This window comes from Pristiophorus japonicus, chromosome 1 (assembly GCF_044704955.1).
Source record: "Pristiophorus japonicus isolate sPriJap1 chromosome 1, sPriJap1.hap1, whole genome shotgun sequence".
In the NCBI taxonomy this organism is placed as follows: Eukaryota; Metazoa; Chordata; class Chondrichthyes; family Pristiophoridae; genus Pristiophorus; species Pristiophorus japonicus.
Window position 1 is genome coordinate 258831431 of NC_091977.1, and position 72089 is coordinate 258903519.

Genomic DNA, 72089 nt, shown 5'->3' on the forward strand with positions numbered 1-72089 from the left:
TTGCCAAAGGATTTTGTTCTGAGTATGGACATTTAAATTGTTTGTATGTGTTCTCTCTTGTCATTATTACTTGTACAACTCTAGAACATAGTTTTTTTGATAATAGTAGAGATAAATAGATAGTTATTTGTCAATATTGGCAATGTTTACTAAAGCAGTGGCATCATACATATAGGTGGATGACATATGTGTCTGTCTGTCTCTCTCTCTCCCCCTCCCCTTCTGTTTCAGCGTTAAATGGTTTGTGTTTCATTGTGAAATCAGCTAAAGTCCACCATACTTTTACACAATTTGGCGGCACACTTGTGAAGGGTTCACGGCACACCAATGTGCCACGGAACACCGGTTGAGAACCATTGGTTTAGATAAAGATCTATAGTACATCTTTAGTCATTGTACAACATGTCAATCGGTAAGCAAGAAACCATCATCAGTGCCATTACAACCATGGGAATGGCCTCCCGAGTGTGGCAATGATTACTTGTAGATTTTGATGAGCTAGAAGTACAGCAATTGTTCATTGTGATTGATAGCCATTCGAAATGGTTAGAGGTGTTTCCGATGCGGAAAATAACAAGTAAACCAATAGACAATTTGCGAAGATTATTTTCTTCACATGGCCTCCCAGAAGATCTTGGACTAGACTTTCCACTTTGCTCACTAGCAGTCAAAAAATGGGCGATGTTCCAGCCTGAGCAATGTTTCAGCTTTCATGATTGCTGGATGATCACCCATTTTTTGGATAGCGACCTTCAGCCCAGCGATGTGAAATGGGCGAAGCGAGAGCCCAGCGATGTGATATCGCTCAGCGATAGCGCAGCAATGGTGAAGGCAAAACTTTCCCTAGCAACGGGCTTCTGTGCATGCGTGTTTTTTTTTTGGTGGACATGTTTTCCCGCAATTCGGGAGGTCAGAGGTCATCCACACATGCGCAGAAGGGGTAGAGAGATCGAGAGAGGATAGAGAGAGAGAAATAGAGAGAGAGGAGGAAGGCAGAGACAGAGAGGAGAGAGAAAAGAGAGAGAGAGATAGAGAAAGAGGTAAAGAATATGTCTGAGAGTGATAAAAGTGTTAAAGATGTGGAGATGGGGAGGAAAAGCTTCAAACCCTTTTTGGATGAGGCCAACGAGGCCCTCGTCGCAGAGGTCCACTCCCGGTGTGCCCAATTGAAATGGGGGGAAACCAGCACCATGGGCGTATCGTCAAATATGGAGCGAGATCGCCACTGTCATCTCGTCTGCATCCCATGAAGCCAGGGGATCTGAGCAGTGCCACAAGCACTGGAACAGCCTTGTGGCTTCAGAAAGAGTAAGCACAATTTTATATTGTAATGATGCAAATTTTAAGTATAATTTTAATTGTAATAGTCAATCACCTGGATTGAATGTAAGTTTAGTTTAACATATCTAAGATATATCATTCCCTCTAAGAACTGCACATGGCTATGAACCTGTGCCCTTTTTAAGTCTCTCTAGCTGCTGTTACTTACACAGGGACCCAGCATGGACTGGGGAAGAGCTACCTTTGCTCATTGTCTGGCCTGGGACAATTGTGGACATTAGCTACTGTCATTGCCGAGTTCAACGTAGATTGTATTCAAGAGACATGTTTGTGTCAAGCAATCGCTCCTAAACACACCGACCTTTGTTATAACTGTGCATCAATTGTGGACACAAATCCTATAAGCATATGATGTTGGAAACTGTTGTCGATAAATGATATATCCTAGTCAAGAAGCTTATTCCATCCTCTTTTCACATTTGCAGAGGAAGATATCTCATAATCGTTTGCAACAGAGGTGCACCGGGGGAGGCCCTGCAGTAATACAGACACTGACCGGCCTTGAACAATATGCTGCAGCACTAGTGGGGGCCCACAGTTGTGCGGCCACCACCCGTGGTGTTGCCGGACCATCCCTTGCATCACGTGAGTAATGTGTCAAGCAGTGTTAAAGATATGTGGCCCTCGCACATATTTGTTCAAGATGTTTGATCATGCAAAGGTTAGGTTTATTCACATTGATCATATATTACCTGCAGATGTGGAAAGAGTTGAAAGTTGGAATGATTCACTTATTTCTGATGAGTCAGATAATCTTGTTACAAGTAGAGTACCAATAGCAAATCCTATATCAGATGTACAAGAAACACTTCCGATTAAAAGTCAGAATTTAAGTATGAGTCCGACTGGGGCAGACAAACAATCTGAAGTTGTAAATTCAAAATGTAGATCAAGCGTTGCCCTTGGAGAAAACTCTTCTCAGGATCAGCCTAGAAAGAGTTTAAGTTCGACACTATGTTTGGAAGGTTAAGTTCAAGAGTGAAGGGAAATTGAAGGGACTGATGGCCGATAAATCCCCAGGGCCTGATAGTCTGCATCCCAGAATACTTAAGGAAGTGACTCTTGAAATAGTAGATGCATTGGTGGTCATTTTCCAACATTCCATGGATTCTGGTTCAGGCCCTATGGATTGGAGGGTAGCTAATGTAACACCACTTTTTTAAAAAGGAGGGAGAGAGAAAATAGTGAATTATAAACTGGTTAGCCTGACATCGGTGGTGGAGAAAATGCCAGAATCAATTATTAAAGATGTAATAGCAGCGCATTTGGAAAACAGTGACAGGATCGGTCCAAGTCAGCATGGATTTATGAAAGGGAAATCATGCTTGACAAATCTTCTAGAGTTTTTTGAGGATGTAACTGGTAGAGTAGACAAGGGAGAACCAGTGGATGTGGTGTATTTGGACTTTCAAAAGGCTTTTGACAAGGTCCCACACCAAGAGATTAGTGTATAAAATTAAGGCACATGGTATTGGGGGTAATGTATTGACATGGATAGAGAACTGGTTGGCAGACAGGAAGCAAAGAGTGGGAATAAACGGGTCCTTTTCAGAATGGCAGGTTGTGACTAGTGGGGTGCTGCAGGGTTCAGTGCTGGGAACCCAGCTATTTACAATATACATTAATGATTTAGACGAAGGAATTGAATGTAATATCTCCAAGTTTGCAGATGACACTAAACTGGGTGGTAGTGCGAGCAGTGAAAATGATGCTCGGAGGCGGCAGGGGGACTTGGACAGATTAGGTGAATGGGCAAATGCATGGCAGATGAAGTATAATGTGGATAAATATGAGGTTATCCAGTTTGGTGGCAAAAACAGGAAAGCAAATTATTATCTGAATGGTGACAGATTAGGCAAAGGGGAGGTGCAACGAGACCTTGGTGTCATGGTACATCAGTCTTTGAAGGTAGGCATGCAGGTACAGCAGGCAGTAAAGCAAATCGCTTGCTGGCCTTCATAGCGAGGGGATTTGAGTATAGGAGCAGAGAGGTCTTACTACAATTGTACAGGACCTTGGTGAGACCACACCTTGAGTATTGTGTGCAGTTTTGGTCTCCTAATCTGAGGAAGGACATTCTTGCTATTGAGGGAGTGCAGTGAAGGTTCACCAGACTGATTCCCGGGATGGCAGGACTGACATATGAAGAAAGACTGGATCGACTAGGCTTATATTTACTGGAATTTAGAAGAATGAGAGGGGATCTCATAGGAACATATAAAATTCTGACCGGATTGGACAGGTTAGATGCAGAAAGAATGTTCCCGATGTTGGGGAAGTCCAGAACCAGGGGTCACCGTCTAAGGATACGGGGTAAGCCATTTAGGACCGAGATGAGGAGAAACTTCTTCACTCAGAGAATTGTGAACCAGTTCGTTAGATATATTCAAAAGGGAGTTAGATGTGGCCCTTATGGCTAAAGGGATCAAGGGGTATGGAAAAAAAGCAGGAATGGGGTACTGAAGTTGCATGATCAGCCATGATCATATTGAATGGTGGTGCAGGCTCGAAGGGCCGAATTGCCTACTCCTGCACCTATTTTCTATGTTTCTATGTTTCTTCGAAACAGAGGAGCGGGAGTGGGCCCAGATGAGGGGACTTGTCAAGGTGGATGCAGAGAGGATGTTTCCACTGATGGGGGAGACTAGAACTAGAGGGCATGATCTTAGAATAAGGGGCTGCCCATTTAAAACTGAGATGAGGAGAAATTTCTGCTCTCAGAGAGTTGTAAATCTGTGGAATTTGCTGCCCCGGAGAGCTGTGGAAGCTGGGACATTGAATAACTTTAAAACAGAAATAGACAGTTTCTTAAACAATAAGGGGATAAGGGGTTATGGGGAGCGGGCAGGGAAGTGGAGCTGAGTCCATGATCAGATCAGCCATGATCTTATTGAATGGCGGAGCAGGCTCGAGGGGCCGTATGGCCTACTTCTGTTCCTATTTCTTATGTTCTTATGTTCTAAGTGGTTAAGTTTGATTTGTAAATATGGCAAAATAAGTCCATATCTTTTGTTGTGTATAACCATGTAAGTTATGTATGATGATTATTTTGTTATGATTACTTCTTCACTGAGAAGGAAGAATTATAACATATAGCTCCCCCTAGTGGACTACTGATCCAGCTAGTGGACTACTGTGATAATGCAATTGCTGATGTAAATAAAATAAAAGGGTCATGTGACAAGTCACATGATGACAAGATTCTGTAGAGCCATCTTGCAGTCTGTGCGTTTGTGATGTCATAAAAAAGATATTACAACTTCCTTTTTTGAGACAAGGTGCTCAGCTATATTCACATAGAACAGCTCAAGTGTCATTCCATGAGCTTCTGAGGTACTGTAAAAATGCTCTGTTAGATCTCAACGTTAGCCCCTAACTGGACCCTGTTTCCCCCGCAGCTGATTCCCCTCCCAAAGCATGTGTGTACTTGGCGTACTTCAAAATTTTATGTACACAATGTACAGAATATAGTGTACATTTTATGAATTGGTACTCACAACACAGAATAAGTCCGACTTACCTGAGTTCCAGTCCTCAGCTGCCCTCCCGCATGACAGCCAACCAGCTTTTCAATCTTGTTTCAAGTACTTTTAAGCAGCTCGGGCTGGATTTTCGGCTTTTGAGATTTTGGGACGGTAACGGCGGCAGGACAGACCTGATATCGCCTGGAAAAAGTTTGCGCCCTCATCTGCAAAATTCGGGAAAAATTAGGTTCCATGATCGGGGACGAAAATCAGGCTTTACCGAAGGAAGTTTTTGCACCCGAGCCGACAATCACGGTGTTAACAAAGTTTTGTTGATTTAAGGAACTTCATTATTGTATAGTGTCCTGTAATATAGCATTGTGTATATTGTGTGGTTTTATTTTGGTGGGGGAAGAGTTTGTGACTTTATTGCAGTAAATTTTATGATTCATCATTTGCCATTGGTGTCTTGTGCATCATTCCATCGGAGATGTGCCTTTATGGGGGCACATCATGTTCCAGTATTAGCTCCATCCTTCAGTTTCCTCCATTTAGGAGAGCAGGGTCCATTATGAGCTGGCGACATGCGACTCTTGGTCCGGCAGCATCTCCACGCTGCCTCCCCGGTGGATAGTGTGGCTATACAATGGGGGCCTCCCCAGGCTCCTCTTCATCGTCCTGCTCCTCCTGAGGTGGGCATGCAATCCACACTGGCAATGTCTGGCCCCTCATGATGGCCGAGTTGTGCAACATGCAGCACACCACAATGAACTCGGATACCTGCTGAGGGGAATATTGAAGGCCGCCGCCAGAGCAGACCAGGCACTGGTCTGCCAGTAGGAGATGGCATATCTCTGTCAGCACTTCCGTTCACAAGCGCAGCCTTCTCACACACTGCTCCTCAGAGAGATGGAGATATGAGCGTTGGTGCCTGTAAAGCCATGGGAGGTAAGCCCTCCTCCCCAGATGTCTTCATCCTCTCCTCATCCGTGGGCCGACATAAGAACATAAGAAAATAAGAAATAGGAGCAAGAGTAGACCATTTGGCCCCTCGAGCCTGCTCCACCATTCAACATGATCATGGCTCATCTGATCCTGGCCTCAGCTCCACTTCCCCGCCCGCTCGCCATAACCCTTGACTCCCCTTTTGTTCAGAAATCTGTCTATCTCCACCTTAAATATATTCAATGACCCAGCCACCACAGCTCTCTGGGGTAGAGAATTCCAAAGATTCACGACCCTCTGAGAGAAGAAATTCCTCCTCATCTCCGTTTTAAATGGGCGATCCCTTATTCTGAATCTATGGCCCTTAATTCGAGATTTCCCCACACGGGGAAATATCCTCTCTGCATCTATCGTGTCAATCTCCCTCAGCATCTTATAGATTTCAATAGGATCACCTCTCATTCTTCTAAACTCCAATGAGTATAGGCCCAACCTGCTCTACCCTTCTTCATAAGACAACCCCTTCATCTCAGGAATCGACCTCATGAACCTTCTCTGAACTGGCTCCAATGCAAGTATATCCCTCCTTAAATAAGGAGACCAAAACTGTACACAGTACTCCAGGTATGACCTCACCAATGCCCTGTTCAGTTCTGGCAGGACATCCATACTGTTATACTCCATCCCCATTGCAATTAAGGCCAACATTCCATTTGCCTTCCTGATTATTGCTGTACCTGCATACTAATTTTTTGTGTTTCATGTACAAGAACCCCCAGGTCCCTCTGTACCGCAGCATTTTGTAATCTCTCCGCATTTAAATAATAATTTGTTTTTTTAGTTTTCCTGCCAAAGTGGATAACCTCACATTTCCCCACATTATACTCCATCTGCCAAATTTTTGGCCACTGAATTAGCCTATCTATATCCCTTTGCAGATTATTTGCGTCCTCCTCACAACTTACATTCCCACCTATCTTTGTAACATTAACAAATTTGGCTACTGTAAGGGGAGCTTGGGGTGTGGGTTCGAATCCACACTCCCCTGGGGTTTTGTACGTGCAATTTATGAGGATGGATGAGTAATGAGGCACCAGACACAGTGGGTACGAGTACAAAATGGCTAATGTCGTTTATTTAGAATAGTAAACACCAAGATAGAGGGCATTGGAAGAAGTCATAAATAGCAGTAATGGCACAATCTCACTCAACAACACGAAAAATCTCGCAACAGGGAAGGGGAAAATAAGAGGTTAAAACATTCCACTCACACACAACCACACCTCCCACTTCCACCCTTCTTACCAATCCCTATCCTAAATTGAGTCTGTGAGGGGGTTTGGGCTCTACTCACAATCCTATCAACTCCGGGGTTCTGGGGGACCTTATTTCAGCTCGGGCTCTCTCTGGGGTGGGTTTTACGTCGTTGGTTGGTTCGGTTTTCCTCCTCGATGTTGCGTCGGTTTCTTCTCCTTGCCTCTCGGTTGGCTCCTAAGCAAAAAGCTGCTGGAGTTAAACACACCTTCCCCAGAGCGAGGGCCCTGTGAAAAACTGACTCAACTCCCAAAAGCTGACTCCAACCTCCCAAAAGGTGACTCACACACCCTGCTGCTTCTATATCCCAGTTGTTCTGTAGGTCCTATAACCAATTCAGTTCTGGCCTTTTCGTGCTCAAACTCAGTTGGTGGTCCATTGTGTAAGTTTGGGCAGGGAGATAGCTTTGAATATTTAATCAGAAGATGTCACAGGTACAGGTAGGTGTGAGGACAGGGGTATTGTTTCAGTGCATATTGGTGCCTCAATGTCTGCTGGTCCATTGTAACAGTCCTGGGAGTCAATCGGTTTGGGCCTCCCCTTTGATGGGCCATTAGGTAGATGATGGTCCACATTCATTAGGGTGAGACATATTTTCAAATTGGGCCAGGTAGTCCCCATTGGTTGAGGATTTCCCCACTTCAGGCCCGACTCGACCCCTGATTGGCCTGCCAGAATGTACTTTTCCCCCCATTGGCCAAATGCCTTGTCTCACTTGTGAGCTATACTCCACAATGTCTGTATCTGCCCACACGTTTCCCAGCCTGTCTGGTCTGAGGATTTTACTTGGCCAAAAATATTCATTTAAAATGTATAGGATGATCCCATGGTAGTTTTAGGGTGTTCCAATAAAATGCGGCCATGGATTTTTGAACCTTACACTACATTATACTCGGTCCCTTCATCAAAGTAAATAATATAGATTGTAAATAGTTGAGGCCCCAGCACAGATCCCTGTGGCACCCCACTAGTTACAATTTGCGAACCTGAAAATGACCCATTTATCCTGACTCTCTGTTTTCTGTTCGTTAGCCAGTCCTCAATCCATGCTAATATACTACCCCCAACCCAGTAAGCTTTTATCTTGTGCAGTAAACTTTTATGTGGCACCTTATCGAATGCCTTCTGGAAATCCAAATGCACGACATCTACTGGTTCCCCTTTATCCACCCTATTCGTTACATCCTCAAAGAACTCCAGCAAATTCGTCAAACATAATTTCCCTTTCATAAAACCTTGCTTGACTATATTATGATTTTCTAAACCTGCTACTACTTCCTTAATAATGGACTCCAGCATTTTTCCAACGACAGATGTTAGGCTAACTGATCTATCGTTTCCTGCTTTCTGTTTCCCTCCTTTCTTAAATAGGGGTGTTACACTTGCAGTTTTCCAATCTGCTGGGACCTCTCCAGAATCCAGGGACTTTTGGTAGATTGCAACCAATGCATCCACCATCTCTGCAGACACTTCTTTTAAGACCCTAGCATGCAGGCCATCAGGCCCAGGGGACTTGTCCAGCTTTAGTCCCATTAGTTTGCCTAATACTTTTTTTCTAGTGATAGTGATTATTTTTAGTTTCCCTTCCCAAAGCCCCATGATTATCAATTATTGGGATGCTTTTAATGTCTTCTACCATGAAGACTGACACAAAATAGTTGTTCAAAATCTCTGCCATTTCCCTGTTTCCCATTACTAATTCCCGAGTCGTGTCCTCGAAGGGATCAATGTTTACTTTAGCTAATCTCTTCCTTTTTATCCTGTCTGTTTTTATATTTCTTGCTAGTTTATTCTCATAGCCTATCTTCTCTCTCTTTATTTTTTTAGTTATCCTTTGCTGGTTTCTAAAAATTTGCTGAACCTCTGGTCTACCACTAATCTCCGCAACATTGTATGCCTTTTTTTTTCAATTTGATACCATCCTTTACTTTCTTAGTTAGCCACGGATGGTTCATCCTTCCCTTAAGAGTCTTTTTTTCCCACTGGAATATATCTTTGCTCAGTGTTATGAAATAGCTCCTTAAATGTTTGCCACTGCTTATCTACCGTCTTAATCTATAATCTATTTTCCCAGTCCACTTTAGCCAACTCTGCCTTCATATCTTTGTAATTGCCTTTATTTAAGTTCAGGACACTAGTTTGATACCTAGCTTTTTCACCCTCAAACTGAATTTGAAATTCTACCATGCTATGATCACTTCTCTAGAGGATCCTTTACTATGAGATCATTAATTAATCCAGTCACATTACACATTACCAGATCTAAAATAGTCTGCTCCCTGGTTGGTTCCACAATGTATTGTTCTAAGAATCCATCCTGAATACACTCTGTGAACTCTTCCTCAAGGCTACATTTGCCAATTTGATTTGTTCAATCAATATAAAGATTAAAATCGCCCATGATTGTTGCAGTACCTTTCTTACAAGCCTCCATTATTTATTGATTTATACTTGTTCGACAGTGTGGCAGCACTGTTAGGGAGCCTATAGACTTGACCCACCAGTGACTTCTTTCCCTTATTATTTCTTATCTCCACGCAAACTGATTCTACATCTTAATATCTTCTGAGCCAATATCATTTCTCACTACTGCACTGATCTTATCCTTTATTAACAGAGCTACCCCACCTCCTTTTCTTTTCTGCCTATTCTTCCGAATTGTCAAATACCCCAGAATATTCTGTTCCCAGCTTTGATCACCTTGCAACCATGTCTCTGTAATAGCAATCATATTATACCCATTTATTTCTATTTTGACTTTTTCCATTTTTCCCCACTCTGACCCCACTTTGTGATGCACTCTTACGTGTATACACTCTGTCCCTACTTGTCCCACTCTGGTTATCATTGCCCCTATCGCTACCCTGATCTATTGCCTTCTTCTTTCTCCTTGACTTTTTACATTTCCGCTCACCAGATCCCTCCACCCCACTATTTAGTTTAAAGCCCTATCTACAGCACTAGTTATTCAATTCACCAGGACACTGGCCCCAGCCTGGTTCATCCTCATCCCTCCATTTAAAAGTGCTGTCAATACTGCCTGCTGCACCCTGAGGACATCTGGTTTTTCAGATGTTTCCTGGGTTGGGCGTTAAATGAGGCATTAGGCCCGAATATTGCATCCGGGGCGCTAGCGGAGCATTGCACGATGATTGATGTCATGATCTCAGTGAAACTAGAGGATGGGGTGGTAAGTTTTTGTGCCACCACAAATGATGAGCAGAATTTGCCGTTGGGTTTTAAAAGCTGGATGCTCGCCGTTACACCTAGAATCACCATTTACTGCCCCTCCTGGGTGCAAACAGAGGTGCAAATGAACCAAAAATCCAGCCCCTCCTCTTTATCTATTTATATCCTATCAACTTTCTCTACTAACTCCTCCTTTACTGCTAAATTGGCAGCACCCTCTTCTTTAGTGAAGACAGATAGGAACAAAGGAACAGGAGGAGGCCATTAAGCAACTCGAGCCTGTTCCACCATTCAATGAGATCATGGCTGATCTGTGTCCTAACTCCATTTCCAGCCTTTGGCCCATATCCTTTAATTCATTTGGTTAACAAAAATCTATCAATCTCAGACATAAAATTAACAATTGATCTTGCATCAATTGCCATTTGTGGAAGAGAGTTCCAAACTTCTCCCACCCTTTGTGCATAGAATTGTTTCCTAGTTTCACTCCTGAAAGATTTGGCTCTAATTTTTAGATTATGCCCCCAAGTCTGAGATTCCCCAACCAGCGGAAATAGTTTCTCTCTACCTCCCTTAATATCTTGAAAACTTTGATGAGATCACCCCTTAACCTTCTAAATTCCAGAATACAGGGACTACAAATCTAATTTGTGTAAACTTTCCTTGTAATTTGACCCTTGAAGTCTGGGTATCATTCTGGTAAACCTACACTGCACTCCCTCCAAGGCCAATATATCCTTCCTAAGGTGTGGTGCCTTGAACTGCTCAGAGTACTCCATCATCATCATCACCGACAGTACTTCGGAGTCGAGGATGACTTGCTTCCACACTAAAAATGAGTTCTCAGGTGACTGAAGAGTCAAATGTGGGACCTAGAATCTCTGTCACAGGTGGGGCAGACAGTGGTTGGAGGAACGGGAACGGGAGGTTGGGGTGTCTGGGTTGCCACACACACCTTCTACTGTCGACCCTTGGCTTCAGCTTGCTCTCAGTGAAGGGACTCGAGGTGTTCACTGCCTTCCCGGATGCTTTTCCTCCACTTTGGGCGGTCTTGGGCCAGGGATTTCCAGGTGTCGATGGGGATGTTACACTTTTTCAAGGAGATTTTGAGGGTGTCCTTGAAACGTTTCCTCTGCTCATCTGAGGCGTGCTTGCCGTGTCGGAGCTCCGAGTAGAGCACTTGTTTTGGGAGTCTCGTGTCAGGCATGCGGATGATGTGGCCCATCAGGTGTGGTCTAACCAGAGTTTTGTACAGTTGCACCATAAATTCATCCCCCTTGTATTACTCATTTCGTACCTCAGCCATGCCCTCTGCCTCCACAAGAAGATCTCCTTTTTGGTTCCTAATCGGCCCCACCCTTCTACTATTTATGTGTTTATAAAAGGCTTTGGGGTCCCCTTTTATGTTACCAGCTAATCTAGTCTTACACACTCTCTTTGCCCCACTTATTTCCAAATTCCTAAGCTGAACAATAAAGATAATAATAATACTGGCATTTACATAGGGCAACAGATCTTCAAACATATTGCATGCATGTTCTGTCAGATCTCAGCCCTACCTGATGGCATGGTTTCAAAATGTCTCAACACACTTAAGATAATGCGCCAAAAACTCTGGCCTCGCCGGGTGCGTACGAAGTGCGGACGGACCCGACAAGGCCTCGCAAAAGCCGATTTTCAGGGCGACATACACATACTCCGAAAACCAGCTTTTCCGATCTGTCAAGATTTCTCTAGACAGATCCTCCGCATCCCCAGGAGAAGGACATCAGCGCAGGAGAGATTGGGCAATTTGCCCAACTCATGCCCAGTGAATGTCCTTCAAACTTTTATGCCTGGTAAAAGCAGGCGTATAGCTTATTTTTGCCAGTGTAAGAGTTTTCAAATATATAAAAATTACATTTAATCATTCATTTTTATGTTGAAATCCCTGTCCATTAAGGTAAGTTTATTTTTAACCTTTCTCTAAATCATTTAATTTCAATTAATTTTAAATATGTGAGTTGTTTTTTTAAATTTATTCTGCTGTGTTTCTTGTTTTAGGTGTGTTTTCTCATTGATAATAATGGGATCTCGCACAAACGGAGATCCCATTTTTATCAATGAAAATACTACCGAGTGATTGGTGGTCCAAGTCCTTGTGATTCCAGCATTTCCCTACGTGTGGGGAAGTTCTCTCCCTGTACGCTGCGCATCAAATAATGGCCTCTGACCGGAATCGAAGGTGCCTCCGTGACCACCAGGTATTTATACAAAATTTTTTCTGGTCGGAGGCATTCGTCCGAAAGAAGCCTTCGACCTCAATTTTCCCCCAATGAATAACTGTTGAATTACAGTAACCTTGAATCTTCTCGTCTCAAACTAGGAAAATCCATGGTTACAAGGAATGATCGGTGGGGTTGAGAAAGAGGAGATGGTATGAGATTACTGTACAATGTAATTACTAATTAGACATGTGCACACAATTAGCTTGTTGCTGTTGAATGCTGCTGAGACATGTGTGTTGAAACTGTGCTGTAGATCTTATTAAAACAAAATTACACCAGGGAGCTCCTCTGGGAAGACCCTTTATTACTGAAGCCTTTATACTTTAATGAACAGGGTCTCCATGGTGTGGAATAATCAGTAGAAAGAACACCAGGGAAAGGTCATCTACATAAATACAGACACAAACAGCCACAAGCAGTACATAGGTGATATATTTGGCTCAGGTGACGCAAAGGACTTCATTGTTCCTACTGTGGAGTTTGACTTTCATCAAACTTTAGCAGCAATCACAGGCCTAGAAATTCGGCCCACAAGTAAGATATTGGTGGCCGTGGGGTAGGAAGCATATCACAGGCCTCAGGGATAGCGACTGGAGGGTGGGATTGCGACAGCTCACTGGATCGGGGATCTCGCGAGGGAGATCGGTGGTCGAGGGCCGGAACCTGGTGCTCGGAGGTTGGAGACATCAGGGGGAAGGAAGGGAGTTTGGGGATCTTGGGGCCAGAGGCTGGAGTCCGGGGTTTCACGATTTCAGGCCCGGGGAGGGCCCGGTGCGTCAGTGATGGGGATGGTGCTTTACAGGTACCGTTTTATGCAGGCAACATTCAATGTTGGTCTCCCTGCCTCAGGGCAAACCAATGTTGCAGCGGGTACCTGAAACAGGTGTTAGGCCCCTTATTTGGAAAGGCACAGGGCCTAATGGCTGCTTCAGGCATGGGCAAAGGATTCCTCTCGTTTGACCTTATCCAATATGGCGGGAACGGGCACTTCCAGTCAGAAGCATACGTATAATTTCTGCCCGCTATTATGGGCACTACGCCACCCAATTTCTAGGCCAGCTGCAGATAAAGGATGACTAATGAATGTTAAAATTGCCAGATGTATTTGTGAAGTAAATTTAACTGGTGCTTTCTTGCTGCAGGCTGTGAACCTCCAGGGACTGCACTAATGGACCCATCAGCTTGTGTTCTCCAGATGCTGCAACTCTTATAGAAGCTGCTTTTCATAAAAAGGCTTGGCAAGCTACTGCAGACTATGTTCAAATGCAACTGTGAATTTTCCAGGGTCTGTGTGGGTAAAGTTCACATGTGTGTAACGATTTTTTTAAAATACAAGCATTAATAAATAAACTATCCCTGTATGCCAGTGACATTATTCTTCACATTTAGCATAGCACTCGATTTTTGTTTGAGACAGAGGAGGACCTCTATTAATGATCATTTATAGTACAATGACTAACAAGCTTGGGCACCTTTTAAAAAGAAGTTAGCATTGCTGAATCCTGCACAAAGAAAACAATAATAACATCCATTATTCTAAACATTAACAATAAAACCTTGTACTTTGTGTTTATTAAAATCTCTTCTCTTCATGCTGCTTATGGTGAGAGACATTGTTTCATTTCACAGCATTATTCAGTAGAAAAGCTGAGTGGTCCCAGGTCAAGAGTAACTGGTCAGGGAGAATAAAATGAGATTACCTTCATTTCAAACATGCTTGTCATCAGCCACTCATGGCTAGGCGTTTGACAGCTGAGGGAATCAGCCGAGGCCTTTGAGAGAGATTAGAGTGGCTCTGGCTGGAGGCTCCTGATCTTGGCCTTGTCTGATCAGACTGAAATCACTTGTGGCCATAGATGAAGCCTTGACTCTGGTCTAGATTCAAATCTCGGATACCAGCGGCCAAACTCAGTAAAGGTACTCTAGCTATTTAATTAACTCCACAACCTGGCTCCTAGGATTTAGAGTTCTCTGAAACTTCATCAAACCAAATGTGACCTCTCTATGGGGCTGGATTTTAGATTTTTCTGTTTTCGGGGCGGAGTTGGAAGCGGGCAGGATAGTTACTGGCTGGGAATAGTTTGCGCTTTGGTAAGAACATTTTGGCATCTGGGCCCTGCATCAGGGGACTCAGCGCGAAGGGAGGTGTACATTTTTTGTGGTGCAAAAATGGGAAACTCGCGAACGAAACTGTCGGGCCGTGTGCACTCCAAGAGAGGCCTGGGGCGGGTGGGGGTGGAGAAACCTTAAAAAAACTCACAAAAACATTCCCAAAATATTGCCCACGTCGGCACAACACAAATTGCTAAAAAAAATGTAAAGAACAAACATTTGCACTTACCTTTGGAGTACTTGACCTTCCTCTGTGTGACCAACTATGCTGGACCCCACTGATTTCCCAGGTGGACATTGCGGGTGCACTTCCGGGCAGATGGATCAGGGAAAACTCCAAAGTATTGCCGGTGTCGCAACAAGAGGCATTGCATACCCAGCGCAGCTCTTCCCGGCGGTGCTGTTCAGTGCCACCGCAAAGCCCAACCAGAGGATCGTGACGGGGCGCAGTAGACCTGAATGGCATCTTTTACGCTACTCTGGGGTGAAACCTGGAATGCAAAGGACCAGAAAATCCAGCCCATGTGATTAAAAATTGAGGGGCTTAACACCACCCTTTGCCGGCAAAAATTTACGATAAGATAGCGGCGGCCGCTCTTTAGCCAGTTGCTGATGTTTCCCGCAGCGGCTGCCATTTTTGAAGGCCCGACATTGCTACTGGTAACATCCATCGCTGTGATAAATTCACAGAACACAGCACACACAGCTTCCTAACATTGCAGGCAGCTCTCTCGGAAATCTCCGGAAACCTGCCTCGTTTGTTTTATTATTAACCCTGCACTTGCAGTACACAGTACGTCCACATCCACAGTGCGGAGCTACAAACATTACAAGCTTATAGACGTTACACTTCTCCCTCCTTAATGAAAAAGCCATCATAGCAAACATCGTACATAACTTTCATGTTTATACATAACACAGGATATAAACTTATTTTTTTTATATTTACAAATTTAACTTTACCACTTGTTTTCTGTTTCGAAGAGTGTGGTATATGCAGGCACCTTTAGTAATGACTCCACAAGGCAGGTGCTTAAACTCTGCAGACTTGCAGTCCTTTATTAGCAATTCCTCAGTGCCAACAACAAGCTGCATGTTCCTTTTGATACTGGGTTAACTGCCGTGTGCAGGCAACCCCTGGGTCTCCAGCAACAGCACCCTCTAGTGTACTGGTAAGGTGTGTACAGTACAAGGGTACATTCAATGTTGCATACAGTGTTACAGACATCACACAGTAAACAGGCATGCATACACAACAATACTCCCCCCTGAGCATTTTTCATATCCTAGTGGTCATGACATAAGAACATAAGAACATAAGAACATAAGAATTAGGAACAGGAGAAGGCCATCTAGTCTCTCGAGCCTGCTCCGCCATTCAAAAAAATCATGGCTGATCTGGCCGTGGACTCAGCTCCACTTACCCGCCCGCTCCCCAGGGGAGGAGATCAGTGGTGGGCTAAGGGAGGTTGTGGTGAGGGTTGTGTGGTTGCCAGGTGTGACCCCTGTGCTTGAGGCTGGCCTCATAGGTTTCCCTTCCTTCAAACACAAACCAAGTGGGTGTCACTGTTGTGGGATCCATCAGGGAGGTAGCCACGGCAGCAATGCGTGGTATTGTATACACTGTGATGTGGGTAGTTGTGGGGTGGTGGGCAGGGCCACAAGACTGGGTGGGCTCCTTGTCCACCAATGTGAATGAGGGTCAGGTAATCCCAGGGTTTGCCAGGGAAGCTGGAGGGTATTGGCCTCATGCTTCTTGTGTTGGCCCTGGTGGCCAGGGGCTGTAGGGCTGGTCTGGTGCCGGTTGCCATTGGTGGTGGCTGGGCTGCCCATTGACCACTGTCCCACTGCCTGTGTGTGTGTCCTACAAGGGGCATCACATTCGTTCCAAAGGTCCAGGCTACATGGTCAGGTAGCCTGCTGGACCTGAGGGTCTCCCACAGGGGTATTCCATTGGCATTAGCATGGTCCCTGTAGGACCCAATGTCCTTTGGCAGTATCCTACCGGTATACATGACACCTTGGCTCTGATCACACATAATTGAGCCTGCATTATATATTCCCGCACTTGCATCACTTTTGGGTGTCCTGGTTTCAACAGACGTGGTTACATTCGGCATTTCGCAATCTCTATCATTATTGTTAAGCATAATAAACTTGTTCTTAACCTAACTGACACCTGCATTCATCTCTATGTCACATTAGTTAAACCAGCATCACAATTCATGGTTACATTGAATACATTTTCATACTTGCACCCTTTTATTGCATCTTTAGCTTTAAAGTCCATGTACTCAAATAGTTGGAACTGCCCCTTTAAATTTTTTTTGTTACCGGTCTCCTTTAAGGGAGTTTTCAAATCCGATTGGCCGCTCGATGTCATATGATGCTCCTCCATGTTGACTCACATTTTGAATGCAGGTCTGCTGCTCACCAAACAGCAGCCATTTTGTGGTGCTCCTTTCTTCCACATTCTTGTGGTGCTGCAGCCATTTTGTGGTCTTGTTGCAGGCAGGCTGTGGTGGTCTTTTCTTTCACAGCACCAGTTCGCCTGATGTGGACCCGGTTCATCCAATTCCTGCCCAGCAGCGTGGGACCGTTGCCGGCTACAATCCACAGTGGGAGTTTGTGCAACATGCCGCCCTGGGAGACCTGGACGTCTATACTGCCAACAATTTGGATTTTACCTTTGGCGTAGGTGAGCAACTTTGCCTAGACAGGAGACAGTTTTGGTCGAGTGGCAGGATTTCTCAAAATTTTTTCAAAGGTCTTTTGGCTCATCACAGACTGGCTCAACCCTGTGTCGATCTCCATGGAGACTGGGACCCCATCGATGTCCACTTCCATCATCCACGAAGAACTTCCGGTGGAGCAGGTAAAGATTCCATACTCCTCCCAGGGTTAGAGCAGCTACATCTTCATCTGTGTCGGAGCTCCGGTGATTAGCCAACTCATCAGAGACACAGTGAGTACAGCCATTTCTGCACATTCTCTGAAGGTGCCCTTTTTCTTTGCAGCCTTTGCATGCATAGTCTTTGTAGCGGCACTGGTAGGCCCTGTGGTTTCCTCCACAGCACCAGCACGGGGCCATCCGGTTTGCCCCATGTGGCGGACTCAGGGTTGAGGGACTCGGGGCAGCATTTCTGCCTTTAGAAGTGTCCATGCGGTGCACTGCGCTCACTGGTTTAGAGTCCTGGGTCAGTATTCGCCTAGAGTTGCTGGCCGAAACCATGTAGGCCTGGCTCACTTGAACTGCTTTCTGCAGGGTGACCGTAATGTCAGCTGAGAGCAATTTGTGTAAGAGGCCTTCGTGGCCAATTCCGATGACAAGTATGTCCCTTAGTGCTTCATTAAGGTGGTCGGCAAACTCACACGGTGCAGCTAGTCTTCTTAAGTGTGCAGCGTACTTGGCAATTTCTTGGCCCTCAGGTCGCCGGTAAGTATAGAACCGGTGCCTGGCTGTGAGGCTGCTTTCTTTCGGTTTTAGTTGTTCCTGTATGATTGTTACAAGTTCCTCATAGCCCTTGGTGGTTGTTTTCTCCGGGGCTAGTAAGTCCCTGACGAGATCGTAGACGGTGGGCCCACAACTGCTAAGCAGGATGGCCCTGCGTTTGTTCGGTAGTGTAGCCGGGGTGTCCCCGTCCAGGTCGTTGGCTATAAAGAAGTGTTCCAATCTTTCCACAAAAGCATCCCAATCCTCTCCCTCCGTAAATTGCTGAAAGTTGCTGGGGTTAGACATGTTGAGCGTGTAGTTCGTGATCCCGTATTCCCGTTGCCAGTTGTGGTGTATGTAGGCACCTTTAGTAATGACTCCACGAGGCAAGGTATGGTGCTTAAACTCTGCAGACTTGCAGTCCTTTATTAGCAACTCCTCAGTGCCAACAACAAGCTGTGTGTTCCTTTTTATACTGGGTTACCTGACGTCTCCAGCAACAGCATCCTCTAGTGTACAGGTAAGGTGTATACAGTACAAGGGTACATTCAATGTTGCATACAGTGTTACAGACATCACACAGTAAACAGGCATGCATACACAACAAAAAGGATACCTTCGCTCTCGAACAGAACCTTCAAAACATGGTGTCGAAACTAAACTCATTCGAGGCTCATCCTGAGCAATGCTTTCCTCTACGGAATTTCCTTGGTTTTCATTTGAACTCACTCTAACTTCAGGCTCTTTGTTTTCCTGACTCAGACTCAGACTCTCATTCTGATGCTCTCCTTGGTTTGTTTCCAGTACATTGGATTAAGGATTTGCTACTGGTATATCAAAACTATCTGATGAGTCAGAAATAATTGAATCATTCCCACCTTCAACTCCTTCCATGTCTGTCGGTAAAATATGATCAATATGAACAAACCTAACCTGTCCATTATCAAACATCTTTACCAAATATGTGCGAGGACCACATACCTTCATGACTCTCCCTGGTAACCACTTTAACCATTTATGGTGATGGTTCTTCACTTTCACCTTCTGGTTTAATTTCACACTTCTCTCTTTTACTCTCCCTCTATCCTGAGTCTCTTTCTGTCTTAATTGTGTCTCTTCTATGGACTGTGCCAAATTTGGCTTTAACAATGAGACTCTGGTTCGTGGCTGTCGTTTGAGAAACAACTCTGCTGTGTTCTACCAGTAGTTGTATGAGGAGTATTTCGATATGTAATCAAAAAATTAGCCAATTTGTGATCCAATGACAACTGTCGTTTCCTTGGATTTGGATCTAACATTTGTTTTATGAGGGCAAGTTTTACAATTTGTACAGTGTGCTCTGTTGCACCATTCGAAGCAGGATGGCAAGGTGGAACGTTGGTATGTTTCACACCATTTTTGCTCGTGAATTATGCAAATTTTTCTGAATGAAATTGTGGTCCATTATCCAAAACAATTTCTTCAGGGAGGCCAAATTTGAAAATAATTTTCGTAAAATGTCCAATGTTTTACTTGTTATTTTCAACATTGGAAACACCTCAACCCACTTCGAATGGCTATCAATCACAATGAACAATTGTTGTTCTTCTAACTCAGCCTTTGCCACACCCTGGGAGGCCATTTCCATGCTTGTAATGGTACTGATGGCGGTTGCTTGCTTACCGATTGACTTGTCGTACACTGACTCATGAAATACTCGATATCTTTATCAAGACCTGGCCACCATAAATAACTGTGTGCAAAGCTCAGGTACTGGTCATGGAGATCTCCTAATAATTTGGACCTGAATTTATTTGGTATAACCACTCTTGCACCCCACATGATACAATCTTTATCGACTGATAATTCATTCCTGCGAATGAAGAATGGATGTGTATCGTTGTCTGTTACCTGGTTTGGCAATCCATTTGCAATACACTCATACACCTTTGACATCACTGGGTCACGTTTAGTTGCTCTACCAATTTCTTCAGCTGTGACTGGCAGTTCATCAATGTATGAAGAATAAAACACTTCTTCCTTATCGGGTGTAACTTGTGATGGGGAAGGCAATCTAGACACTGTATCAGCATTACTGTGATCTGGTGATCGTCTGTATTCAATATTATATGTATATGCTGATAAAATCAAAGCCCATCTCTGCATTCAGGCTGCAGCTAATGTTGGAATTGGGGACTTTGGATGGAGGATTGCTGTTAGGGTCTTATGGTCTGTAACCATGGTAAACTTACAACCATACAAGTATTTGTGAAACTTCTTGACCCCCCCCAAAAATTAATGCCAAAGCTTCCCTTTCAATTTGCGCATTATTACTCTCACTGGCATTGAGAGTGCGTGAAGCAAAAGCAATTGGTCTCTCCTCCCCACTACTTAATACATGAGAGATTACTGCCCCAACTCCATATGGAGAGGCATCACATGCAAGCCTAATCTACTTAGATATGTCATAGTGAACTAACATGATGCTCTCTACCAATTTGCTTTTACACTCCTTGAATGCTGTATCGCATTCTTTTGATCACTTCGAATGGACCTGTTTTTACAAAAGCTCATTCAGTGGATGTAATACTGTAGCCAAATTTGGTAGGAACTTCCCATAATAGTTCAAAAGACCCAAGAATGAATGAAGTTCAGTGACATTCCTGCGAGTGGGTGCATTTCTGATCGCATCCAATTTTTTCATGGTTGGATGTAAACCATCTTTGTCTACTCTGTACCCTAAGTACTCCACTGAGTTTTTAAATAACTCACATTTACGAGCAGACACTTGTACTCTGTGCTTCTCTAGCCGTTTGAGGACTTCATTCAATATGTTATTATGAATTTGCCTATTTGGTGCTGAAATTAGTATGTCATCCAACTAACATACTACCCCTTCAATACCTTGCAAAATCTGGTTCATCATCCCTTGGAATATGGCAGGGGCGGAAGACACTCCAAATGGTAGCCTATTAAATTGATATAGGCCTAGATGAGTATTTATAGTCAAACATGACTTAGTTCAAGCTGTAAGTAGGCATTCGTAAGATTCAGTTTTGAGAAGATCTGACCACCTGTCAGTGTTGTGAACAAATCTTCTATATTTGGCAATGTATTTGGGACATTACCCTCTAGAACCTGGGTTACGGTTACTTTATAATCACCACACAATCTTACCTTACCATCGGACTTAGGTACAACAACAATGGGTGTAGCCCAATTACATCGATCTATCTTAGAAATAATGTTCTCAGTCTCTAGTTCTGAGTTCTTGGTCAACTTTCTCCTTGAGTGCATATGGTAAGGAACATGGCTTGTTGTAAACCGATCTAGCATCCTTCTATACCCTGACACTCGCCTTGAAGCTTTGGATCGGACTGCCCGATTCGCAGAACACCTTCAGATACTTCTTAATAACCTTATCCGTTGATGAAAATCTCGCTTCCACACAGAAAATCTTACTCCAATCCAGCTTCAATGAGCTCAACCAATTTCTTCCTAGTAAGGCAGGCTTGTCTCCTTTCACTACTATGAGAGGCAAGTTCTGAAATTGATCTTTATATTTTGGTACGGTGGTACGACCTACCACAGGAATTTTCTCTCCTGAGTAGCCTCGCAGCTCTATCTTGGATTTCTCCAGTTGGAAATCACGCAATTTGTCACGGTATAGTGACTCCGGTACTACACTCACGGATGCACCCGTGTTAATTTCCATTGGTATCTTGAATCCCGTAACATCTATGTGGATTTTGATGCTTTCCGAATCGCTGTCCATTAACCTTGTGCTCCTGATGATGTGTAACTCTAACATCTCCTCGTCCTGTTGTTGTTCTTCCATGCTATGTCGTCTCTTTGGATTTCTACTCATAGCTTTAAATGCTGGACTCATAGCTTCAAAAGCTGGTTTACCCTTCAGTCGGCATGCTTTCGCAAGATGCCCAGTCTTCCTTTAGAAGAAACACTCTGCCTTCATGTATGGTCAACTTTGAGCAATGTGTTGTCCCAGGCACCTATAGCATGACTTCGACGCATTGTTAGAATTTCCAGTTTCTGAGACTTTGGGCCCCCATCGTCTTTTACTTTGAACCTGCAGGTGATTTACCTCGGTTGACTGATGACCGTAATCATTATTTAATTTTCAGGAATATTGTTCGGCCATGCCCATCGACCTCGCTGTCTGACAAGCAATATCAAAAGTCAAGTCATCCATCGTCAATAACTTCCTTCTGATCGCATCATTTTTCACCCCACAATCAAAACGATCCCATAATTCTCGGTTTTGAAAGTTTCCAAAATTACAGAGCATCGATAGCTTTTTTAATGCTATGATGTAATCACTGATACCCACATCAGCCTTTTGATTCCGAGTCCCGAAACATAAGAACATAAGAATTAGGAACAGGAGTAGGCCATCTAGCCCCTCGAGCCTGCTCCGCCATTCAAAAAGATCATGGCTGATCTGGCCGTGGACTCAGCTCCACGATAGCTTTCAGCAATTTCTAACGGTTTTGGTTGAAAGTGCTGCTCCAGCTTCATTAAAGTCTCTTTAAGCGTTGTGTCCTTTGGCTCATTAGGCACAAGCAGATTTACAAGAGTGTCATATAATACCGGACCTGCCTCCGATAAGAAGATCACTTTCTTACGTTCCAACACAGCCTGGTTCTAGACTGCATTGTCTGGAACTTCGATTATGTTATTTGCAATGAAATACATTTCTAGCCAATCCACATACGCTTTAAAATATTCGCGGTCGTGTCTATATTCACCTGACATTTTAATATCTAGCTGTTCACACCGTTGTGTGCTGTATTTTACCTTATATTTTGTAGCTTTTTTCCAAAGACAGAAACTTCCAAAGTCTCTCTGTTGGCTGGCTGAATTCTTCACCAACAAAATTTTAGCTTTAAACATCCGAAAAATATCCCATCTCGCCGCCAATTATGATATGTTCACAGAGCACAGCACACACAGCTTCCTAACGTGGCAGACAGCTCTCTCCGAAGTCTCCGGAAATCTGCCTAGTTCTGTTTATTATTAACCCTGCACTTGCAGTACACAATACATCCATATCCACAGTGTGCCGCTACAAACATTACAAGCTTACAGACATTACAATCGCCCTGCAGATTGAAATAAGTGAGCAGTGATACCTGTCAGTGTGCAATGCCAACTTAATGCCACCAAGTCGAACTGGACGTTTGCGCTGAGTTCAGTGCTGGGTCACAACCTCGCCAGGTAAACACAATGTGCAGACTGATAGAGGCTCTGTCAGCACCTCTTAAAGGGACACAAACATTCTTCAGCTAAGTTCGTATTTAAGCTTTTGGACTCGTTTTTTTAGATCTCATTAAAGCAGTGGCTTGCTGCAATATATGTTAAAAGTTTTTTAGTTGTATAGGGCATGCTGCTGGATGCTTTCAATTCCTCAGATGGTAAAGGATGGCCTCGAAGAAGACAGAAAATGCAGGACATATTCAGCAGGTTGTGCAACATCCGTGGAGAGCGAAACATTGCTCACATCTCACCTAGATGCTGCCTAACCTGAGAATTTCCAGCATCCGCTCACAAAGGGAAGAGGAAGATGCAGAAGCTGAAAAAACAGAAGAGGAGGAAGCCAAAGAGGCGGAAGCAGAAGGAAGGAGGCAACCCAGACAGCCCCTTTCTGGCTGGGATATTCAGAATGAAATCATCCGCCTGTTGTACCAGTGACCACAACCCCAATTCCCCTTTCAACATTAGTCCCACACCTTACCTTCCCTCTGTTAATGACCATCACAGTGTCCTCTTGGCCACGATGCTGAATTAAAAGCCACCACAAAGCAAACTTCAAATGCAACTTTATACATTGATCCATCCAATATGACATCAAGAAATCAACTCGTCATCCATATGCCATCATCATAGACAGTCTCTCGAAATTGAGGAAGACCTGCTTCCACTCTAAAAGTGAGTTCTCAGGTGACTGATGAGTCCAATGCGGGAATTACAGTCTCTGTCACAGGTGGGGCAGACAGTGGTTGAAGGAAAGGATGGGTGGGGAGTCTGGGTTGACACACATTCCTTCCACTGTTTACGCTTGGTATCTGCTTGTTCTCGCCGATAGGACATGAGATGCTCAGTGCCTGCCCGGATGCTCTTCCTCCATTTTGGGCAGTTGTGGGCCAGGGATTCCCAGGAGTTGGTGGGGATGTTGCACTTTATCAAGCAAGCTTTGAGTGTATCCTTGAAGTGTTTCCTCTGCCCACCTGGGGCTCGCTTGCCATGTCGAAGCTCTGCGTAGAGCACTTGCTTTGGGAGTCTGTGGTCAGTGCTTCGATGCTGGGGATGTTGGTCTGAGCGAGAACACTGCCGTTGGTGCATCTATCCTGCCAATAGATTTACAGGATCTTGTGGAGGCAGCACTGGTGGTACTTCTCCAGTGTTTTGAGGTGTCTGCTGTATATAGTCCACGTCTCTGAGCCGTATAGGAGGACGGATACTACTACTGTCCTGAAGACAATAAGCTTGGTGCCAGATTTGTGGTCCTGCTCTTCAAACACTCTCATCCTCAGGCGACCAAAGGCTGCACTGGCGGACTGTAGGCGGTGTTGGACTTTGTCGTCAATGTCTGCTCTTGCTGACTGTAGGCTCCCGAGGTATGGAAAATGGTCCACGTTGTCCAAGGTCTCGTCGTGGATTTTGATAATTGTGGGGCAGTGCTGTGTGGTGGGGTCAGATTGGTAGAGGACCTTTGTCTTACAGGCGTAAGGCCCATGCTCTCGTATGCCTTGGTGAAGGTGTTGACGATGGCTTGGATTCGGCCTCCGAGTGTGCGCAGACGCAAACGTCGTCCAGACGTGGATTGGAACTGTGGTGGATCCATTGGTCAGGATCACAGCTTGCATGTCATTGTAGAGCAGATGGAGGATGTTGACAAACTTTTGAGGGCAGCAGAAACGGAGGAGGATGTTCCATAAACCCTCACGGTTCACAGTGACAAAGGCCTTTGTGAGGTCAAAGAAGGCAATGTACAAGGGTTGGTGCTGTTCCCTGTATTTCTCTTGTCGTCGCACAGTGAAGATCATGGGCTAGACTTTCCACTTCACATCGCCCATATATCACCCAAAACAGCCTTTCATTGCCCATTTTGAAAAAAAGTGGAAATTCAAGCTGGATCATCGCCGAAAAATTATCACCCTGACTTTCGGCTCACATCGCCGAGCTGATCGCCATTGTGCCTCATAGTGGACGGAATCCGTATTGCGATTCTGGGAGGAGCTCTTCAGCCACAGGGAGAAAACAATTGAGGAGGATTCTTGCGATGACTTTCATAACATAAGAGCATAAGAACATAAGAATTAGGAACAGGAGTAGGCCATCTAGCCCCTCGAGCCTGCTCCGGCATTCAACAAGATCATGGCTGATCTGGCCGTGGACTCAGCTCCACTTACCCGCCCGCTCCCCATAACCCTTAATTCCCTTATTGGTTAAAAATCTATCTATCTGTGATTTGAATACATTCAATGAGCTAGCCTCAACTGCTTCCTTGGGCAGAGAATTCCACAGATTCACAACCCTCTGGGAGAAGAAATTCTTTCTCAACTCGGTTTTAAATTGGCTCCTCCGTATTTTGAGGCTGTGCCCCCTAGTTCTAGTCTCCCCGACTAGTGGAAATAACCTCTCTGCCTCTATCTTGTCTATCCCTTTCATTATTTTAAATGTTTCTATAAGATCACCCCTCATCCTTCTGAACTCCAAGGAGTAAAGACCCAGTCTACTCAATCTATCATCATAAGGTAATCCCCTCATCTCCGGAATCAGCCGAGTGAATCGTCTCTGTACCCCCTCCAAAGCTAATATATCCTTCCTTAAATAAAGTGACCAAAAGTGCACGCAGTACTCCAGGTGCGGCCTCACCAATACCTTGTACAGTTGCAGCAGGACCTCCCTGCTTTTGTACTCCATCCCTCTCGCAATGAAGGCCAACATTCCATTTGCCTTCCTGATTACCTGCTGCACCTGCAAACTAACTTTTTGGGATTCATGCACAAGGACCCCCAGGTCCCTCTGCACCGCAGCATGCTGTAATTTCTCCCCATTCAAATAATATTCCCTTTTACTGTTTTTTTTTCCAAGGTGGATGACCTCACATTTTCCGACATTGTATTCCATCTGCCAAACCTTAGCCCATTCGCTTAACCTATCTAAATCTCTTTGCAGCCTCTCTGTGTCCTCTACATAACCCGCTTTCCCACTAATCTTTGTGTCATCTGCAAATTTTGTTACATTACACTCTGTCCCCCCCTTCCAAGTCATCTATGTATATTGTAAACAGTTCTGGTCCCAGCACCGATCTCTGTGGCACACCACTAACCACCGATTGCCAACCTGTGGCCGACAGCAGAGAGAATCCTCTGTAGTTACTGCAGTCGGACTTATCCCCTTATTTTAAGATGGCCACTATTACGCTCATAATAAAGAATGAAACTGAGTATCAAATGCAATGAGTAAGTGTGATCTTAGCTCCTTTAATTGAACTCCAGAGCACTGGTACAGCGTGGGAGACCTGCTTATATACAGTGCTCCCAAGGGATGCTGGGATCCCTTGGGACTCCAACAGGTAGGCCCTCTGGTTGTGGTGGTGATACAGGTTGCCAAGGGTTACATACATAACACCACTCCCTCCCAAAGTCAATAGTACACTTATTTACAGTGTGAGACGATCTGGAGCTTTTCGCTCCCTTGTCGATCGACTCGGTACAAATGCAGGTGTGGTTGAGTTGGTTTGTTCCTCACTGGGCTGCTGTGCAGCTGGCCTTGCCAGGCCGCTGGGGATAGTGAGTTCAGCTTCGTGGTCAACCGTGATGTTGGTTGCCACTTGTGTGTGTGCTGGAGGATCGAAGTTGGTGGTGTCCTCTTCGGGTTGCTCATAGCTGTTTGTAAATCGCAGTTTGGTTTGGTCCAAATGCTTTCTGCACGTTAGTGCATTGGTCAAATTGACCTGAAACACCCTACTCCCTTCTTTGGCTATGATCATGCCAGCAAGCTATTTGGGACCATGTCCATAATTGAGTACAAACACAGGGTCATTGACCTCAATATCGCGTGACAGGTTTGCGCGATCATGGTACATGCTTTGTTGATGCTGCCTGCACTCGACGTGATCAACGAGATCAGGGTGGACAAGAGAGAGCCTTGTTTTGAGCGCCCTTTTCATGAGCAGCTCGGCTGGGGGAGCCCCGGTGATTGAGTGGGGTCTGGTGTGGTAGCTGAGCAGGACTCGGGACAGTCGGGTCTGCAGGGCGCTTTCCGACACATGTTTCAAGCTTTGCTTGATGGTTTGAACTGCCTGTTCTGCCCGGCCGTTGGATGCGGGCTTGAACGAGGCAGATGTGACGTGCTTGATCCCATTGCGGTGAAACATGGCCCATTGTCACTGACAAGAACATCAGGCAGGCCATTTGTGGCAAACATGGCTCGTAGGCTTTCGATGGTGGCGGTGGACATGCTTACAGATATTATTACACATTAAATCCATTTTGAATAAGCATCCACAACAACCAAGAACATTTTGCCTAGAAATGGGCCCACATAGTCAACATGGATCCGAGACCATGGTTTGGACGGCCACGACATTGGTACATTGCTCAGTTGAGAGCAAGTGTTGCATTGGTGCATGCATGACTCTAAATCTGAGTCGATGCCGGGCCACCACACATGGGATCTGGCTATGGCTTTCATCATTACTATGCCTGGGTGGGTGCTGTGTAACTTGCGTATGAACGTTTTTCTGCCTTTCTTGGGCAAGACCACATGATTACCCCACAAAAGACTGTCCTCCTGACAGGACATTTTGTCTTTGCACCTGTGGAATGGCTTAATCTCTTCCTGCATCTCCGTTGGGACGCTGGACAAGCTCCCATGGAAGACAAATTTTTTTTACCAAGGACAGTAAAGGATCCTGGCTGGTCCAGGTCCTGATCTGGCGGGCCGTAACGGGTGACTTTTGTTTCCGAATGCCACCATGACCAAGAGCAAGTCTGCAGGCTGTGCCATTTCCACCCCGTGGTAGGCAATGGTAGCAGACTAAGAGCATCAGCGCAGTTCTTTGTGCCTGGTCTTTGACAGATTACATAGTTGTATGCAGACAGTGTGAGCGGCATCTTTGGATGCGGGCAGAAGCATTGGTGTTAATACCTTTTCCCTCTGAGAATAGCAATATGAACGGCTTATACTCAGTTTCTAGCTCAAACTTGAGACCAAACAGATATTGGTGCATTTTTTTCACCCCGTAAACACGCGCCAGAGCTTCTTTTTCAATCATGCTGTAGGCCCTTTTGGCCTTGGACAGACTCCTGGATGCATAGGCGACCAGTTGCAATGTTCCCGCTTCGTTAGCCTGTTGTAACACACACCCGACCCTGTATGACGACGCATCGCAAGCTAGCACTAACCATTCACATGGGATATACAGAACAAGCAGTTTGTTTGAACATAACAGATTTCTGGCTTTCTCAAAGGCAGCCTCTTGTGAATTTCCCCATACCCAGTCATCTCCCTTGTGCAGTAGCACATGTAGGGGTTCTAGCAAGGAGCTTAACCCGGTAGGAAATTATCAAAATAGTTCAGGAGTCCCAGGAACGACCGCAGCTCCATCACTTTCTGTGGTGTCAGGGCGTTCTTGATGGCCTCCATCTTGGCGTCGGTGGGTCTGATGCTGTCTGCTGCGATTCTTCTTCCTAAAAACTCGACCTCTGGTGGCAGAAAAACACACTTCAAGCGTTTCAACCTGAGTCCCACGTGATCTAGCCGACTTAGAACCTCTTCCAGATTCTACAAGTGTTCGATGGTGTCCCGACCTGTGACCAGTATGTCATCCTGGAAAACCACGGTGCATGGGACCAACTTTCGCAGGCTCTCCATGTTCCGTTGGAAAATTGCCATGGCCGAACGAATCTCAAATGGGCATCTGTTATAGTGCGTGTTGATGCAGGTGAGGCCTATCGAAGATTCCTCCAGCTCCTGCATCATGTAGGCTGAGGTCAGGTCCAACTTGGTGAATGTCTTTCCTCCAGCCAGGGTCACAAATAGATCATCTGCCTTGGGTTGCGGGTACTGGTCCTGTAGCGAAAATCGTTACTTTCTAGTCCCCACAAATTCTGACCGTGCCGTCACCTTTGAGTACCGGGACAATCGGACTGGCCCACTCATTGAATTCCACTGGCGCGATGATGCCTTCTCGCTGGAGCCTGTCCAGCTCAATTTCCATTTTCTCTCGCATCATATACGGTACCGCCCGTGTCTTGTGGTGGATGGGTCATGTATCGGGAACCAAATGGATCTGCACCTTTGCCCCAGAGAAACTTCCAATGCCTGGCTTGAACAACGATGGGAATCTGCTCAGAACCTGGGCACATCAGGCGTCATTGATGGACGAAAGTGCTCAGATATCATCCCAGTTCCAGTGGATTTTTCCCAGCCAGCTTCTGCCGAACAGTGTGGGGCCATCCCCTTGCAAGATCCATAGTGGGAGTTCGTGCACTGCTCCATCATAGAAGACTTTTACTTCTGCGCGGCAATTACAGGGATCAGCTTTTTGGTGTATGTTCTTAGCTTGGTGTGAATGGGGCTAAGCTTGTTGCACCACAACCTGTCGAAAGCCTTTTTGCTCATTATAGATTGACTCGCATCTGTGTGCAGTTCCATGCATACTGGAATTCCATTCGGTTCAACTTTTAACATAATCGGTGGACATTTTGTGGTGAAGGTGTGTACCCTGTACACGTCTGGCTCCTCGGTTCAAGTCTCTAGTTCAGCCTGATCCACCATGGATCGATCTTCCTCTGCAACATGGTGGTTTGCAGGGTTTGCAGAGTTTGCAGCTCACCTGCACATTTGCTGGAGGTGTCCCATTGTTCTACAGCCTTTGCACGCGTAGTGTTTGAAGCAGCACTGATGGATCCGATGATCACCTCCACAATGCCAACAAGGTGTTAACTGCCTCGCATTAATGATTGATGACGGACTCTAGGTCATCTGAGGTTGTGCAACAGCCAGTGTGTACGTTCTGCCATATGTATTCCTGCTTGATAACGACGTTACTTTGTGCACAGTACTAGGCGAAACCTCTTTATGCTGCGAAATTTGTTTGGTGGTATCGCTGGTGGACATAAATGCCTGGGCTATCGTTATGGCTTTGCTCAGATTCGGTGTTTCAACAGTCAATAGTTTGCGAAGGATAACCTCATGGCCAATGCCAAGCACAAAAAAGTCTCTTAGCATTTGTTCAAGGAATCCATCGAATTCGCAATGTCCTGCAAGGTGCCTTAGTTCGGCGACGTAGCTCACCACTTCCTGGCCCTCTGACCGTTGACACGTGTAGAACCGATACCTCGCCATCAAAACGCTTTCCTTCAGATTTAGGTGCTCCCGGACCTGCGTACACAATTCTTCATAGGATTTAGTTGTTGGTTTCACCGGAGTTAGAAGATTCTTCATAAGACCCAAGGTTGTTGCCCCACAGACGGTAAGGAGGATCGCCCTTCGTTTGGCAGTGTGCTCGTCCCCTTCCAACTCATTGGCCATGAAGTATTGGTCGACGAAGGCCTCCCAATCATCCCCTTCTGAGAATTTCTCCAGGTGCCAACAGTTATTTGCATTGTCGCGCGGTTGTTCGTTACCTCGTCGCCAATTATTACGCTCATAATAAAGGATGAAACTGAATATTGTGTGCAATGAGTAAGTGTGACGTTAGCTCCTTTAATTGAACTCCAGAGTGCTGGTACAACGTGGGAGGCCTGCTTATATACAGTGCTCCCAAGGGATGCTGGGATCCCTTGGGACTCAAATAGGTAGGCCCTCTGGTGATGGTGGTGATACAGGTTGCCGAGGGTTACATACATAACAGTCACGATAACAGCATCCTTAAGATCTCCTGGAATACTCTCCTCCTTCCGGATAAGAGAAATGAGATCATGTATTCATGTAGGTCATGAGTTGTGCAACAGCCACCTCACGTTAAAAGAGCTCATGCACAGGCATAGTCCATCCTTCAACTGGATGTGTCTAACTCAGCTGCTTCTCTCGGTCTCCGATGGCGTCCGATGAGCCTCCAACCAGCTCCGACCACAGCCTTCTTGCTACTAGCTGAGAAGGTGTCCAGGTGATTTACTATTTACTGCAGAGCCGACCCGACCCTGTTGGCACCTCGACTTCCCTTCAGCCACCGTCCCCACTTGACTGCGGAGGTGAGGACTGCTGGAGGAATTGCGGCGGACACGTGGTGGGTGTAATGGCGGCAATCACCCTCTCTCTTCCTGCGATCCACCGAGAAATAAAGATGGAGCAGGGAGCTAAAAAACATGAAAGGAGGCCCCAGTGTTTGCCCTCAGCTGGGGACTAATACCTGGGAGAGTGAAGCATTGCTTCAAGTTTCTCACTTTCACTCTCCACCATTATGCATTGCCTTATTGACTGTCTTGTGTGTGCCTTTGCCTATCCTACTGATGTAATGCAGTGCTACTCCAGTGGCTGCGGCATAGCTGGTGGAAGGCTGCTGACTTTCAGTGGAGGACACTGCAAATGAGCTTTCTGGTCAACCCTGAGGAGCTGGTAGCTGGGAGTGTGAAATTGAGTGACAGTGTTTCTTCTTTTTGTTGTTCCCTCTCCTCTCCCTTTTCTTGACCATCCATTGGATGGGCAGGCTGCATTTCTTGTATGTGTGAAGTGAGGAAGGCAGAGAAGGCGGGATAGCATGAGGTGCATATGAGAAGTAGTATAGCCCCGCCACTAGCTAAGGGCTCAGCCGTGCCCCTGCCAAGAATGGCCTGCACCGTCTCCTCCAAGGGGGTGAAGTGAGGCTTGGAATGGAAGTGTGCTTCATGATTAGTGCAGATTGATGGTAGGTGAGTGATTGGGGGTGACAGTGGGGGGAAGTCGTGCATTAAGCAGTTTGTGAGACTAGTGGTACAGTTGTTAGGAGACGGATTTTTGGCATTCACTAACCTTGACCACTGGCCTGAGGTCATGAAGCTTCTTTGGGCACAGGAGCCAGGTCATGGGGTCGACAATGCTGGCAGTGATGGCCTCGGCGATGTGGTCGCACTTCGTTCTTTCTGGAGGGCATCCTGGCCCCTGTGGGTAGAGGACATGTTTTGCAGTGTTGACCCACTGCACAAAGCTGGAGTGCTGCATGCGAGACCCTAGGTACCCCTTCCCTGGCTTGCTGAGCCATTTGTGTTCGTGCTGAAGTACTTTTCCCATTTTTTGAGGTTTGGAGGGGAATTCTGCTTTAAGAACTGAAGACTCCCCATCTGGGACTTTTGTTTAATGTTTTTTTTTTAAGGCAGCAAGTGCTGAAAACTGCATTTGTTCACTTCATTTTAATTTGTATTAGTTCTGAGGACATTGCCCTTTTAAGGCATTGCCCTTTTAGCTTCCCACAATGCCTAGCAAACTCTATTGCCTCACGTCCAGAGGCTGTTGGAAGCTGGAACGCCACTTCTGGGTGTAAACTTCGACTCCCATGTCTGCACTAATGCCACTAATGTTGCATAGTAAGTTAACACTGGGCTGAAAGATTTTTGCCCCCAGTGCAAATTTTTCTTAGCCCATGGACTACACAAAGACAGATATAAATAATGGACAAGTCTGTTATTATCGTCCTCATTGTTTACTACATTTCAAATTCCATCTCATCAGCAAAATTTGAACTTATACTCCCTGTACACAAGTCCAGGTCAACAATATATATCAAAAAGAGCAGTGGTCCTTATACCATCCCCTGGGGAACACCACTGCACACTTCTCTCCAGACTGAAAACCAACCGTTCACCACTACTCTCTGCTTTCTGCAGCCAATATTGTATTCACACTGCCACTGCCTCTTTAATCCCATAGGTGTTAATTTTGCTAACACATCTATTATGTGGTACTTTATTAAACACCTTTTGAAAGTCCATATATACAACATCAACCGCACTACCCTCATCAATTCTCTTCATTACTTAACTGAAGAATCTAATCAGGTTAGTCGGACATGATTTGACTTTAACAAATTCAGGTAGGCTGTCATTTATTAACCCAAGTTGTTCCAAGTGACAATTCATTTTGGCCCGGTTATGGTCTCTAGAAGTTTCCCCACCACCGACGTTAGGCTAACTGGCCTGTCATTAACATGTTCAAAATATGGGTATGCGTAAAAATGGTGAAGGAAAAATAACAACAACAACAGCAACAGCAATAACAACTTGTACTGATATAGTGCCTTTAACATAGCAAAGCGCCCCAAGGCGTTTCACAGGAGTGTTATCAAACAAGGTTTTACACTGAGCCACATAAGGAGCTATTAGGACAGGTGACCAAAAGCTTGGTCAAAGAGATAGGTTTTAAGGAGTGTCTTAAAGGATGAAAGAGAGATAGCGAGGCGGAGAGGTTTAGGGAGCCTAGGGCCTATGCAACAGAAGGCACTGCCACCAATGGTTGAGTGCTTAAAATCAGGGATTCGCAAAAGGCCAGAATTGGAGGAGCGCAGACATCTTGGAGGGTTGTAGGGCTGGAGAGAGTTACAGAGATAGGGAGGGGTGAGGCCATGGAGGAATCTGAAAACAAGAATGAGAATTTTAAAATCAAGCTGTACCCAGACGGGGAGTCAATGCAGGTTAGCAAGCACAGGGGTGATGGGCGAACAATACTTGGTGTGACTGAGGATACAGGCAGCAAAGGTTTGAGTGACCTCAAGTTTATGGAGGGTGGAAGACGGAAGGCTGACCAGAAGAGCTTTGGAGTAGTCAAGTCTAGAGGTATCAGAGTCATGGATGAGGGTTTCAGCAGCAAATGGACTGAGGCAGGGGCGGAGTCTGCCAATGTTACGGAGCTGGAAGTAGGCGGTATTAGTGATGAAGTGGATATGTGGTCGGAAGCTCATTTCTGGGTCAAGCAAAACACTAAGTTTGCAAATAATCCTGAACCGCCTCAGACAGTTGCCAGGGAGAGGGATGGATTCATTGGCTGGGGAACAGAATTTTTGGCAGGGATGAAGACGATAGTTTCGGTCTTCCCAATATTTAGAATAAAATGATCAGCACTGTGGAAGTTTGCAGAGAAGTTTGAGATAGCGCACTGAGCAGTGGTCACTGTTGCACATGGTGTAATTAATGGCTCTGGCCAGGCTGGTCTCACTGCTGCAGACAGAAAAATTCAAACAGTGAACCACAGGAGCAACAAGTCTGTAGTTGGGTGGCAATGATACATTCAAGGATCTTGGCAACTTGGAAGGAGAATTTGTGTTGCTTACATCAATAACAATTAGCAATTTAAATCAGTACACCAAATTGATCTTGGATCAAATAATGTTATTTTCTTGCTCAATAAACAAATGAAAATATGTTCAAAACTGTGAAATTTGGTGATTGGATTTAGAGAGAGTGGAAGTCATTGTGCTGTCAGCGGTGAGGTTCTTGAGATTCAAGTTCGGGTTGGAGATGGCCCTGGTTATCCATTCATGTCCATTGTGAGTGTACTTGGAGCCTCATAAAATAATCCTCAGAGTACAAACCCTCGGCCTGGATTCCCTCTTCTCTGTTGTATTATTCCCTTTCAGTAGTTATTAAAATGGACTTCTAGAAGGCATTTGATAAAGTCACTAATAAGGGATTGTTAGCTAAAGTTGAAGCTCATGGAATTGAAGACAAGTTATTGACTTGGTTAGGAAATTGACTGAGTGGCAGGAGAGAGAGAGTAGTGATAATCAGCAGGGCATAATCTAATTGGCAGGGTGTGACTAGTGGTGTCCCGCAGGGATCTGTGTTGGCTTTCAGCTATTCACCGTATTTATTAATGACTTAGATGATGGGTTAGAGAGCAACATATATATGATTTGCCAATGAAACAAAGATAGGCGTTGATAGAGAATTCAAGCTTTACAGCCTGGCTGCAGTTTTGAGAAAACACAGACCACATTGCATTAAGTCATCAATCAACTTGACATTTTAGGACCTTGGGTAGTGAGCCAATTAAAGGTTAGCAGACTATCAATTGAGCCAATAAGGTCAAAGAAGGCGAGTTATTTTCTGTAAACTGATCAGGTATATGAACAGCCATTTTGGCCATGTGGTCTCAGAAGGACAAAGGCCTGGCTTTAAGCCAGAAGCTTGTTGCTGCTGCCAGAATAAAGTAACATTAAAACTACAACCGGAGTTCGTATTTCATTGGGAATTAAGAGATCTAAAAATGTTGGCGTCACGAACAGGATCGCTGAGGAAAGAAACTGAATTTTGGACATTGGACCTACATACTGAGGTAAGGACTTCTCTTTATAAAAGTCCTCGGTCAAAAGCCTAAATTCGCCTCTCCTTCTACGCGATTCTGAAAGCCTCCGGTTTGCGAACTCTCCGGTTGGTAGTCGGCTCGAGCTTCCATCGACGTCTAACTTCGGCGATGTGTTAGTTAATTAATCACCAACCCACTTATCGACTGGAAAGCCTATGACTCGAGACCCCAGTAAAGAAATCAGTATTATGGCAGCAGGAGATAAGAGCAAAGAATTGCCTACAACTGTTAAAGGTGGGCAGGCACCATCTGAGGTTTCGATAGATGAAAACCTCCAACAGTTGAAAGAATACATAGAGCAACAATTCGACTTATCTAAAACCTGTATTAAGATCGAACAAAAGTACGGTACCTCCAAAAGACAATGGTCCTTGGACGAGATCAAAAGGGTCTGGGGAAAAACGACCCGTATGAAAAATAAGGAATGAACAAGATGGTCCCTAGTCATTATGGGACAGATCCGAAAGCGGAATGAAATTATAATGCGTTCCCAACATGATCGAGAACTGACCAGTACAAAAGACCAATTGCAAGCTGTTTGTGCACAGCTGCGACAGAAAAGACTTGAACTTGAAAAGTCAGAAGCGGAAGTTAAAGTTCTGAAAGGTGAAATTAAAGAATGGAAAAAATCATTAGGTCAAGAGACAGAAATAGGAAAAGGAAAATGTATTAGTCAATTCCCAGGGTACCCATGTTTGGATAAATTAAAAGCGCAAACCCGAAGACACGACAGAGGAATAGATACGGATTCTGAATCCCCTGACAATACAAGGTTGGAGGATGAAGAATTAGGGGTGCGCTTTGCCCCGTTTAAAAAAAGACAAGTTGTAATCAAATCAGAAGAGACTGCGAATGAGGGCGGAACCAAAACAATGAGGAAAAGGGTGTATGCAAAATATGTAGTTCATGATCCGGCAGACCCAGAGAAAATTGATAAATGGTCCAAGGAGTTGCCCAATCCAAAGAAAGGGGGAGTGAAAACGTGGGACCAATTGGACCGCTTAAGAAATATATAACAACCTCATCCCTTGGACGGAGTGCAAATTTTAACCATAGTGGTGCCAAAAACACAAGGAAGAAAATTGTACGACAAGATAGAAGAAGCTTTGGGGCAGGATGAGCAAGAATTAAATGCAGGATGGGAGGCAATTAAACACTGGCTGCAAGTCTTCAGTCCAGCTAAGACAGACTGGAGAAAAATTGCAGCCTGCCAACAGTAAGGAACAGAGGAGGTCCTGGAGTAAACGAGCAGTTTAGGTGCACGTGGCTAGAACATTCGGATATGAATAATATGGATGAGGAAATGGATGAACAAGTGTTTGGACCCCTGAAAGCAGCTTTCGTGGCAGGTCTAAAGCCAGAACTGTCCAAAATGCTTAAGGTAGTGTTACTGGACTGGGAAGGTAGAGGAACTACCTTTGCAACATTGGTGGATCGATGTAACCAATTAGATCGGGATATGGGAGCTAAAGTCCGAGCTCTGCAGGCTGTGAGATGGAAATCTCAGGATTCCGATAAACAGTTATTAGGAAAATTACCCGGAAAATGTCATTATTGTGGGAAAGAAGGTCATTGGGCCAAGACGTGCAGGGCCAAACAGCAAGGTCGCGGCTGGGGAAGAGGACGCAGCCAGGGATACAACTCAGCCAACAAACCAGGCTTGTCACAAGGTAATGACCTCATGGAAGCATTTAAGCGACTGACAATACAACAACAGAAGGAGTTACTTGGGATAGCAAAAAACGATTAGAGCCCACCCTGGCCCCCCTCCTCGCACTAATACAACAAAGGGGAGATGGGCTATATATAACTGTGAGGGTGGGCGATAAGGATGTGGACTGTCTTTTAGACTCAGGGGCAGAATTAACATGCTTAGCCCTACAATATGGAGACTTTTTGCCGTTGGATGGTAGGGCACGTACAGCCTATGGAGTTGGGGGCCATAAAATGGAAATTAAAAGGACAACACCGGTACTTATAGGGCTGGGTCCACATGAACTAACCACGCCGGTCTGGCGAGGCCCAGTAGATCAACCCCTTTTGGGAATGTACGTCCTAATCCAAATAGATTCATCGTTGCATTTTGAGAATGGTCAGGTAACATGGTCAATTCGAACTTTGAAGAAAGAAGAATTGAAGGAACACCCGCTAAAGATAAGAATGATTGTGGCCTACTCCAGATGGAACCTGCGTCATTTACCGGAACCAAGCCTCCATGCACTAAACAGTATCCCATCAGTCCAACTGCCATCGCGGGAATCTTACCGGTTATTCAGCAATTGGAGAAACAAGGGGTGCTTATTAAAATGCATAGCTCCTCCAATAGCCCCGTGTGGCCGGTACAGAACTCTAATGAGACTTGGCGTTTGACTGTCGATTATAGGAACGCAAACCAGTATATTGATCAAAAAGCTCCTTTGGTCGCTGATCCCTCCACCATTTTTAATGCCCTCAAACCGGAACATAAATATTTCTCTGTTATAGATATGGCCAACTGATTTTGGTCGGTGCCTCTGGCACCGGAGGTTTGACAGTGGTTTGCTTTCACGGTCCAAGGACAACAGTATTCTTGGACGCGGTTACCGCAGGGTTTCCACAACAGCCCTATGGTATTCCACATGGCTTTACAAAGCCATTTACGAGAATTACTTCCCCTGTCATCCACAGTCATCCAATATGTAGACGATATCCTGCTAGCTTCAAACACGGAAGAACAGCATGAACAAGATTTACAGCTTTGCTGGACCACCATTGGCTGAAAGGACATAAAGCCAGCATCGACAAAGCACAAATATCCCAAGAAGAGGTTGTATACCTGGGACAAAAGATTTCACAAGAAAAGAGAGAACTTACCCAGGATAGAACTGCAGCCATTCGGGCTGCTAAAAAAACCACCACTATTCAGGAACTAAGGTCTTTTTTGGGATTGTGTAACTTTAACAAAAATTGGATTGATTCCTTCACACAGCTTGCTCAGCCATTGAATGATATTTTAAAGGGGAAACGTGCCTCTAAAGAAGCCATCACCCTCATTAAGGAACAGCAAGAGGCCTTCCTGAGTTTGAAAAAGGCTTTGTGTTCGGCCCCGGCTCTGGGAAACCCCGACAGTGGTAAGCCATTTACCCTGTTTGTCCATGAGAAAGAAGGATATATGACAGCTATACTGACACAAGAACATGGGGATCGGCAAAGACCTATTGGCTATTATTCGGCAAAACTGGATGCAGTAGCCCTCGGTTGGGGAAGTTGCGTAAGGGCCATGGATGCTACATGTCGAGCGGTAATGACCACTGCGGGTCTAGTCCTCGACCAAAAGCTGATTGTCAAGTGTCCCCACACCGTACATGCTTTGCTGTCTATGAATAGAATGTGTCAGGTGACGGCAGCTAGATGGACCCGCTGGACAGCAGTTTTGGAAGCTCCTAATCTCCATATCATCCGGGCCAGCCCGGTTAATCCCGCAACTATGCTCCCGATATCAGAGGGAGCAAGAGGGAGGAGAATGTGAAAAGCATAACTGCGTGAGAATTTAAAAAAAACAGAAGCAGCCTTTACAGCAGATGAGCCTCTACACAACCCAGACCTCATCCTGTTTACAGATGGTTCCTCCTTTGTTGACAATGGTACTTAACCTTACTTAAGGAAGGATATACTAGCTTTGGAGCGGGTACAGAGACGATTCACTCGGCTGATTCCGGAGATGAGGGGGTTACTTTATAATGATAGATTGAGTAGACTGGGTCTTTACTCGTTGGAGTTCAGAAGGATGAGGGGTGATCTTATCGAAACATTTAAGATAATGAAACGGATAGACAAGATCGAGGCAGAGAGGTTGTTTCCACTGGTCGGGGAGACTAGAACGAGAGGGCACAGCCTCAAAATACGGGGGAGCAAATTTAAAACTGAGTTGAGAAGGAATTTCTTCTCCCAGAGGGTTGTGAATCTGTGGAATTCTCTGCCCAAGGAAGCAGTTGAGGCTAGCTCATTGAATGTATTCAAATCACAGATAGATAGATTTTTAACCCATAAGGGAATTAAGGGTCATGTCGCTGCCAGGAACTATTAATTTAAGGAAAGCTGATGTTCACTTAATGAGTGACACTTTGTTATCATACTGTCAGAACCTAACCAATGCTATTAGTTCTGTTTCCCGACAGGTATCGGCAGCTTGGGGTAATCCACCCGAAGGAGGACACGACATCATCCCGGGAGTCTGGGTGTATGTGAAAAAGTTGCTCAAAGAACCTTTGGGTGCCAAGTGGGAGGGACCTTATTAAGTGTTATTGACCACCCAGTCAGCTGTTAAAGTCCAAGGAAAGAAAGCCTGGATCCACGCTTCACACGTTAAACGAACACCCGTAACTGAAGCTGAAATCTAATAAGGACAATTACTTTTTGCCAAAATGTATAAATTTACTGTATTACTGATTGTAGGTATTCTAGGCATTTGCCTACTTCTTACTAGCCGACCCTCTGCACCAAAGGGAAATAGTAGGGTAGCAAGGGAATTACATGTAAATACCTTTTTATATATGTCATACATTTATGCCAAACAAGGTAACATTTCTAGTTGTTGGGTGTGTGCGCATATTCCTATTCACTCAAAGGGAGGGATTCCCTTGAGGCCAGTTCCCTTGAATATCTCGGAAATGGCTGAGTGGATAATTAATCAAAACAAAACAGGCAAGGCGTTTCAGGATACGGAAAACTGGGCACGTAAATGGAAGTTAGCAGGTTACAATCTGACTACCTTTGAAGGGGAATACCAATCGTGCTACAATAATTCCAAACGGCCCCCATTTTTTGTTATCACTAATACAACGGGAATAGGAAGACCGGGGGAATCGGTCTGTCTGATTAGAAACATCAAAGGAGGCCAAAATATGGGGTACAGTAACTGCTCCCGGAATTATAATATAATCAAGCCACGGAACCGTCCGAATTGGGTCAATGTGGGAATTTTTAACATAACGGGGATTCTGAATAAAACAGATGGAAAAGCCTGGACAGGCCCCGGAGTGTTGCTGACAAAGAAACAGCTAACATTCATTGCCTATAATGGCACCTATTGGGTGTGTGGCCACAAGGTCTACCCTTGGCTGCCCCAGAATTGGACGGGATCCTGCTATTTAGCCTACATTGTGCCTTATATGTATCATATAAAGTCACTGTCGGAACATTTCCACCATCCTAAGAGAGCCATCACAGAAACAGAGATGTTCTTTGCCATTCTGATCCCCAGGTATGGGACCGCCAGACTGGCAAGGGAATCCATTAACATGGCATCCGTTGTGGAACGGGTAGCCAATGATACCTCAGAGGCCCTAGTTAAAATCAATGCAGAAATGGTAGCTATCCATACTGTAGCCCTACAGAATAGACTGGCCCTTGATTACATCCTGGCTGAAAAGGGAGGTACTTGCGCCCTACTCGGAACTGAGTGTTGCAAATATATCCCAGATAGCTCCGAAGAAATTACCCACTTAGCGGAGCATATCCAAAAGGAGGTAGAAAAACTTAAGCAACCCCCATCATTCACTTTGTGGAGCGGAGCCACTGAATGGCTAGGTTCAATAGGAACTTCATTGATGGAAGGTTTAATTCTATTTGTTGTAATTGTTTTACTTTTATATTGTGTGTTTATGTTGATTAAATGGTGTTGCAACCAGGCGGCTGTAGCTGCTGTCCCGCAGGTGAGACACCTTGCAGGTCCCAGCAGACCGTCTGTACGTGGCACAGGGGTATGTTATGCTTAAGGGAAGGTTGTTTACTGGTTGAATTAAGATATTGATTTGGATTAAATTGGAATAAGGTTAATTAACCTACTGAAACCAGACTTCCATTGTGGGCACGATGGAATTCGGGTTGGTGTAAATTTGTGTGGAAGCTACTAGTCCGGACATGTGGCGAAACACATCAACAAATTTTAGAAGGAAACTCGATTAACATGTATGAAATTATTTTGTAGAATGTTTAACCAGTGATACCTGATGTTTTATGATTCAGTTTGTGAAAGAATCAAAGGGGTGATTGATAGAGAATTCAAGCTCTGCAACCTGGCTGCAGTTTTGAGAAAACACAGACCGCATTGCATTACTCAATTATTGCATTAGTCATCAATCAACTTGACATTTTAGGACCTTGGGAAGCGAGCCAATTAAAGGTTAACAGACTATCAATTGAGTCAATAAGGTCAAAGAAGGCGAGTTCTTTTATGTAAATTGAACCAGGTATAAGTACAGCCATTTTGGCCATGTGGTCTCAGAAGGATAAAGGCCTGGCTTAAAGCCAGAAGCTTGTTGCTGCTGCCAGAATAAAGTTACATTAAATCTACAACCGGAGTTCATATTTCATTGGGAATTAAGAGTTCTAACAGAAGATTTTAAATAATTGTGGTTGCATAGATTGACAATTCAGGTATTCAGATGCATAATGTTGTGCATATGAGTCCTGATATTAACTGAGTGACGCGCTGGGAGCGGAGGTCCAATATTGTGTGGGACACCAGGAAGTAAGTTCAACGTGTCTGTCAGTTTACTTCTGGGTTTCCCATCCAATCAGCAGCAGCGGGCTTGATGAGGGTCCGCATGATTTGAGCTCAACTCCAGTATTTAAAGGGACAGTCCAAAGATGGAATTTGCAGGAACTCGGTGTATGAAGCAGCAGAAGAAGAACTCTCAATATGGAGTCAGGATGCTCACAGGCTGTGCCCCGCTTTAATGACACCTCCCTTGATGTGCTGCTGAGGGTGGTGAGGAGTAGGGGAGAGGTACTATTCTCCAGCAATGGGAGGAAGAATCTGCTGCTGACACCAAGGAGGTGTGGTTGGAGGTGTGGCCCAGGATGTCAGCAGCAGGAGCATTTGCCATGCTCCTGGATTCAGTGCAGGAAGTACTTTAGTGACCTAACCAGGTCAGGAAAGGTGAGTACAGCGGCATAGGATGTAGGGGATGTGAGGGAAAGCACAGAAAGAGAAGGGTGAGTAGGCATGCAAGGTAAGTGGGTATGAGGTATAACGTGATGGATTAGGCTTGAGAAGGCAGAGTGAGGGGGTAGGGTGATGTGCACAGCAGGATGTAGGTGATCCTCACGTTATACCTCATACCCACTTACCTTGCATGCCTACTCATCCTTCTCTTTCTATGCTTTCCCTCACATAGAAACATAGAAACATAGAAAATAGGTGCAGGACCAGGCCATTCAGCACTTCTAGCCTGCACCGCCATTCAACGAGTCCATGGCTGAACATGAAACCTCAGTACCCCCTTCCCACTTTCTCGCCATACCCCTTGATCCCCCGAGTAGTAAGGACTTCATCTAACTCCTTTTTGAATATATTTAGTGAATTGGCCTCAACTACTTTCTGTGGTAGAGAATTCCACAGGTTCACCACTCTCTGGGTGAAGAAGTTTCTCCTCATCTCGGTCCTAAATGGCTTACCCCTTATCCTTAGACTGTGACCCCTGGTTCTGGACTTCCCCAACATTGGGAACATTCTTCCTGCATCTAACCTGTCTAAACCCGTCAGAATTTTAAACGTTTCTATGAGGTCCCCTCTCATTCTTTGGAACTCCAGTGAATACAAGCCCAGTTGATCCAGTCTTTCTTGATAGGTCAGTCCCACCATCCCGGGAATCAGTCTGGTGAATCTTCGCTGCACTCCCTCAATAGCAAGAATGTCCTTCCTCAAGTTAGGAGACCAAAACTGTACACAATACTCCAGGTGTGGCCTCACCAAGGCCCTGTACAACTGCAGCAACACCTCCCTGCCCCTGTACCCAAATCCCCTCGCTATGAAGGCCAACATGTCATTTGCTTTCTTAACCGCCTGCTGTACCTGCATGCCAACCTTCAATGACTGATGTACCATGACACCCAGGTCTCTTTGCACCTCCCCTTTTCCTAATCTGTCACCATTCAGATAATAGTCTATCTCTCTGTTTTTACCACCAAAGTGGATAACCTCACATTTATCCACATTATACTTCATCTGCCATGCATTTGCCCACTCACCATCCTATCCAAGTCGCTCTGCAGCCTCATAGCATCCTCCTCGCAGCTCACACTGCCACCCAACTTAGTGTCATCCACAAATTTGGAGATACTACATTTAATCTCTCGTCTAAATCATTAATGTACAGTGTAAACAGCTGGGGCCCCAGCACAGAACCTTGCGGTACCCCACTAGTCACTGCCTGCCATTCTGAAAAGTCCCCATTTATTCCTACTCTTTGCTTCCTGTCTGACAACCAGTTCTCAATCCATGTCAGCACACTACCCCCAATCCCATGTGCTTTAACTTTGCACATTAATCTCTTGTGTGGGACCTTGTCGAAAGCCTTCTGAAAGTCCAAATATACCACATCAACTGGTTCTACTTTGTCCACTTTACTGGAAACATCCTCAAAAAATTCCAGAAGATTTGTCAAGCATGATTTCCCTTTCACAAATCCATGCTGACTTGGACCTATCATGTCACCATTTTCCAAATGCGCTGCTATGGCATCCTTAATAATTGATTCCATCATTTTACCCACTACTGAGGTCAGGCTATAATTCCCTGTTTTCTCTCTCCCTCCTTTTTTAAAAAGTGGGGTTACATTGGCTACCCTCCACTCGATAGGAACTGATCCAGAGTCAATGGAATGTTGGAAAATGACTGTCAATGCATCCGCCATTTCCAAGGCCACCTCCTTAAGTGCTCTGGGATGCAGTCCATCAGGCCCTGGGGATTTATCGGCCTTCAATCCCATCAATTTCCCCAACACAATTTCCCGACTAATAAAGATTTCCCTCAGTTCCTCCTCCTTACTAGACCCTCTGACCCCTTTTATATCCGGAAGGTTGTTTGTGTCCTCCTTAGTGAATACCGAACCAAAGTACTTGTTCAATTGGTCTGCCATTTCTTTGTTCCCCGTTATGACTTCCCCTGATTCTGACTGCAGGGGACCTACATTTGTCTTTACTAACCTTTTTCTCTCTACATACCTATAGAAACTTTAGCAATCCGCCTTAATGTTCCCTGCAAGCTTCTTCTCGTACTCCATTTTCTCTGCCCTAATCAAACCCTTTGTCCTCCTCTGCTGAGTTCTAAATTTCTCCCAGTCCCTGGGTTCACTGCTATTTCTGGCCAATTTGTATGCCACTTCCTTGGCTTTAATACTATCCCTGATTTCCCTTGATAGCCACGGTTGAGCCACCTTCCCTTTTTTATTTTTACGCCAGACAGGAATGTACAATTGTTGTAATTCATCCATGCGGTCACATCCCCATCTATCCATCCATCACTCGCACTCACCCTCATTCTTATGTGATTTTAAAACACTCCCCGATAATCAACCTCACTAAATACACTCTATCCATTAGGTGAACACATGCCATTACAGTCACTCGTAGGTCTATTCTTTCTCTCTTGGCAGTACAAGAGAGCACCCGGGAGAGGTAGAGAACCGGAGGTGGCCCTCTATTCATTTTCCAACTTATACGCACAGAGGAGGAAGCCCTGGGATTCAGTGGAGTCTCGGCATGCCTGGCTGTTGGAAATAGGGAGATGGGGACCTCCCAGCTTCCTGGTGACACAAATAAATATCAGCCACCCACATGTCATACGGCACTCAGTCATGTTGACATGATTTCAACAGTGAATGAAATATGATTAACTTGAAAATGATAACTTGCAGCTTTCTTATCTTGCCAATACTCATTCATGTCTTGTTATCTCCCACAGGGCCTTCATGAGTGCAACAAGTGTTGATGGAGGTTGCGGATGATAATTCCTCAGAGGAGCAGAATACTTCTCAGGATGCATCTGTCACATAGAAATATAGAAACATAGAAAAATAGAAAATAGGAGCAGTAGTAGGCCATTCGGTCCTTCAAGCTCACACCGCCATTCAATATGATCATGGCTGATCCTCTATCTCAACACCATATTCCCGCTTTCTCGCCATACCCCTTGATGCATTTTGTGTCTAGAAATCTATCTATCTCCTTCTTAAGTATATTCAGTGACTTGGCCTCCATAGCCTTTTCTGGTAGAGAATTCCATAGGTCCACCACCCTCTAAGTGAAGAAATTTCTCCTCATCTCAGTCCTAAATTTCCTACCCCGTATCCTGAGACTGTGACCCCTTGTTCTAGACTTCCCAGCCAGGGGAAACATCCTCTCCGCATCCAGTCTGTCCAGCCCTGTCAGAATTTTATACGTTTCAATGAGATCCTCTCTCAGTCTTCTTAACTCTAGTGAATACAGGGCTAGTCGACCCAATCTCTCCTCATATGACAGTTCTGCCATCCCAGGAATCGATCTGGTGAACTTTGGTTGCACTCCCTCTATAGCAAGTATATCCTTTCTAAGGTGGGGAGACGAAAACTTCACACAGTACTTCAGGTGTGGTCTCACCAAGGCCCTGTATAACTGTAGTATGACATTCTTGCTCCTGTATTCAAATCCTCTTGCAAAGAAGGCCAATGTAACTTCTGCCTTCCTAACTGCTTGCTGCACCTGCATGTTTGGCTTTCAATGACTGATGTACAAGGACACCCAGGTCCCTTTGTACATTGACATTTTCTAAGCTATCACCATTTCAATAATACTTTGTCTTTATGTTTTTCCTACCAAAGTGGATAACTTCACATTTATCCATGTTATATTGCATCTGCCATGTGTTTGTCCACTCACTCAACCTATCTAATTCGCCTTGCAGCGTCTTTTCATCCTTCTCACAACTCACAACCCCACCGAGTTTTGAATTGTCAGCAAACTTCAAAATATTACATTTGGTTCCCTCATCCAAATCATTTATATATATTGTGAATAGCTGGGGCCCTAGCACTGATCTCTGTGTTACCCCACTGGTCACTGCCCACCACCCCGAAAAAGACCCATTTATTCTTGCTCTTTGTTTCCTGTCAGATAACTAATTTTCAATCCAGGCCAGTATATTACCCCCAGTCCTATGTGCTTTAATTTGGCAGACTAACCTCTTATGTGGGACTTTATTAAAAGCCTCCTGAAAATCCAAATACACTACATCCACTGGTTCTCCCTTATCGATTCTATCAAATACATTCTCGAAAAACTCCAGTAGGTTTGTCAAACGTGATTTTCCTTTCATAAATCCATGTGGACTTTCTCTAATCTCGGTGATATTATCTAAGTATCCCGTTATCACATCCTTTATAATAGACTCCAGCATTTTCCCTACTACTAACGTATGGCTAACCGGTCTATTGTTTCCTGATTTCTCTCTCTCTCCTTTTTTAAATAGTGGGGTTACATTTGCCACCCTCCAATCTGCAAGAACTGTTCCATAATCTATAGAATTTTGGAAGATTACAATCAATGAATCCACTATTTCCATGGCTACCTCTTTTATTACTCTAGGATGCAGATTATCAGGCCCTGGGGATTTATCATCCCTCAGTCCCATTAGTTTCTCCAGCACCATTTTTTTACCAATAATAATAACCTTTAAATCTTCTTGCTCACTAGACCCTTGGTTCCCTAAAGGACCCCACACAACAAGACTATTAATTAACCCCTTCTCATTGCACAATACCCAATCTAGGATAGCCTGTTCCCCAATAGGCTCCTTAACATACTAGTCTAAATTTGTGTCCTCTTCCGTGAAGACAGAACCAAAGTATTTATTTAATTGTTCTGCCATTTCCTTGTTCCCCATTATAAATTCTCCCATTTCTGACTGTAAAGGACCTACATTTGTCTTTACTAATCTTTTTCTTTTTACATACTTGCAGTAACTTTTGCAATTGGTTTTTATCTTCCTTGCAAGTTTACTCTCATACTCTATTTTTCCCCTCTTAATCAATCTCTTGCTGAATTCTAAACTGCTCCCAATCCTCATGCATGCTACTTTTTCTGGTAACTTTGTATATAACTCCTCTTTGGATCTAATACTATCCTTAATTTCTTTTGTTAGCCATGGTTGGGCCACTTTTCCTTTTGTGTTTTTGCGCCAGAAAGGAATCTATAACTGTTGGATTCATGCATTCGTTCCTTAAATGTTAGCCATTGCCTATCCACCATCATGTCTTTTAATGAATCTTCCAAATCTATCATAGCCAATTCATTCCTCATGCCTTCATAGTTTCCTTTGTTCAGATTTAGGACCGTAGTTTCGGATTGGACTACTTCACTTTCCATCTTAATAAAGAATTCAATCATGCTATAGTCACTCTTCTCTAATGGATCCCGCATAATAAGACTATTAATTCACCCTTTCTCATTGCACAATACCCAATCTAGGATAGCCTGTTCCCTAGTAAGCTCCTCAAAATACTGGTCTAAAAAACCATCTCGTACACACTCCAGGAATTCATCCTCCACAGTATTATTACTAATTTGGTTTGGCCAGTCTATATTTAGATTAAAGTCACCTACAATTACTGTAGTATCCTTGTTACATGCATCTCTAGTTTCCTGTTTGATGCCATCCCCTACACTACCACTACTGTTTGGAGGCCTATAGACAATTCCTACCAATGTTTTCTGCCCCTTGGTGCTCCTTAGCTCCACCCAGACTGATTCTACATCTTGATTTTCTGAGCCAATATCCTCTCTCACTATTGCTCTGATTTCATCCTTTACAAAGAACGCCCACCACCGCCTCATCCTTTTTGCCTGTCCTTCCTAAATATCGAATATCCTTGGATATTCAGTTCCCATCCTTAGTCACCTTGCAACCATGTCACCGTAATTGCAACTATATCGTATCCATTTACATCTATTTGCATGTTAATTCATCTACCTTATTACGAATGCTTCATGCATTCAGATACCGTGCTTTTAGATTTGTCTTTTTTACATTATTAGATGTCTTAACATTTTTTTATACTATTGTCCTATTTTTTCTTACCTGGACCCTATTTGTTAGTGCACTCTTTTGTTCGTCCTCGACCAGGCCAACATCCCCAGCATCAAAGCACTGACCACACTCAACTAGCTCCATTGGGCAGACCACATTGTTCACATACCTGACACAAGATTCCCAAAGCGAGCGCTCTATGCAGAACTCCTACACGGCAGGCGAGCCTAAGGTGGGCAGAGGAAATGTTTCAAGGACACCCTGAAAGCGTCCTTGATAAAATGCAACATCACCACCGACACCTGGGTGTCCCTGGCCAAAGACTTCCCTAAGTGGAGGAAGTGCATCCGGGAGGGCGCTGAGCACCTCGAGTCTCGTCACCGAAAGCATGCAGAAAACAAGCGCAAGCAGCGGAAGGAGCATGCGGCAAACCAGTCCCACCCACCCTTTCCTTCAACGACTGTCTGTCCCACCTGTGACAGAGACTGTAATTCCCATACTGGACTGTTCAGGCACCTAAGAACTCACTTTTAGAGTGGAAGTAAGTCTTCCACGATTTTGAGGGACTGCTTATGATGATGATTTGTTTGTACGATCTATCCCTTCCTGACATAATTTGGTTATCCTTACCACAATCACTTTCCTGCATTGCTTCCTTTTCTTTTCTCTTTAGCATTCTAGATTTCTCTCCACTGGGACCCTCCCGCCCTCCCCGCCTTATTTAGTTTAAAGCCCTGTCTACCTCCTCAGTTATTTCATTCGCTAGAACTCTGATCCTTGCATAGTTCAGGTGTTGTCTGTCCCCACGGAACAGCTCTCTCTTTCCCGAGTATTGGTGCCAGTGCCCCATGAATCGAAACCCACTTCTCCCACACCAACCTTTGAGCCATGCATTCATCCGCATGATTCTATTGACCCTGTGCCAATTTGCTTGTGGCTCAGGTAATAATCCAGAGATTATTACCTTTGTGGTTTTGCATTTCAATTTAGTCCCTAGCTGTTCAAACTCTCTAAGCAGAACATCTTTCTTAGTCCTACCTATGTCATTGGTACCTACGCGTACCATGACAACTGGATCCTCCCCATCCTACTCCAAGTTCTTCTCCAGCCCAGAGGAGATGTCCTTTACCTTGGCACCGGGTAGGCAACACAACCTTCGGGACCCACTGTAGGGTGTTTGTTTTGTTCACTCTACCCTGATTCTTAGACCTCGGAACTTATAGTGGGAAAGGACAACACGTGGCACAAAATTTTAGGCTTAACCCAGTGTCCGTTTTATTACGCAACAAAAAACGACTAAAAAACTACAGGACTAGACTTCGGAGAGAAAATTGACTTTCGACATACAATTATCAGCCCTAGCTGTAGCTATTCTTCTGTCCATTCTCTGTAGTGCCTGTTCCTTTCTGTTCTTCCTCCTGCTTCTACTGTTTCTTCCTGTGTTCTCTGCTTGCTGTTGCTTCTTCTGTTCTTCCTCCTGCTTCTGCTTAACTATTTTGTGTGTCTGTGTCCATATATTTATATCCAGGTTTTGAATAAGTTTCCCGCTGTGACGAAATTTGATTATTGATCCATTTAACTGGTTGGTCTTTTGTTGTCTGATCTTACTACAGACTCGACATCTCCAATGGCTGTTTTCTTCACCCTGGTCAATCAAGTTCAGGGCCTCCCGTAACAATTCCATTGTTGTTATGCCTGAAGGCAGTTTTGGTTCCTGACAACAGGATGTCCTTAATTGTCCAGTTTAATTCCAAAGCTTGCATCAATGAATTTTTAGGTCATAGTCTACATTTTTCTGAAGATTGGTAACCTTACAATCCCTACTTTTAATGTTTCTTGGAATAAACTCAGAGACATTATTCTGGGTGGCGTCTTCTTTTTCCATGGGCGTTTTGGGTAATTGCAGCCTTCGGTCAAATCTTCCCATTACATTTCTTTTTGCACACAAAACCCAATGTTTTTACAATACAACAGTGTTCCTTACAACAAAACCATGTTTGGCCTTATTCTGACTTCAGTTTATATCATTTTTACAAACACTTTGGCCTGGGTTTACTTTAATAAACATTCCAGATTCCCTTCCCTCGTCCTTTTCTTTAATTTACAGGACAGGACAAGTAGCTACAACACAATTATCAACTGTACAATTCGAACTCAGGAGGGGATTTCAAGATTGAGTCCCAGATCCCATCGTGGAGGCGCCATCATTTCCTCGATTTCTCCCCTTACTTTATCATTCTCCTGGTGTAATGTGTAATAATGTTTGTGGGACAGCTCAATGTTCTTTAAAAGTTCAGTCAGATGTTTGGGTAACGGCAGGTTATCATATCCAAAATGCGATATGTATTCCTGGAGGTTCAGTAAAGTACCGTTGACTGTGATACTTACGTGGTTGTGGTCTGAAATAGGAATTATCCTTTCTTATGCTACTTGTGTCTCTACCTGGGGTTTGAAAGAAAGGGCAGAATCCCTCACTATACACCAAGTATCCTGGTGTATTCTATACTGACTTTCACTGGTGATGACACAGTATGTCCCGTTTCCCTTGTACGCAACCTGTGGTGGAACATGGTCGTGAGCCGTCACTTCCATGATACAGCTTATAGGCTGCCTGTCCTTATAATTGAACCAACATACCGGCCGGTCAAAAAGATTCAGATGATAGGGGCACAATATCACATGTGTATCCCCTCTCTGGCATCCCTCCAGACTAGCATCGGTTATTGAGTCTGCCAAATTTCCCAAATACTGTGGGATTTTATGATGTTTCACATGTATCCCGTTCCGAATTACCCCAATGTTTTCAACCCAGTATATCAGTATGGGTCGTTGTGACTGATCCAACACTGCTATTCGAAGCACTGTCCCCATTATGGATTGTTTACTTTGACCACAGTTGACTAGGACTGGATACGCTTTGGAGGCTGACTGTAGCTGGCACGAATTCAGGAGGTTGTGATAGACACTCAGTGCTTTTAGATGCTTGTTGCTGACCCACGATGGTACGTGGCCTTGTTTTAAATCCTCTAAATTACTGCGTCCTTCATTTAACAACCAAGCTCCTTACATGACACACACGTCATTCTGAGCATCTTGATCTGACGCATTTCTACCCTCCTTGATTAAAGCATTGATGGTCTGAGCGTGTTTTTCCACCTTAGTTACCATCTCTTTCATATGAATTGTCATTGCCTGGTCCTCTTGTAATTCATTACCCTCTATGTAGCTACCCTCCTCCAGTATCTTCTTTAACTGGTCCCTTAAGGTATTCAGTTGGACTTGCCACTGCGCATTGTCCACACTATTAAATGCTGTAGCTACATTACTCATTAGCCCCCTTTTCTGTCTCGTTTCCCCTGACTCTCGTCCCTGTAATTCTTTTGATGGAATTGTTTGAACATTTCCTTTAACAATTTTTCATATAACTTTTCCGTTTCTGGCTGGCACCACCGGGGTAATTATAACTCTGTTAAATTTAGAATAACCAATGCTACTTCATAATATACAGAATGATACAGCATTGACCCTGTTGGGATTACCCTCTCGGTAATTGCCTGCTTTAAAGAAAAGAAAAAGAACATTCATTGTGGCTTTTCTGTCAGCCCAATGGATTAATTCATCAAGCTGATCCCCTTTATGTTACTGAGGGAAACCATCCACTCAAATGCCAAACTTAAAATTTTCTTAAAAATTTTACAAATGCTCAGACTACTTATTCGGCTCGTCACAAGGTGTTGCATTCTGAAGCCTTGTACAGAGAGTTTTCTTTTTCGCATTTTAAAAGTTCAACAAACACACAGACTAATGCATGGTACCATGCATACCAATAGCTAACACATTACAATGGTTCTCTCCTTCATGCATAAGAGCAGTACACACCCTTTTTTCTCCACTAGTCACTGATTCTTGAATTGGTCAGAAAATTTTAATTTTAAAATACCAAATATATGTGATTGCCTCATGTCCGGAACTAGAGGCTTTTCACACAATTGAAACCAACCAAAAATTCACCATGTCCATAGGAAAAATCTGGCTTTCACAGGTTAATTAACCTCATTAACTCCAAATTAATTCAAACCAATTTCAAATTAACCAGTGTCAGTTGAAAAAAACTATATAGACACACACACTTAAAGACAAGTTAAAAACCATCCACATACTTTTAACTTTACCATTCACACTGAAACATCAGATGTTTTTAGTCCAGCTTTCCTCCACCCGTGCCCATAACCTGCTGTAATGCAGCCACTAAAATCTGTACTGGGTCGTCGGCTGCCTTTTTGTGGCTCTGTTTCGCCTCAGCACCCTCGTACCCTGGCTTCCCTTCTTTCGGGAGCCTACAATCTTTGCTCCAGTATCCCAACTTCCCACAGTTAAAACACTCGCCTTTAGATCGACTCGCATTACCTCCCTCTTGTCTCCATTCTTTCTTTGGCCTAAACTCTCCTTTTATTTTGTGCACCTTCCCTTTTAGTTTCTCCTCCTCCCCTTGCCCAGACTTAAAAGCTAGAGTTAATCTTCGCAACACCCCTGCCTCTGTATTCTGGAGCTCGCCTGGGTCAAACCATGCTTCGACCTTTGCTCTGAGCCGTGGCAAACTGTTAGCCATTACGGTTCTCAGTCAATGGTTCCTTAGTTCCCCTATTAAGTCTGCCCGTACCATATTCCCTCCAGTGGCCCTTAAATAAGTCAACCACAGTCTATCTGCAAACGTATCAGGCGATTTGTTTACTTGTTGCCTCGTCTGTTCTACCTGCCAGAATGGACTACCCTGACTGTACTGTAGCGCTGCCATGATTTTCTCCTTTAGGCCTTGTGCAGTTCCTCCACCTAACTTGGTGGCTGTCGTCAAGCTCTGATAAAGCTTCCCCTCCAGCGAGAGCAGTGTTACCTTCACTTTCTCCTCCTCGCTGCAGTTATTTATACCCCCTATTTGCTCTATATTAGCAAAATGAACGGCGGCATCTCCTCCTTGTTTTAACTTTACTACACCCGTCAGCATCTGTTGCAACTGAAGCTGTGTGTATGGGATCACATAGTCACTCTGTAATTGAGCCAGACCACCACTTGATGGGGCTGGGACGAATTTCTGCTGTCTCAAAGGACACAGTGGTTTCCGGTGTCCCGGTGACTTGGGAGCCAGCCGATGCTCACTATACTCAGGCCCATCGTCTGACTCTTTCCCCTCTGGATCCCAACCTTCCTCATCTGTTCCAGGTGCCATGAGACAAACCATCCCTTTGGCCCCGTCTAACTCTGCCGTTAACTTACGGATCTTTTCCTTCCAAGGTCTGTGATCTGCTCTCTCATAACCCTGTTACTGCCTAATAGGCTATCTTGATTCTCCTGAGCAGTTCCTCTGCCTCTTTGGCTTTTTCTAAGTGCCTTTCGCCTTGTTCAATGTAGGTCTGCTGCTGCTTTTTACACTCGTCACCTGGCACTGTAAATATTCTTAGTTCTTCCGCGCCGTTTCTTCCTTTCTACCCTGGTCCTGCCTTTCTTTCTCGAAACTGCCTACCTTGCCTTTTAATTTCTTATTCTCCTCCTCCAGCTTTCCAACCATTTCTCTTAACAGTTGTACCTGCTTTTGAGCCAAATCGCCTTCTCTTTTGACCCTTTGTGGTTGTTACAGACTGTCCATTCTGCCGCTTTTTCCTACGGATCCCCAGAGTGCAGCATTTCCCATGCCCATGCCTTTGAAATGTCCAATTTGTTGCATATATGCAGTTCCCTTAGCCTCCATGGACTTTCTACGACTGCTCTTAGCCACGGGCTCAACCGTATTTTGCTGCGGTGAGTCTATTTCCAGTGCCTCTGGCTGAGAAATTCTCCCTGACTACCTTTATCTCCCCTGAGATCACCTTGCAGTGACCTGTGGTTCCTGTTCCTCAGGCTTCTCTCTTTGGCTACCCTATTTGACCTGAGACTACTCCGGTCTGTCAGAGACTGTTTCTCTCCTGATCCCCAAGTCACCTTTGAGATCACCCTTAGACCCTGTTCGCAGACTTCCTGTGACTACCTTGTAGCTTCTCTCGGTGACTACCCCAGTCAACCTGGATTAGTCCAGCCTATCCGAGACTTTTTCCTTCCTCTGGCTGCCCTGGCTGTCCGTGGGATTACTATGGTCTCCCTGAGACCCCTGCGCAGACTACCTGCGACTTCTTTTTTCCGTGGCTACCCTAGTCAGCCCAGGATTACTCCAGCCTACCCAAGACTGTTTCCTTCCTCAGCTAGCTGCCCTAGCTGCCCCTGAGAAGATAACTTTCGACTACCTTAGCCGACCTTAGACTAAACCAAGCCTCCCTCGGAGTTCTTGCCCTTGTTTTGTGTCCGTGATCCTTTTCGCAATGCCGTGGTCCTGCCGTCGATCGCCAATTTCTTAGGGAGCTTGTTTTTCAATCTACTCTGATTCTTAGGCCTCGGAACTTATAGTGGGAAAGGACAACACGTGGCACAAAATTTTAGGCTTAACCCAGTGTCTATTTTATTATGCAACATAAACAGACAAAAAAACTACAGGACTAGACTGCTGAGAGAAATTTGACTTCAGACATACAATTACCAGCCCTAGCTGTAGCTATTCTTCTGTCCATTCTCTGTAGTGCCTGTTCCTTTCTGTTCTTCCTCCTGCTTCTGCTGTTTCTTCCTGTGGTCTCTGCTTGCTGTTGCTTCTTCTGTTCTTCCTCCTGCTTCTGCTTAACTATTTTGTGTGTCTGTGTCCATATATTTATATCCAGGTTTTGAATAAGTTTCCCACTGTGATGAAATTCGATTATTGATCCATTTAACTGGTTGGTCCTTTGTTGTCTAATCATACTACAGACTCGACATCTCCAGTGACTGTTTTTCCCACCCTGGTCAATCAAGTTCAGGGCCTCCCGTAACAATTCCATTGTTGTTATGCATGAAGGCAGTTTTGGTTCCTGACCATAGGATGTCCTTAATTGTCCAGTTTAATTCCAAAGCTTGCATCAATGAATTTTTAGGTCATGGTCTGCATTTTTCTGAAGATTGGTAACCTTACACCACACTCTTGGCTGCAGAGAACCTTATCTATCCACCCAACTATACTGTCCCCTACTACAACCACCTTCCTCTTTACTCTCTTCACTTGAACGGCTCATGCCTCATGCAGACCAGACATCAGCTCAGGTATTTGCACTTTGGTGGGACCAGTAAGACAGATAGAGGGGTTTTCACCTGGTGACTCACACTTCACAAGTGAGCAAGTGTAGGTGGTTTTCTCGAGCGTACCGAAAACGCACCTCCTACTACAAGTTCTGGACGATAGGGATTATATGGACAGATCAGACTCAGACACATGTTTTTTGGGCTCAACCGTATTGTGTTTAATAAGATTAACAACACCACTCATAAACAGTGCAAAACAGTACAACCCTGGCTTATCCAATAAGCCCTGCTGTGCTAAGTTACCATGGCTTAATAAAAGAACCCTCCCATGAAATAAACTAACACTGGACCCCTCCCAGCACTAAACCCCTGGGTTTGGTTGGGACTTACAATCATCCCCTCACACAGCTAAGTGGTCTGTGGATGTGTAGACACATGCAATATGCTCACCCTGATTGCCCGTTGTCTTGCTTGCAGCCTCTTCCTGTACGTCTCACTCCTGGGCTTTTCCCTGAGCTTTTTCCTGAGCATTCTTCCTGAGCTTTCTTCTTGAGCTGTTTGTTGCAAAACGGCTCTTTATATCCTCAAAACCCCATCACCTTTTGTCCTGCCAATACTGACCAATGGTGATCTGTCTGGACCCACCCCTGTGGCCTGGAGTGGCTCGTAGCCTTTGAAACCTTTGTGAAAAATGATTTTTCATTTTCTCGCTCCCAGGCCTTGCATCTGGAGAGACAATGGGTGCTGATTACTGGATGTCTGTCGTTTCCTGAGTTGATGGCCCCCATTAGCAGGTAATGGGTTTTGATCTTAAACCGATCTTGCCTAACTGGCTTATCTCCTGGAAGACAATGGCCCGGCAATTTCCTGCCTTGCACCAGTTTCGGTGGGGACTGAATCGTGACTGTGCTTTAATAATGTGAAGGCATAGTGTCTCTGAGTTACCTGTTGGGGTATTGTTCCCAGTAACCACTTTAGATGGTGATGTCATCAATCGGCCTGGGTTCCCTTCCATTCAGCCTATCATTGTGAAATGTTTATTTGCATATGAATGCACCATGGCAAGTTTGGCACAAGCTTGCCAAACAGTACAGTTCTTTCTTAGAGGTTTTGGATTTGAAAATTCAAAGTATTGTTCATAAAAATGGCCAGAAAGCTGGTGCTACACAAGAGCAGATGGTGGAGACAGGGACAGCACTGGAGAGTCTGCATCAAAGGGCACAGCCCTCTCCAAGCTGTGCTCAGCTGGACACAGTTGTTCTATCTCGGGGCTGTCGATGAAAAAGAGAATCACTGAGTAGCAGCAGACAATGTGTGATGACAGTCCTTCCAATCTTCCAAGCTTCTTGAAATATAAATGTTTTAAAGTAAAAGGACCAATGTTTTGGCTAAGCTTTTAACTAAAAAAAACTATAGCATGTATTGCATATCCTATACACATTTTAAATTTTATAATATTGGCCAACTTTCCGGGCTGTGAGGCTGCCAAGCAATTCATATGCTTTCTTTGCTTTTAATATAAAGGGCAAATTTCAAAAGCTGGGCACCCGTTTCTTGCCTGAAAAACAGACAACTGGGAACTAAAACTCTGGGAGTGGGGATAACCTCGGCTGTCCCAGTGATTATAGAATCATAAAAGGAAGCCATTTCAGCCTATCGTGTCTGCACTGGCCGACAAAGAGCTATCCAGCCTAATCCCACTTTCCAACTCTTAATCCATAGCCCTGTAGGTTACGGCACTTCAAGTGTACATCCAAGTGGTGAGGGTTTCTGCCTCTACCACACTTTCAGGCAGTGAGTTCCAGGCCCCCACCACCCTCTGGGTGATGAAGTTTCCCTTCAAATCCCCTCTAAATCTTCTACAAATTATTTTCAATCTATGTCCCCTGGTTATTGACCCCTCTGCTAAGGGAAACAGGTCCTTCCTATCCACTCTATCTAGGCCCCTCATAATTTTATACACCGCAATAAGGTCGCCCCTCAACCTCCTCTGTTCTGAAGAAAAGAAACCCAACCTCTCCAATCGTTCCTCATAGCTAAAAGCCTGCCTGAATAAATGGAAGCCCAGTAAATGGGTGAGCAACCCACTTGTCTAAAACAGCCACCAGGATGCTTCAACATGCAAATCGGTTATAGGACCACGATTTCCAAGAACAAATGGGCAAAGAGGGAAGCAGGTGCACTCCGGCCATTCATATTGGGAAGTGAATGGCCAAACCACTGGTCCTTATTGGGACCTCTGGAGGCTTCTGAAAAAACAACCCAGGAAACAATTTTCCTTTTGAGTGGCCAGGAAGATCAGGACTGCTCCTCCTGGGCCTGCAAAGGAAAATCTGACCCTATGCCAGCCCAGTTCAAGGACCCCAGCATCACTGCACCTTCCACCCCCTCCCCCTCGCCGCCATCCCCCACCCCCATCCTCGCCACCCCCCACCCCTCCCAGACCCAGCCAGCGAGCTGCAGAGTGACGCCTGTTCATTACCCATAGCTCACCGGCAGCATTTAAACGAGGCCTGAATCAAAATATGTTTCTTGCCTCCCCCACGATGCCAGCTTTGGGTGGGCCGAATGGCCGCTCCGCCAATTTCGTACCCATTTCGAGCGGAGGTCGAATTTCTACCCCTCATATTATTTGAGAGTTCCTAATGTAATATAGAGCTCCACCTAGTGGACTACTGTGGTGATGCAAGTATTAATGTAAATACAATAAAAGGGTCATGTGAAAAGTCACATGGTGACAAGTTCCTGTGGAGCCATCTTTTAGTCTGTATGTGTTGTAATGTTGTAAAGAATATATCACACCTATTCTACCTTTCTGTACATTCATACATTACAAGAGAGCACTGACATTGCCTGAATAATTCATTGTTCGACCAATATTGTCCTATTATTAAGTAAATAATCTTGAAGTATTTCTTCCTGCATCATTTGTTCCCCAATCAGAGATAAAGGCTGAGAAATCTGATTGTTTTTTGAGCCACATCTGTATGGTAGGAGTATGCATAATTCACACCAGAAGTACAAAATTGTTATTCAGGACGTCTGCCTGAATCTGGTGTCAGACCCATTACTTATGGAAATCGGGGGCCTATCGTCTGTTTTGGGCCCCTTGGTAACTTACATTTCATTTCACAATATGCACCATACATGCTGCAGTCAGTTTTCTCAGCTACACAGCAGGCAAACCAATGGTCATTACAGGGATGTTGGAGGCTGGTACCCAAAAGATAAGTTTAACATTAAAATCAGGGATGGAGGATTGGTGCCTAGGTGGGGTGGAGGGGGATTAAGAAATCGGTTGCAATGGGTAAATGCAAATCAAGGAGGTGGGGGAGGGCAGAGATCAGTAGCGAGGTCATGGGGATCAGTGGCTGAGTCAGGGGATTGATGGTCGTGGGGGGAACGGGGGGAGTTTGAGAGATTGGGCTGAGGGGGGATTTGGATACCAAGGGGAAGGGAGCAGAGATCAATGGCTGGGTCACAGGGTTGGTGGCTTTTACTGATATATAAAACGAAAAGAGTGACTAAAGTAAATGTTGGTCCCTTAGAAAATGAGAATGGGGATTTAATAATGGGAAATGTGGAAATGGCTGAGACCTTAAACAATTCTTTTGCTTCGGTCTTCACAGTGGAAGGCACAAAAACCATGCCAAAAATTGCTGGTCACGGGAATGTGGGAAGGGAGGACCTTGAGACAATCACTATCACTAGGGAGGTAGTGCTGGACAGGCTAATGGGACTCAAGGTAGACAAGTCCCCTGGTCCTGATGAAATGCACCCCAGGGTATTAAAAGAGATGGCGGAAGTTATAGCAGATGCATTCGTTATAATCTACCAAAATTCTCTGGACTCTGGAGATAGACCATCAGATTGGAAAGCAGCTAATGTAACGCCTCTGTTTAAAACAGGGGGCAGACAAAAGGCAGGTAACTATAGGCCGGTTAGTTTAATATCTGTAGTGGGGAAAATGCTTGAAGCTATCATTAAGGAAGAAATAGTGGGACATCTAGATAGGAATAATGCAATCAAGCAGACGCAACATGGATTCATGAAGGGGAAATCATGTTTAACTAATTTACTGGAATTCTTTGAGGATATAACGAGCATGGTGGATAGAGGTGTACTGATGGATGTTGTGTATTTGGATTTCCAAAAGGCATTCGATAAGGTGCCACACAAAAGGTTACTGCAGAAGATAAAGGTACGCGGAGTCCGAGGAAATGTATTAGCATGGATTGAGAATTGGCTAACAGAAAGCAGAGAGTCGGGATAAATAGGTCCTTTTCAGGTTGGCAATCGGTGGTTAGTGGTGTGCCACAGGGATCGGTGTTGGGACCACAACAATTTACAATATACATAGATGACCTGGAAGAGGGGGCAGAGTGTCGTGTAACAAAATTTGCAGATGACACAAAGATTAGTGGGAAAGCAGGTTGTGTAGAGGACAGAGAGAGGCTGCAAAGAGATTTAGATAGGTTAAGCGAATGGGCTAAGGTTTGGCAGATGGAATACAATGTCGGAAAATGTGAGGTCATTCACCTTGAAAAAAAAACAGTAAAAGGGAATATTATTTGAATGGAGAGAAATTACAACATGCTGCGGTGCAGAGGGACCTGGGGGTCCTTGTACACGAATCCCAAAAAGTTAGTTTGCAGGTACAGCGGGTAATCAGGAAGGCGAATGGAATGTTGGCCTTCATTGCGAGAGGGATGGAGTACAAAAGCAGCTAGGTCCTGCTGCAACTGTACAGGGCATTGGTGAGACCGCACCTGGAGTACTGCGTGCAGTTTTGGTCACCTTACTTAAGGAAGGATATACTAGCTTTGGAGGGGATACAGAGACGATTCACTAGGCTGATTCCGGAGATGAGGGGGTTACCTTATGATGATAGATTGAGTAGACTGGGTCTTTACTCGTTGGAGTTCAGAAGGATGAGGGGTGATCTTATAGAAGCATTTAAAATAATGAAAGGGATAGACAAGATAAAGGCAGAGAGGTTGTTTCCACTGGTCGGGGAGACTAGAACTAGGGGGCACAGCCTCAAAATACGGGGGAGCAAATTTAAAACTGAGTTGAGAAGGAATTTCTTCTCCCAGAGGGTTGTGAATCTGTGGAATTCTCTGCCCAAGGAAGCAGTTGAGGCTAGCTCATTGAATGTATTCAAATCACAGATAGATAGATTTTTAACCAATAAGGGAATTAAGGGTTATGGGGAGCGGGCGGGTAAGTGGAGCTGAGTCCACGGCCAGATCAGCCATGATCTTGTTGGGTGGCGGAGCAGGCTCGAGGGGCTAGATGGCCTACTCCTGTTCCTAATTCTTATGTTCTTATGAATCATCGGTAGTTGTGGTGGGGGAGGATCGGTAGTGATGAGGGGGGTGTTAGTGGGGAGGAGGGGCCCGAGTTCTTTGAATGTGGGGTCGGGTGGAGAACTGTTTCTTCCAGCTCCACATTCTGGTAGGTATGGGACGAGTGGGGCGTTCAAAAATCGAGAATGGATACTGCAAGAACTGCAAGAGCCTAATTTAAATACATTATTTCCCCTATAAAATGTTCCTGAAATGCGCTCCTGACGACAGCACAACCATCTTATCCAATGTGGCGGAGAATGCACTTCTGGCCAGAAATGTGTGTGCATCCTGCCCTCCATATTAGAGGCTGAAGAGGCCATTTAGACCCCCAAAAACAGGCACTGCGCAGCTAAATTCTTAGACTCAGGACCACTATGCATGTGTTCTCATTTCTAGCTCGGCACAAAACGATTTAACAAAAATTCTCAAGCTTACAGCGAGACAATCAATGACTTCATAATACTGTTTGTCCAAGTGGTTGAGCTCACCAGAAACCTGCCCTGACAAAGGCCTAGAGAATAAGCAATCAGAGGAAACGGGCTAATTATTATTTGTATCTGAAAAGGTCCCCGGCTCCTCTCTGCAAGGAAATAACCTTTCAGTATTTGACAATGAGCAGAGAATTCATCCCAAGTTCCTAATTTTGGCACGTTGTTTGTTTTCTCAGAGACAATTGATTCCTCTAGACGGTTAATTTTCAGCCCACATTAACTGAAATTACTTTCATCAGGATTCCCATTGTGGATAATTGATTCCAAACCTTGTACATGATCAACTGTATGATGTTTCAAGGTGCTACTTTGTCAGCTTATACGTTGCCAAGAATAGAAACTGCTGACTGTGAACATAAGGTGCCAGCTTCTGCATTTAACACAGTAACAGACTCAAGTGACACATTGGCACAGTGTGTTCGAGCTCTGACGTTCTGTGGTGTGAAATGTAAATAGGACATAGGTTAGCACTCATTGATCACAAACGGTGAGTCCTTAGTTTCAAACACATTGCTGTAGGGACACGGTTAATGAAGGTTAGATGTTTCCCCATGTGATAAGAAAAAAACTGGCAGAAGAGGGCGCAACTTGTATCACAGACATATGTTACAGCAGCCAAGTACCATTTGTACAGTAAACATATGCCTTTTGCATTGAAGATTCATTATACTTAGGTTACTTTTGACAATGATATGAATGGCAGCCAAGGTTGAACTATAGCATTTTTGGATGCCTGCAATCAAATGTAAGTACAAAGCTGCTCACTGAATGCTCACAGTGGTAGAATTTCTAAATTAAAGGTCAATTCTCCAACTGGTTGATCAGGCTATAAGTCTGTTTCTTATTGATGCTCAGAGCATGCCATTATTCAACCAAGCTCTGTTATATATGCAGACTATAGATATACTCTCTGTGTAGTCACTGTATAGTTGCATAAGTTAGAGACTTGTTTACCTGAAATATTATCAATAAGGTTTACACTGTGTATATACATGCTGGCGCCACTAGAGGGTGAAACTGGTGGAGACCGGGGTTTCCTGTCCTGCCCTGGTGGCAGCGGCTGTATAAAAGAGGAGCCACCATGCTTGTGCCTCACTCTGGAGTTACGAGTAAAGGACCAAGGTCACTACAGTTTGAGTACAACACATTGCCTCGTGGAGTCATTCATAAGTACATTACAGACATAATAACTGGCGACGAGAATACGGACTTTCATGCGATTATGGCTTCGGCACACTAAAAGACTTCACAGAGGGTGATGATTGGGATGCCTTCAGGAAAGGCTCAAGCTATACTTCGTGGCAAACGACCTGGCAGGGGAGATGGACATATTGGCGGAGAAGCGCAAGGCTATACTGCTGACCAGTTGTGGGCCCGAGGTCAGGGATTTGCTGGAACTCACAAAACCCAAGGATGAGACATACGAGTAGCTGACTGAACTAATTCGTGACCAACTAAAACCAAAAGAGAGCATCCTCATGGCCAGGCATAGATTCTACACTCACCTCAGACCTGAGGGCCAGGAGATTGCAAAACATATGCTGCAGACGTCAGGAGACTTGCGGCACCATATGATTTTGACATGCACCTCAACGAAGCATTGCGAGACATCTTCGCTTTAGGAATTGGCCACGAGGGCCTCCTTCACAAGCTATTATCTGCCGACACGACAGTCAACCTGCAGACAGCCATTGGCATCAGTCAGGCGTTCATGACCTCGACCGGCAGCACCAAGCAAATTATTCATCCTGTGGACTCAAACCCGGCAAGTACTGTACACAGAATGGTGCCTTTCACAGGCAAGACTGTGGAACGTGGCTCTGCCCAGGCCAGAGAGCACAGACCTCAGGGTTCCAGAACTCAGTCCGCCAAGAGGTGCTAATCGAGTAGCACCATGCTGGCGTTATGGAGGAAACCATAGGGCTCACCAGTTTCAGTTTGCTGAGTATGTATGCAAAGCCTGTGTAGAATTTACCAATATCTCGCAAAGATTCCAGGTAACTTTCCCCTACAGAGGAGAAGAATTCCTTTCTGGGCTTTTAAAATGAGTTTAAAGGGGCAGACGAAGCCTGCGGGGGATAAAAGGGGATGCATTCATGGAGACCCCCCCATTGTTTGGACTCATAGGAAAGGGGATTCAAAATGGACCTAAATTACAGAAGCTTGAGATCCCCTAAACATCTATGGGAAGGAGCATATCAATTTTAAGATTCTACAACATTTTGGCTGGAAAAAAAAAAGTTACCAAATACAGGAGGTGGGGCCAAATTCGTGCATTAAGGACCCCAGGCTATGCACCCCCTAAGAGATAATCGAATTACCCAATCAAGCACAATGGAAATCATGGTCAAGAAACTGGACAATCCTAAAACAATGCAAAACCAGTGGTAGCACATTCTCACACCCTAATCAAGTTACTGCTGACAAAGGAGACATTTAAAAATCAATGGACAGAACAGTGTAAACAGAGCCTAAGAGATTTGATGGGAGATAACAGAGCCTTTTTTTTGGATATATCTATCCCCCAGTTTTACAATAAAAGATTAGCAGAACTCAAGACTAGCAGAACACAAAAGCTAGCAAAACATAGACTGGAACTTGGACAGACTTGAACACAGACAGAAACAAGCAGCTGGAGCTGGGGGGTGAAGAAATGGTGTAGTGAAGGAAACTACAAGAAATCGTCAAGGACCGACCGAGCATGAGGCGCACGAAATGGAAGGTTGTCAGGAACCAAATTGACAACCACTCTACAATCTACTTCTGAACGACCCAACAGGGGAGAAATGACCAAAAAGGACAAACTAAAACTATTCCTAACCAAAAAAAGTGGGTATTTACCCCATACATTCAAAACGCTACTTAGCGCATCAACGGACGCACCCCAACCAAAGACTACGCAGTCCGAAGTCCTCTCCTGCGTCCGGGGTAAGGCTCGCCTAGAAGGCCAAGTGCAGCGAACCCCGAAACCGTGATTCACCGGCAACTGTCTAAAGGGATTGGTGAGCATAGCTCCTGAACCCTGAGAGCTATAACTTAGTTAGTTAGAGGAATTGGGAGGGGGGAGGCTGGGATAACTTGTGTGAATGTATCTGCATTCTCCTTTTTACCCCATTTAGAGTTTAAGCTGTATTCTTTTCCCCACAGGCTGTACTTTGACAATTCATTCAATGTGTTGTACCCTTCAGTGTATACTGGTCTGTGTGTGTTATTAAAGGTGTGCCTTTTACTTCTTTTTAAACACAATAAAGCCATACCTGCTTCCGACTTTGAAACCGATTGTCTGTCCAAGTCTCTCACAGTCCCTTAATAATTCCAGTGTCTAGAACCAAGGGTGTGGGAGCGATTTGGAACCGCTCATATAAGGTCAGAAGGGAAAGCTGACCCCCTGAAAACCAACTCTTACACCTGTAACACGAAGGGCCACCTCCAGCGTATGTGTAACAGAAATACGACTCACCGTCTAACAGAGGAGTCGGTAGATGACTTTGAATCCAGCGGGGAGTGTGATGATTTGGTCAGAGAGACAGCTCAGCCCCAAGAAGAAGTGTATGGAGTGTATACCTGCATCACCGATTGTCCTCCAGTGAAGATGAAAATCGAGATAAACGGCGTTCCAGTCTTCATGGAAGTGGACACGGGAGCGAGCCAGTCAGTGATGAGACACGATGCCTTTGAGAGGCTATGGAATGGAAAACGACCTGAGCTGGTTCCAGTACAGGAAAAGTTGTGCACCTACACCAAGGAGCTGATCCCAGTCCTTGGTAGTGCGGATGTAAGTGTAATCCATAATGGCGTGATGCACAAGTTACCTCTGTGGATTGTTGCAGGTGATGGTCCAATGCTACTTGGAAGAAGGTGGATGGGGAAGATCCAGTGGAAATGGGAAGACCTCATCACTCCAGCAGTCGATGTCCCCCGTGCTCAGAGGAAGAGCAAAACCTCACCTTCGCTTGGGCCAGGCACCACAGAACAGACCAGCGCAGCACCTGAGGCACAGACTGTCCATCACGACTGTGTGGCAAAGATCTGACCGGAACGACCTAAAAGTACCTTCCCGGCTCCAGTGGCAAGACTCCTGGGAAGGAAGATCTAATTCACAGACACTCTTCCAGCTTTGGTGGCAGAATCGCAGGAGAGAAGGATCAAGGCAGTCGACCTCGAGGACAGAGGCAAGATGGAGTCCCTGCTGCAGTGAGGTGCAGCATGGCGTGGCAGGGTTCTCTTAAAGGAGACCTGAAATCAACCGAACTTAATAAGACATTGTATGCATGGCAATCAATGTAACGAATCGATTAAGAATGTAAAGAACAAAATGTTGTGAGATGTCGGGAATAGAGTGTCCCCAAAAGTAGCAAGCTCAGGAGGGTGAAGGCACTGATCCTGATACCCTGCCCCAGGTCTCTCCCATGCTGCAGGCACCCGATGGCACTATTCGCCATGGATGATGCCATGGAAACGAAAACTGTGCCAATACGCGCAGTCGGCCATCGTTACCCACCACAGGGGTGGAGACGGCGCAGCCCCCAGACCCAGTCGCTACCTCGGCCATGTCCGGGAGTGAAACGTCAGAACCAACGAGTTCCCCAAACGGGACCTGGAACAGCCAGGTTCCCAACACAGTTAGAAAGGAGGCAGAAGATTCTGTAGCCCTCAAAGGAGGACAGGAAGGCCACACACATCTGTGGCTCTGCCCATCACTAGGCAACGGCAAAGGACCTGAGTCCTGGCAAGATGAGCGAACCAAGCCCACCCCGCTAGCAGAGGGCGCAGCACCGCCATTAGATGACCAGGACCCCGTCCGGTTGCTCTGGAACTAGCGTCCTCGCATACCTTTACTACTACCTCAGTATGACCGTGACTGAACTAATTATGCAATCTACTCAATCCTGGCACATGACCGTAAAATGCAACAAATGTAATCACTAAACCAAGGTGTTGCGATATAAACTGTAAAAAAAATGTTTTTTTCTTCCTTTCTTTATGCTTGCACTGTGTCTGATCCTGTATGTTTATATAATGGGCCAGCTGCATGATCTCGCTGTGGCGGGGGGGCATTGAAATGGATGTAAGTAGCCATGGACACACACTTGGATCACACCCAGAACCTTCTGGAATCTCCACTGCATCATCAAACCATCCAAACTTGTAACCACTACCCAACGTTGTGGCAAAAGGACTTGGGGGTTAACAGAGAGAGAGCCAAGCCAAAGCACAGCCAAGGTGCAAGTGCTATTGGTACTTAAGACTGGGGAGAGCTAAGTCAGAGCACATAGTGCAAAGGTAATTGGCACTAAGGACTTGGGAAAGTGTGATGTTATATATGCAGACTACAGATATACTCTCTGTGTAGTCACTGTATAGTTGCATTAGATGAAGACTTATTTACCTGATGTACTATCAATAAGGTTTACACTGTGTATTTACATGCTGGCACCACTAGAGGGTGCAACTGGTGGAGACCGGGATTTCCTGTCCTGCCCTAGTGGCATGGGCGGTATAAACGGGGAGCCACCATACGGCTGCCTCGCTCTGGATTTACGAGTAAAGGACCAAGGTCACCACAGTTTGAGTACAACACATTGCCTCATGGAGTCATTCACAAGTACACTACAGACATAATAAGCTATTTTTTCAGGGCTAAAGACTATTGTATGTTTCATGCAATGGCCCCTTAAAATTATTCAAATTTGTGTAAAGTACCTGGTATTGGCATTTCTTCGGATTTTTTGTGGGATTGCGCTTTAAGCCATTCAGTGTCTATTTAAGACAGAGAAAAAGAATCAGTCAGCCAATTTGGTGAGTATACTCATAAGGATGAGAAGTTAGGTTTGCAGCTGGTGCTAATTTGTAATCAGGTTTTTGTGCATTTTTTAGCAGCAAGGGATTATCATTGGTCTTCAGGCCTACTTTTTGTACTCTTGCAATTTTTATGTCGGGGGCGGGCATGTATTTTTCATCTCTGTCTTGTTAGCATCTGCAATTTAAGTTGGTGTAAGCACAATTAAGAAGCTGCCATTCTGCTGTGAACATTTCTCTATTTGCTTGTTCTACAGGAGGAATGAGACAAAGCTCTGTTTACACATACCTACAAATATCCTTGGTCAATAACTGTACCGATGGATCAAGCTGCAGCTAGCTATGCATGTCAAATAGGATGTTGTAATGTATTTGCTTCATGGGTTCTTTGCTTAAGAATTCATAGCAACACATTGCTATTAAGAACTAGTTGGTTTATTAACAAAGGTTTAACAATCACACTACATGTTACCAGTTCATCCACTAGGCTCACAACTGCATACCTCATCGTGGATCCCCTAAACCTAACTGACTGGGGTTTTATTGAGTCTTGTGAACATCATGTGACTGGCTAAGCCACTCACAATGCAACATTTCTACAAACCTATTAGCATACTCACAGGTGTATACTTTACAGATATATTTTTATTGCTTACGCTTCACCAGGAACAAAGTCACGTGGAGAGTAAATGGCAACATAGACCGAGTAAGCCAAATGGCCTGCTTCCATGTTGGAACTTTTATGTGTGTATTTCTATGCATGCAGTCACAATAATCTGCCATCTTCTTCAGCTAGACTTACAGACACGTTCCATGACAAAACAACTCTGGTCACAACTATCAAGGTGACACACTTAAAGCTTATGATACTGGATGCTTTCAAGTGACAGCCGGCGATTTATGCCAAATATCTCATTTGGCTCTTATGCATAAAACAGATGGCAGATGTCTTGTTTTCTAGAGTAAACTCCTTCATCGCTGTCCCCATGGAAAGCAGCCAACAAACAAAGCACAGCATGTAATTAGGAAGTCAAATGCAATGTTGGCCTTTATTGCAAGGGGCATGGAATATAAAAGTAAGGAAGCCTTGTTCTAACTGTACTGCAGTGAGACCACACCTGGAGTACTGCATACAGTTTTGGTCCCCTTATTTAAGGAGGGATATACTTGCATTGGAAGCAGATTAGAGAAGGTTCATGAGGTGAGACGAAGGGATTGTCTTCTGAAGAAAGGTTGAGCAGGTTGGGCCTATACTCATTAGAGTTTAGAAGAATGAGAGGTGATCTTATTGAAAAGTATATGTTTCTGAGGGGGCTTGACAGGGTAGAGAGGATGTTTCCCCTCATGGGGGATCTAGAACTAGGGGGCATAGTTTCAGAATAAGGGGGTCACCCATTTAAAACAAAGATGAGGAGTAATGTCTTTGCACAGAGGTTCGTGAATCTTTGGATTTATCTGCCTCAGAGAACTGAAGAGGCTGGGTCATTTAATATATTTCAGGTGGAGAAAGACAGATTTTTGAATGATAAGAGAGTGAAAGGATATGGGGAGTGGTCAGGGAAGTGGAGTTGAGGCCAATTCATATTAAATGGCGGAGCAGGCTCGAGGGGCCAAATGACCTATATCTGCTCCTATTTCTTATGTTCTTATCTAAAAACATGAGAGAGCATTGCACTTCTTTCCACATAGCAGATTTCCCAAAGCGCAGAGTATTATTGATCATATGCATACAGTAAGCCCCTGCCCACCCACACCCAATCCTATAATGGTCATAAACAGAAAAGTTTTCCTTTCCATTAATGTGACCGAGGAGGGGGACTTTTAACATGGCGGAGCGCCTGTGTTTGGGAGCGGGTGGGGGGTTTAAAGCCAAGAAATTGACAGTGCATCGGGAAGCTGGCTCCAACCCGCCGACTTCTGGATTTCAATCCAGCGCATTAGGCAAACCCCTCGGGAGAGGCGGGTTACCAATTAACAAATGTAAATCACTGACACAGATTTTTAAGTTTACCATCGAGTCCATGGTATTCCCGGGCTTCCTGAAACTCGCCAGTGAAAGCAAGGCGGGAACATAGCAGCAATTGAGGGTCTCAATCCATCTCATTGAAATATGTCTGCATACTCTGTAGTCACAGCTGCTTTCTTACCTGTTAGTGGGAAAGGGTTTGTTCACGGTACTTTTGCTGAGAGTTGACACATTGGATATTTGATCTTTCAGATTAGGATGGGCTCCACTTATGCTGCCTTAGCTTGGACCTATAATGGGGACAAAGGTGACCAGCAACAGCACCCGCATCATCCTGCTGGTCACAGACCTGTACCTGCGCAGGAAAGGAGGAAGCAGCAGAGAGCTGCGGCTCGCAGGAGGCCATACCCGGCCCACAGCGTGTACAAGGAGAGGTTCAGCATCCTCGACATGTCTGAACAGCAGTGCCTCAGGAGGCTCAGGCTGTCACGTCAGGTGGTGGCAGACATCGGCAGCCTGCTGGAAGAAGACCTGCTGCCAGCTGGACCTGGCCACACATTACTAGTGACTGTTAAAGTCATCACCGCTTTTTTGCCTCTGGCTCTTTCACGGCTCTCCACAGACATACCCAGTGGGCAGCCTACAAATCCATAAGGCAGGTGCCTGATGGCTTGATTTGAGGGTCTCCAATTATGTCAACTTTGCCTGTGATGATGTCAGCCAGAATGAGTGGGCGTTCGGATTTGTGTCTCTGGCTGACTTCTCACCGGTGCAGGGCACCATTGACTTTACACACGAGGCAATTGGGGCACCCACAGATCACCTCGGAGTATTCGCCAACCACAAGGGCTTCCACTCCATCAATGTGCAGCTGGTGTGCAGCCACAAAAAATCTTTATGCAGGTCTGTGCAAGATTCCTGGGCAGCTGCCATGATGCTTTCATCCCGCAGCAGTCCAAACTCCCTGATATCTTCGCACCTGGAAGCAGAGTTAACTGGTGGATGCTCAGCGACAAAGTATACCCACTTAAAACATGGCTGATGACACCTCTCAGAAACCTGAGGAATGATGCTCACTACCAGATGTGTCATCAAACAGGCCATCGGCATGCTGAAGTTGAGCTTCAAGTGCCTGGATAGATCTGGAGGCGCCCTTCAGTACATATCAACCAGGGTGTCCAGAATGGTCATGGTATGCTGCACTCTGCAGAACATTGCCCAGCAGTGAGGTTTGGACCTGCAGGAGGACCAAAGCGCAGAGCGCATTTCCTCTTCAGAGGATTCTGAGGAGGAGGAGGAAGATGAGGAGGAGGAAAATGATGAGGCTAATGCCACACCAGCTGCACACATTGCTGTCTGGGATGTCCTGATTATTGTGAGGTTCCCTTAGGTTCCACAAGTGGACTCATCTCACAACCACACACAACAACCAGTTTTCTGCACCACCTGCTAGCCCGAACCCCCCAATGCCATTGACACATGAAGGATAGGATAATCGGATACCCTAGCTGAAATCTTTGTTCATGGATGATTTCAGCCAATCAACATAGAGACTAGAGAGGTCCTTTGTTGGCAGAACAGCTAAAAATCTTAGGTAAATTACAAGCACACTTGGCTGAACTGCCAGAGTCCAGATGGCCATGCCTCTGGGAATAATAGGGCGCTTGGGTGCATTTCAACACGACCAAGAGACTTTCGGAGCGGCTGGAGATGTTTTTCATCACAAATTGTATCATCAAAATCTCCAAAAGAAAATGAGCTATTTTCTTGACAGAAGCAGGCCATGAGGTGTATGAAACCTTAAAAAATGTGCTTGTTCCCATCAAGCCAAAGGACACATCACTTACGGAAATTAGCACTACAGTCTTGAGCTCCTAGAAATTGCTGAAAGTTATTGTTTTGGAATATGAGAACAATTAATTGACAAAAGTATCAGTGAGTACATTGTATCATTAAAAATGCTATCTATTCATTGTCATTTTGGAAACTTTCAGGACCGAGCATTCTTTGTGGGATGAAAAATAAAGCAATCAGAAGAAAGTTGTTGACAACTCCTAACTTGACTTGTGATTTAGCTTGTCAGATAGCTATGTCAATGGATATGGCCGACCGATATTCCCGAGAAGTTCGTACCATTTCCAGTCATCAGACATCTGAGGGGAATCACCTTCAGGTTAAAAGAAAAAGGCAGTTAGGTCCCAAGGCTTCAGCAACTGGCCAAGGTAACAGAGCATTGAAGTCATGCTATCGGTGCCTGGGACAACACATTGTTCAAAGTTGTCCATATGTGATGGCAGAGTGTATCTTCAGCAAAAAAACTGGATATCTTGCAAAGGCATGCCGACTGAAGAGTAAACCAACTTTCAAGGCTATAAGTAAAAATTCACAGAGACTACATAGCATGGAAGAAAAGCAACAGGATGAAGAGATACATGTCATCAGGAGCACAAGTGTATCTCACAGCGATTCGAAAAGTATCATCATCCAAGTCGATGGTGCCGGAACCAGGATACCCATGGAAATCGGCATTGGTGCATCCATGAGCGTAGTACCGGAATCGCTATATCTCGACAAATTGCGTGATTTCCCATTGGAGAAGTCCAAGCAAGAGCTGCGAGGCTACTCAGGAAAGCAAATTCCTGTGGTAGGTAGTATCACCGTACCAGTGAAATACAAGGATTAATTTCAGAGTTTGCCTCTCTTAGTAGTGGCAGGAGATAAGCCTGCCTTGATAGATAGAAATTGGTTGGGTCACTGAAGCTGGATTGGAATGAGATTTTTTGTGTTGAAACAAGATTTGCATTAAAGGATGATGTCATCAAGAAGTATCTGAAGGTGTTCTGTGAAACATGCAGTCCAGTCCAAGGCTTCAAGATGAGTGTCAGGGTACAAAAGGACGCTAGACCAGTTTACTGCAAGCCACATCCCACATCAAATGCACTGAAGGAGAGAGTTGAGCAAGAGCTCAAAAGACTAGAAACTGAGAACATTATTTCTAAGATAGATATTTGTAATTGGGCTACACCCATTGTTGTTGTACATAAGTCAGATGGTAAGGTAAGATTGTGTAGTGATTATAAAGTATCTGAAAATGAAGTTCTGGAGGGTAATTGCCCCAATACATTGTCAAATATAGAAGGTTTGTTCACAACACTGACAGGTGGTCAGATATTC